This window comes from Dermacentor andersoni, chromosome 8 (genome assembly GCF_023375885.2).
Source record: "Dermacentor andersoni chromosome 8, qqDerAnde1_hic_scaffold, whole genome shotgun sequence".
Lineage (NCBI taxonomy): Eukaryota > Metazoa > Arthropoda > Arachnida > Ixodida > Ixodidae > Dermacentor > Dermacentor andersoni.
This window is the reverse complement of record NC_092821.1, coordinates 53,974,017-54,046,105: the sequence shown is the minus strand read 5'-3', so window position 1 is coordinate 54,046,105 and position 72,089 is coordinate 53,974,017. Positions and strand designations below refer to the sequence as shown.

The 72,089-nt window shown below is 46.1% G+C and overlaps 1 protein-coding gene and 1 pseudogene across 1 annotated transcript; both read left to right on the top strand.

Moving 5' to 3' along the window:
• The first annotated feature begins 16,033 nt into the window (after window positions 1-16,033).
• Window positions 16,034-16,753, top strand: LOC140212955 (uncharacterized; annotated as a pseudogene).
• Window positions 16,754-18,216: 1,463 nt separating this feature from the next.
• On the top strand, window positions 18,217-50,413 carry LOC126526360 (angiotensin-converting enzyme-like). Its single transcript, XM_072284071.1, has 12 exons — window positions 18,217-18,252; window positions 19,187-19,289; window positions 19,415-19,558; window positions 20,015-20,206; window positions 31,381-31,478; window positions 34,133-34,302; window positions 38,816-38,940; window positions 41,306-41,404; window positions 41,591-41,735; window positions 49,079-49,177; window positions 49,247-49,369; window positions 50,112-50,413. Exons 1-12 carry the CDS (start codon window positions 18,217-18,219, stop codon window positions 50,362-50,364), a joined length of 1,587 nt encoding a protein of 528 aa, XP_072140172.1. The 3' UTR covers window positions 50,365-50,413.
• Window positions 50,414-72,089: the final 21,676 nt, after the last annotated feature.

The window sequence follows — 72,089 nt, the reverse complement described above, 5'->3', positions numbered from 1 at the left end:
TTCGAACTTCCCCAGAGTGTCTGATGGGCGTTGAAATCTCCAATAATGACCCAGGGATCAGGAGTTGAGGAAAGGATGTCTCGTAGTCTTTTATGACCAACTCGACTTGACGGAGATAGGTAGGCGCCCCAAAAGTAAAGGCAAAATTCCTTTTTCCTTACTGTTAGGCAGATATATTGATTATCGTCGTTAGGTGGCACAGGCTCATGAATGTAAGTGAGGTCACGGCGAATAAACACAAAAACCTTACTGTTTTCACCAACAGTTGACGACAGGAACGATTCATATCCAGAAAGCCTGATCTGGTTCGATAAGTTCGGCTCGAAAATGACGATAATGGGAAACATATTGGCAAACAGGAAGCGACGGAAATCCGGAATGCTCGCTTTGAGTCGGCGGGGGCTCCACTGAAAAATAGCTGTTTGTCGGTCCTCAACCGTGAAAGACAGTGGCTGGTGAGCCATGATCTACTAAAGGGTTGCTAGCACCGGACTCAGAGCGTCGAGTACTTGAAGCCCACTTCTGGCAGACGGTGTATGTATGTTGTTTAGCAACACGTGAATGGCATTCATTAAATGCGTCGGTTTTCCGCGACTCATCGGTTTTCCGCGACTCCTCGGATACAGCATCTTGCTGTACTGGGGGCGGCTTCTTCTGTGGGTCTTCTACCGGTCGCGTACGCGGAAGTGGTGGTCATTCCTTTCTAGAGAGAGATCTGGTAGTTTTCTTCCTTCATACATTGGTGTTTGGGGTGCTGGAAGCTTCTGCTGATTGTGTTGCTTGACGCGTTGACTTGTCTTGTAGAGTTGATATTCCCCGTTGTGAAGTCCTTCGACGTTGACGTCATCTATGCCGCACTTTCACCGCGGCCTCTTTGTGGGTAGAGTTGTCTCTAACCATTTGTTTAAGGATGGCGATCTCTTTCTTGATCTGGGGATGGTCTTTGGAAGAAGCGCAGGACACTTCAACGTGACTGCGCTGCAGTTGTCTTCCGAGTGTGGTTCGGCGCATCGAGGGCACACGGCGCAAATTCTGCAAATACCATTCACGTTGCCAATCTTCTGACAATTGAAGCATTGCATTGGTCTTGGAATAAATGGTCGAGCCTGGTGGTGAAAGTGGCCAAGTTGCACGTAGGATGGAAGCCAGTCAGCTATGAACGCTATCCTCACACAACGTGCGTTACGGAGGCGACCAACATGAACAATAACGTTATGTTTACTTGCTGGTTTTATGAGAACTCGGAGGATTGCGTTAGATATTTCGTTGTCAATTGGGGCACCATACGCTCGCATGATGGAGCAGACCTTGACGTTACCCAGCTGCGTTACATGTTGCATGTTCAGCACACTCGGCTTCATCACATCGATCGCCAGGATGTTTCGCCTTGTGTGAATCCTGACATCCTTGATCTCGTTCGGCACGGTGGTTTCTAGATATACGAAGAGTGCTTGCCTGTTGGGGACGCGTAGGTCGTCATTAGCGTTCTGTGGCACAAACAGGATGGAGTGAGTTTTTGTTGAGGCGCAGTTTACACGGTGTTCGAGCTGGACCCCGAAGATGCGTTGAGAATTCTTCGTTTGGCCTTGCGGTACTGGACAGGTTGAAAGCTGTCTTCCGAGTACTCGTCACCTGATGCGAAGTACAGCTCTGTGTTCTCGCTATCACTCGATGTATTACCTCGCTTCCTCGAACTGATGTCTGCGAGTGAATGGGCACCGTGAGGGTCCTCGAGGTGCTGTACATCCATCACCGCGATGTATGGGGCGGTAGACTCGCAAGTGTAGTGAGAAGTCCAGAAAAGCACAGAGTCGGGCGAGATGCGTTCCACAAGAGAAGCACAAGGCCCACAAAGCTTCAACAAAACACACTCCCTCACCAGAACAGCAATTGGCCTTCCTGGTGCAATATTCTGCTCTCCCTCCCAAATGACCCTTTCGATTATCCATTGGCCCTCTGTCATCAGCAGCAGGGGAGTACCTGACCATGGCAGCAGTCGGACCTATAACGCAGTAGAGGGTGCTAAGAATCTTTGTACCTGGACAGGCAGCCAATGAAAAGTGACCCTGACAATTTTTAACACCCGAACTCTGTCGAGTGAGGCTAGCTTAGCAGGACTCTGAAGAACTATGAGGCATTGTTTGGGATATCATTGGCCTTAATGAGATTAGAAGAACGGGATAGGTTTACACAGTGCTGACTAGCGGCCATGTTCTCTGCTATAGAGGTCTCCCAGGTAAGAAGCAATACGGAGTAGGATTCCCAATCGATAAGCACATAGTGGGCAACAATGGCGAATTCTACAGTGTTAATAAGAGGGTAGCAGTAGTTGCAATCAAACTTAATAAGAGTATAGATTAATGTAGTACTTTAGTACTACCTCCAACATCCAGCCTTGATGATGAAAAGTAGAATTGTTTTATGGAGATGTCGAATAAGCGATGACAAAAAAGAGAGCTGTTTACTGTAGTCATGAGAGACTTCAATCAAAAAGTGGGAAAAAAGCAGGCTGGTGAACAAGCTGTCGGCAACTACGGCATCAATTCTAGCAACACTAGAGGAGTGATGTTGGCAGAATTCGCAGCAAAGGAATAAGCACTGAATAATGAATACCTTCTTCAGGTAGCGTAGCAACAGACACTGAGCATGGAAAAGCCATAAAGGAGAAACAAGAAATGAAATAGGTTTCATACTTTCTGTCGAGCCGAGCATAGTCAAGGATGCTGAAGTGTTAGGTAGAGTTAAGTGCAGTGATTATAGATTCATGAGGTCTAGAATTCACCTCAATTTAAGAGAGAAGGAGTAAAATTGGTCAAGAAGAAAGAGGCCAACCTAGATGCAGTAAGGGTAAAAGCAGACCAGTTCAGGCTGCTACTTGCAATAAAATATGCAGCCTGAGAACAGAAAGATGAAGATGGCATAGATGTAATTAATGAAACCGTAAATAGGCTGCCTTCAGAGGCAGGAATGGAAGTGGCAGATGAGGCACCAAGGCAACCAGTAGGTAAGCTCTCCCAAGTAACAAAGGACCAAATAAAGAAACAAAAAAGAATGAAATTGTCCAACTCAAGCAATCAGACTGACATCGCGGAACTGTGAAAAATCATCAACAAGGAGTGTATAAAGGATATCCGAAATTAGAACGTCAGAAATACTGATTAAGCGGCAAAAATGGACGCAGCATGAAATCAGTAACAAGGAAAATTGGCATAGGACAAACGAAGTTGTATGCACTTAAAGATAAGCAGGGCAATATAATCAGCAAGGTATAGTCAAATCAGCGGAAGAATTCCATACTGACCTATATAGTATCCAGAGGAGCCACAATATCTCCATTTGAAGCAGTAATGAACAACTCGCAGAGACTCCTTTTATAACTAGCGATGAGGCTAGAAGGGGCTTGCATGACATGAAACGGTGAAAATCGAAAGGAGAAGAAGGAATAACAGTCGATTTAATCAAAGATGGAGGAGACATAATGCTTCAAAAACAAGTGGCTCCCTATATGAGTTGATTATTGACTTCAATAGTCGCAGAGGACTGCAAGAATACAACCATTGTACTAATCTACAATAAGAGACGTTCAAGAGCTGAAAAATTATAGGCCCATGAACTTACTCCCAGTAGTATTTAAGATATTGACCAAGATAATTTCCAATACAATAAGGGCATCACTGGACATAAGTCAACCAAGGGAACAGGCTGGCCTCAGGAAGGGATACTCTACGATGGATTACGTCCATGTCAATTATCAGGTAATCAAGAGATCCGCAGAACACAATCAGCCTCTCCATATGGGTTTCAGATGTTACGAAAATACATTTCATTAAGTAGAGACACCAGCAATCGTGAACGCATTACGTAATAAAGGAGTACAGGCCACCTACATAAATATCTTGGAAAATACCCACAGAGATTCCACAGCTACCTTAATTTAACAAAAGAAAAGTAGGAAGATACCTATAAAGCAAGGAGTCCGACATGGAGAGACAATCTCTCCAATGACCTTCACCGCGTGCTTGGAAGAAGTATTCAAGCTATTAAACTGGGAAGGCTTAAGAGTAAGGATCAACGGCAAATATCTAAGCAACCTTCGGTTTGCAGATAAGATTGTTCTGTTCAGCAACAGTGGAGAGGAGTTACAACAAATGACTGAGAACCTTAACAAAGAAAGTGCAAGAAAGGGGTTGAAGATTAATATGCAGAAGTCAAAGATAATGATAAATAGCGGACAAGGAAACAAGAGTTCAGGATCGCCAGTCAGCCTCTAGAGTCTGAAGGAGTACGTTTACCTAGGTCACTTTATCACAGGAAACCCCCGCACCCCCCGATATGTGAAAGAGCTTAGGCCTTGTGTCGCCGCACCAGGGGCAGATGCCGCGATATGTATGTGGGAAGATTTTACTGTATCTGTGTAGGTTTGGAACTGTGTTGGTCTGAATAAGTCGGAGAGCTACGGCATCTTCAGTGCTGAGCTTTCTGTGAGGCGGAAGATAAATCCTGCGGTCGAGTCGCTGGATCTCGAGTCGGTCGCAGTAGTTGAACGACAGGGGCATGAAGGTAAAGGTTGGGGATTGATGAGACGATTGGTCTTGCCCCGCTCGGTTGATTAGCGCTCGAGCTAGAGCGTTCGCCCTTTCGTTCCCCTCCAGACCCGCGTGGCCCGGCGTCAGCGTGATTTGATGGTATTCTTGTAGCCTCTGGCCTAGAATCTGAGCCGCCAGCAGCGGTGTTCGTCCGTTGGTAAAGATACTAGCGAAATTTCGCACAAAACGGAAAAAATATGAGCGCAGGCTGATGAGTTACGCGAGCCTTAAGTGTCGTTGGCTTGGAAATTCGGCAACAGCGTAGAGCTTAACGGAATCAGGAAGTACGACTAGATTGGAAACAACATTGCCCAATACATTTAATTGTGTTGAACCGAAAAAAAGACTTCTCTAAATTAAGCTCCAGCTCAGCTTGCGCAAGCTCGGTGAAAGCATCTTTCAATCGTTTAAGATGTATCTGAAAGTCGGGCGCAAACACCACAGCGTCGTTGAAATACCAGAGGCACGTTTGGCGCTTTAGGCCACGCAAAATAGTGTTCATGATCTTCTGTGGCCGGCGCATTGCAAACTCCGAACGACATGACATTAAATTTATGCAAGCCGTCGGGTGCAACAAATGTGGTCTTACAGCGATCAGCTTCGGCCATCGGAACTTCCTAGCATCCAGAACGAAGATATATGGAAAAGAAATGTGGCCCCTTGTAAGCAGTCAAGTGCGTCGCCTATTTGCGATAAGGGGTACACCTCTTTTCACGTGACCTTATTTAAACGACGATAATCGACGCAAAACCGGATGTAACCATTCTTCTTTTTAACAAGAATGGTTTGGGATATCGACGGTCTGCTTGATTGCGCAATAACGTCTGGAGTGAGCATGTCGGTCATCTGCTCATGAAAGCCCACCTTTCTGTGTCCGAAACCCGGCAAGGCCGCTGCGGCAGAGGCACGTGACAGCCCGTGTCGATAGTGTGCGACACAGCTGTCGCTTGGCCCAAGGAAGTAGCGTGGCAATCAGATGAAGAGCTGAATTGAATAAGAAGACGAGGAAGCTCGTCTACGTTAGATTAAGGTTACGCTCGATTGATGCCGTAAAAGGGTGTGGTGAAGAACTCGAAGACACAGTGTCTAAAGCGGCGATGTAAGCGGCGGGTGCATGCGGCAGGTTTCGCATACAAGGGTACTGTGCCACTAACCTGGCGGTAGACAGTTATGTCCGCATTGGTGCATGAAACACGGCGTGAGTCGCTGCTGCGGGCATCATGGCAACCTGCGCATAGCTGAGTGTGTTGTTAAAGGCAAGGGGAATGCACTCACAGACATCATCCTAGATTGCGAGCTGCAGCGTGGACGTCAACGAAGAGGAGGACGTCTCTTGTCTCAGAGGCACCAATGAATGTTGGCGGGCCACTTCGCGAACAAACAGCTTCATCTGCACCATCAACGAACAGCCATCAACGGCAACCGTCGAGACAGATAGAGATACTATCAGTGAATTGCGGGTGCCGAGCCGCTGCTGCTGCATCTCATCATAGCTGTGAGAGAGCGTCACTACTTGAGAAATGGTGTGGCGGCCCTTTTCCAGCAGCATCTGAAAGGAATCGTCGTCAACCCCCTTTAAGATATGCCTGATCTACGCTTTCCATAGACATCGCATCAACACGCTAGCACGGATCCATCACTTCCTCGATGTAGCTAGCCAGTATATCGCAGCTCTACTGCGCTGGTTCTCGCAGACGTTGTGGGCGCGAAGCTTGTGAACTGCAGGCCGCCCAAACACCTCTGTGAATTTAGTCTTGAACTGTATCCAAGTTGATTTGCCACGTTTGTGGTTGTGGTACCACAAGTTCGCAAAATCACTCAGAAAGGATATGGTGTTCAGTTTCGTCGCATCGTCAGGAGGAAGAAGAAGAAGCACCGCAGAACATGTAGTAAGATCGGCTCCCGCTTTCAACATCGGTTTTGACCCGTTAATCAGAATTTGCCCTTGGATGGATTACATCAATCGACGCTTCACATCCAGAGGATCACGGCGACACAAGGCACATTATCTCCCGCTCGCAGTAACAGCTGTCTGGCGCGCTGTTATCTGAACCCGCCAACGACACCACAACCCCGCCTGCTGCCGGCGGCCATCGCTGCTCGTCCAAGTTTCGTTCTTTTATGGCCTCGCCGGAGCAGCCCGTGCTCTCTAACGATGTACCACTGCCTGATGATATGGACCCACAGGCTCCGGACAACCAGGCTGCCTCGCTTGCGCCGCTGACTTTAACGAAGAACTCGACCGCCGCTGTTATACCTTCAAGGGTGCTGCTGCTGCCGGACACCAACTCCTTCGCCCCACTCATGGACCTAGAGGAACAGCACGGCACTGAAGGCCAGTCTGCGAATACCTTTTACCAAGCTCGCTTCATTTCTACCGCACCGAATTGAGAAAAACGTGCGCGATGCTCGCTCATGCCGACGCCCGAACGACAGTACACGAGTATACCCAGGGATTACTTACCCCTGTGCAAGGGGTAATCCTACTCCCGTTAGTCGCCATGACGAAGAGGACAACTGGGTACCAGCTCGTTCTGGACGAACAAAACGGTACCGTACGACGGAAGCGGCGACGCCGAGCTCAGGTGCCCCGCGTAAACATCAACACACCATCATCGTTCGGCCTAAGCAGCCGTGCCGCATTATGGATGAGCAGTTCATACGTTTAGACAAAGTCATAACGCGCCACATTTCGGCTCATCTCAGTCTCTCTAAGGAACACCAAATACCGGAGTTCTTGGTTCGCTACTTAAGTCAGAGCAATCAGCTCTGTACTCAGAGCAATCAGCTTGCCGACGCGGCCGCACCCGAGGTGCGCAACGCACTTCTCGCAATAGTGTCCCTGCCAATCCGTAGACAGGATGTGCCCTTTCAAGCATACGAAGCCATTGATCCCAATCAAATCTGAGGCATTATTAAAATGCTGGGGACCTGACTTCTGAGGAACTAATGAACTCCTTGCACTGCCGCAAGTGCAAAATCCTGCAAGCACGCCCACTTGGTGACAAAGGTACTGCCATGGCCACATTTGAAGGTAACAGCCTACCTTAAAAGGTCGGCCTGCGGTCATTTACTATCCGTGTCTTTCCGTACCGTGCACGACTGGCCGTTTGTGACATATGTCGCACGATCGGGCACCACAAGGAGCAATGCCCCAACACTATGGCAGCGAGATGCTCTACTTGCGGTCTGCGGCAACACGAAGCGGAAACACAGTGCCCGAACGCAGAACCGAAGTGCCGTAACTGTGGTGGTTCTCACTTGGCCAAAGCCACTAACTGCCCAAAAAGATGACAAGTCAACAAGAAAATTTAACAAAAGCGCAAGCCGGCTGCCCAAAGGCCACGTAGGAAATGGCAGACAGAGGGGCGTCAGCACCGCTGTCCCGAAAGCGGAACTGAACAAAATTCTTCTGGACCCATGCTAAAGGCAACGCACCACAATTTCTACACCGGGCCGCCGGTACCCCCAGCTGCACAGTCAGAAGCCAGCCGAAAAGTCACCTTCGCGGATGTAGTTAGACAAGCGAACGCGCACCTAACAATCAGTTCCAGCAATAGTACAGCGCTTCCCTCAACCTCAACACTCTCGTCCTCCGCGCTGCAGCCTGCTTCAGATGGAGTGCCGCAGCATACGCGCAGTGACCCAGCTCAGTTAACGGTGCTTACACCTCCCAGCGACAATCCATATCTTCCCGCCCCAACGGCACTTCACGATCTCGAGCGGCGTCCTGAAAATCGCATGGCGCAAATAGAGAAGTCCATCCATCAAAGCGTCCAACAGCTTATTAACAGGGCCGTTTAAACATGCGTCCACATCATCATGGAGTGTATCATGCTTTCCGGCACTCTCCCTTTTGGCACAACTCCTCCGACGCCCCCAGGAGCACCAGCAATGCGTACGCCTTGGGTACCACCAAGCTTCATTGCTGCTGAAACAACACAGCCTCACCATGTCTAGCTCATCTAAATCATCACCATGGGCAACTGTACTGCAGTGGAAATGTCGTTCTCTTCGTAACAAGAGGGCTGACATCATCACCCGGTTCTCCAGCAAGCGAGACAACACCAGTCCCTTGGTCATTGCCCTTCAAGACGTCAACGGCCCTCTGCTGAGCCTAATCGGCTATGACGGCTACGCCCCACCTGTAGAAGTCGCTGAACTAACGAAGACAGCATTGTACGTGCTACGGGGAACTACACACGTGCAATTAGACACGCAACTGTGGTGCAGCGCTACTCTTAGCTTTGTCGGTTGCCGGTTAGAAGTCTCATCACAGCGTACAATGTTCATCTTTTGCGTTTACGTGGTTCCCGAGAACACAAGGAATAAGGCCACTAGGGCACTCGTTCAACTCAGCTTCATCTCCCACTTTAAGAAGATTTATCCGCAAGACATCATATTGTTGTGCGGAAACTTTAACGCTCAGCACATCGCCTAGGGATACAAGAAATGCAGCCCACGCGGTCGGCGCATCATGCAAGATTTATTTATTTTTTTATTTATTTATTTATTTATTTATTTACAGTACACTCAGAGTAAGCATACATTATAGAGGGGAGAGGCAACATCAAGGAGGTAAAATTGATGTACAGAAAATGCACAGTATAAGTAACAATGATAAATTATGCTCGCTCACTGATTTACACATTATAGACAAAAATAGTGGTAGTTCACCATAAAAATCTCTTGATACACTTTTCAAAAAAATAAATTGGCAATGATAGGTCAATACATACATAGTTAAGTTGCAAATATAGTATTTATACAATGAAAAGATATGATATATTGAATACAAGTTTCATGATTTAAATGGAGTTAACTAAAGCGTTTCTAAATTGAACAGGATTACTTATACTAACAATGGATGCTGGCAGGCCGTTCCATTCGTTGCATGTTTTGGGTAAAAAGGATTGCGAATGTGTTAGTGTGTTAGAGCGAGGCACATGTACCTTATGCGTATGATCTCTACGTGAGTATATCAATGGTGCTGGATTAATCCATGCTGACCGAAGCCCAGCGTTCTGGTAGTAAATCTTATGAAATAAGCATAGGCGCGATTGTTTCCTGCGGGTTAACAGCGAAGGTAGGTTAAGTGCAGACTTCATTTGTGTTACGCTTGCCGTACGATGGTAATTAGCTAGTATAAACCAAGCAGAGCGATTCTGGACACCTTCAAGGCAGTTAATTAAGATGGCATGATGTGGGTCCCATACTAATGAGGCATATTCCAACTGTGGACGGACATACGTCGTGTATAACAAATGTTTGAGTGATAATAGTGCGAGCGAGAAGTTTCTGCGAAGATATCCAAGTGTGCGATTAGCTTTGCTTGGTATAAAGTCGATATGGTACTTCCAGGATAAGTTATAGGTTATATGGACGCCGAGATATTTGTAGTTGCTTACGCTCTCTAAAGGAATATTATCAAGTAAGTAGGCCGGACAAGCTTCATTAGTACAGGATATTCGCATCGATTTACATTTCTTGACGTTAAGCTGCATGCACCATTTTATAGTCCAGTTATGCAGTGTGTTTAAATCGTCCTTAAGAGATGAAATATTAGCGTCATTAGTAATTTTACGATATATTACGCAGTCATCTGCAAAAAGACAAATTTTAGACGAAATGTTATCAGGTAAATCGTTAACGTAGATCAAAAACAACAGCAGTCCAAGCACAGACCCTTGTGGAACGCCACATTTGATGGGTGTTAGAGTTGAATTATCTTCATTGGCGTTTACAAATTGCATGCGGTGTGTTAGAAATGCTTGTATCCAATTAATTACATTACTATCAATCTTTAGTGCTCTGAGTTTACATAGCAGCAATGTGTGGTGTACTTTGTCAAAAGCTTTAGCAAAATCAAGAAATATGCAGTCCGTAAGAAAGCCTGCGTCCAAGTTGGAATGCAAGTCATCAGTAAAGCAAAGAAGCTGGTTATCGCAGGAGAATGTTTTACGAAAACCATGTTGGCTAGATGTAAAGAAGTTGTTAGATTCAAGATGGTTGATTACCTGAGAATAAATTACGTGCTCCATTATCTTACAGGGCACTGAAGTCAAACTAATGGGTCTATAATTAGAAGGGTTATGCGTATCACCAGATTTATGAATCGGAATGATCTTAGCCGTTTTCCAATCTAAAGGCAATGCGCCGTTGTGAAGTGACTGAGAAAAAAGTCATTGTAATATGATTGAACAATACTCACTAGTACTGTGTAAAAATTTAATGTTAATTCCATCAACACCACATGACGATTTTAATTCTAATTTATTTATAATGGATTTAATACCGTTACTATTAAATGGTATGGGATCCATGTGGGGGTTTTTTTTAAGTTGTATTTCGGGAGGAGTAGCATGCGAAGACGGCGAAAAGGCTTGTACGAACGTGTCATTTAGCACGTCAGCACATGCGTGGTCGGCGATTGCTTTCCCAGTTAGTGAAGTTAAAGTAACCTTTCTAGTGCTATCTCCTTTCATAGAGCTCCAGAATACCTTACTGTTAGTTTTCAGTAGCTTGGGAAGGATAACGTTGTAGTAGGAAAACTTGGCAGACCGTAAATTTGAAAAGTGCGTGGCGGCAGCAGATTTGTATGAGAACCAGTGTTCAGTATTCAGTGACCGTTTAGCGATACGAAATAGGCGTTTCTTTTTGTTACTTAGTCTGCTAAGGTGTCTGTTATACCACGGTGCGTTACTATTTGAATATATACGTCGGACTGGAATATAACGATTTATTAGATCAGATACTTTTTCTTTAAAAAGGCGCCAATTCGTCTCAACAGAACGATCAAGATGGCAGAGTAGAAACGTGTCAAGAAAGGAAGCAAGTTCGTTGTTTATTGCCGAGAAATTAGCCTTTTTATAATCTTTTATTTCCTTAAATCGTTTACGTTTCAGTGGTAGTGATATCGTGATTGTAAAATGTAATGTATCGTGGTCGCTAAGGCCAGGTAAGTGCGTTATCGGGGATATAATATCAGCTGATGATGTCAGCACGAGATCAAGTAATGATGACTTTGTGTCTGTTACACGTGTTGGAATAACGACCGTTTGTACTAAGGTAAAGTCAGAACAAATAGCGATAAACTGATTAGCCTCACTGGATGATAGGTTAGAGAAGGGACATGTGCTCGACCAATTTATGTTAGGAAAGTTAAAGTCACCCATAAGAATTATCTTTGCTCCAGGGAATCTTACTGTTAATTGATTTAGACAGTCATGCAGGTGATCACAAAACGAACTATGCCAGGGTAGCCGGTAGCAGACGCCTAAGATAATTTTTTTGAAATGAATGGTTAAACAACACCAGATAGATTCAATTTCAGTGATTATCGGTACATTAAAACACTCAACATCTTTACTAACAGCAAGCAATACACCTCCCCCTATTCTGTCTGTACGGGCATTCCGATACACAGCGTATCTTTTACGCAATGAAACAATTCTTCGTTTGTTTTTGTGTTAGTCAACCAAGTTTCAGTTATCGCTATTATGTCAGCATCAGTGTCATCAACCAGAGAACATAATTCGTCCCTTTTATTAAATATACTGCGAATATTAGTGAATACAACAGAGATAACATGTTTCGATGAAGTGCAAGCATCTCCCCTCGCGTTTCGCTATCGCGAGTTCTGTAAGACAGGACCTGAGCGCAGAATTCGAGGGTCGGAATTTCTGTTTCGTGACGTTATTTCGTAAACAACATCGTTATCTAGGTCGTAGCCGTAACAGCTTTCTCCCACGAATAGTCTTTTGTAACGAAGGCTGTAGGGTGTATTCAGTCCCTTACCATATTCCGTTAATTTCTTTCTCATATTTGTCGTTGCCTGACAGAAGTCTTCGCTCACCGTCAGGCTGTTTCCTTTTAGAAGAGAACGCTTACATAAAACTTGTTCTTTGGTTTTATAAGAGGAAAACTTAACTATTATCGTCCGCGATTTTTGTTGAGTGTAGCGACCTATCCTATGTGCGCGCACAATGTCTTCGCAAGTTAAACTGATTTTTAAAGTGGTATTTATCAAATCTAGCGTTTTTTCCTCTGATTGTATTGAATTTTCTGTAGGAGTATCCAGTACACCGAAAAAAAAACAGATTGTCGCGACGTCAGCGATCTTCCGTGTTATCAAGTCGCGCACGAAGCGTGTTCGTATCGGTTACTACACCTTCAGTCTTGTCGCTCAATAAGCTGACATCCTGTTTCCATTCATCAAGGATGGCCGTCTGGCGTTCCACGTGCTGCAGTCTCTGATCGATGTCAGATATTGCATCTGAAACGATTTTTTGCTGTTGTTTCAGCTCACGAATTGTCTCCGACATAGAATTATGCACAGATTCCATTCTAATAGTTCTTTCATTAAGGTCCCTCACGGCTTTAAGTACTTCAGCAAGGACATCATCCTTGGATGGGCCAGGATTGCTTTCCACGTCACCACACAGTGAAAGAAACAAGACACAGAACGGGTCACTCAAGGCTTCTGGGCACGGAAGCACGACAATGAAGCGATTACTAGATTTAAAGCAAAGAAGTGGCAGTTTGGAAATGTAACTGACCTGCAGGGTGAAAAAAGACAAGTGTGAGCCTGTCATCCTGTCGATGCCTCCGTGCCCTCTGACGGCCCAGAGCGTATTGCTTGGCTTTAAGCGTCCCGCTGCTGGCACTGTCGAAGCTGTCGCGGTTGCGCAGTGGTGAGTCGAAGATACCGATGGGATGTCGTTCCAGATGCAGATTTGGTGATGGCATTGATCCGGGCAATGTGTGGCGGGAACAGGTTCACCGAATTTGCCGGCCACTGAAGCATGGACGAAAGGCTCGCCACGGGATGAACCAGGTATGAGGGCAGCGAGTAGCTGCAGGGTGAAAAAAGACAAGTGTGAGCCTGTCAGCCTGTCGGTGCCTCCGTGCCCTCTCTATACCTTGGAGATACCTTAGAGTTCGGGCTGACACTCCTCAACATGCCTCAAGCACACACGAGGCTGGGACAGACAGTTCACCAAGTAGACACGTCACCAGATCTTACCTGGAGTACTCGTGCGCAGCTTTTTCGATGGGAGGTGCTGGACGATTGCATGAGGAGCGACCACTTTCCGACCCTCATACGCTTTCGCACAGGCAATGCCAATCCGAAGATGAAGCCACACGCCACTACACGGCTAAGCCACAAAACACACTGGGACAAATACCGTGAGTAACTGCAGCAGCAGTCTCCAGCCAAGAACATTGACCATCTGGTATCACAGCTATGCGTAGCGAAGCGAAGTGCCACCAAACACTTAAGGGTGCCCTCTGACCACCCAGAGCCTGATAGACATCTGCTCACCTTATGGAATAGAAGGCACCGGATTCTCACCCAGTACAGGCGGTCTGGTCGCGCTGCTCACCAAAAAGCACGGTTGCTCAAAATACAGCGCTTGGTCGAAGAATATACGACGATGCTCGCATCAGACCGCTGGATGGGAATTTGCGAATTCATCAATGGACAGACTCATACGTCCAAGGTTTGGGCCATCCTGCACTCTCTTCTCGGCCAGAGCAAGACCAACAACGGCGCGGCTCGTGTGGCCCTCCGCGAAGGCATCAGTGCTCAGGAACTTGTCGAACAGGCCGCTGAAGTGTTTTTCCCGCCGACGTCACGCCCCACAGACACCACATACCAGAAGGATGCCCATTCTGAAGATATTGAACCACTTAACAGCCCCTTCACCATGATCGAGCTGGAGCACGCCTTGCAGCGTGCTAACGTACGTAGTCCTCCAGGGGTCGATGAGGTGGGCGTAGCTTATCTACGCAATCTGCTTCTTGAGTAGAAGCACGCTCTTCTCAAAGAATCTAATCGAGTCTGGGATACCGGGATACTGCCCTCCACTTCGAAGATTTAGGTGGTCAAGCCCATTCCGAAGCCTGGTAAACCACCACATACCTTATCCAACCTCCATCCGATCCCTTTGACCTCGTGTGTCTGTAAAGTAATGCAGAGCATGGCCAACACACGCTTGATGTGGTACCTTGAAGATCGCGAACTTTTGGCTCCTACACTGTATGGATTTCGCCGTGGGCTATCAACACAGGATGTGCTAGGCCGCCTCAAACAGGACGCCCTCGACTCTAATTCGGTGCACCCACGAGCCGTTGTCGCAGTGGATATACGCAATGTATTTGAGGCCGCCCATATAACACCATCATGATAAAAGCACGTGCCCTTGGCATTAGAGGGAAGATGTACAACTCCATAGCGGGTTTCCTTGAAGAGCGAAGCTACCAAGTCGAAGTTGGTCACGACGCCAGTGCCATACGAACCAACTACGTAGGCGTCCCCCAGGGCTCGGTTAAGCAGGGCTCCGACCCTGCTTAACATAGCAATGCACCAGCTACCAAAGCGCCTTGCCTACGTACCGGGCCTGAAACACGTGGTGTATGCCGATGACGTCACCGTGTGGACGCATCAAGGGTCTATTGGGGAGCAGGAGGACGACTTACGAAGAGTTCTCGACATTATTCATGCCTATGCCACGGAAACGGGTTTACACACTGCCCCAGACAAAACAGAGTTTGTCGTCATTTATGGTGGCAGGTCTACCTTTGGAAAACAGGAAGAAAAGCAGTCTTTTAAACAGTACATCGGTGACCTACCCATCACACGGAACTCTACTATCCGAATACTCGGTATGCACCTAGGCGAGAACTGCACATCGAACACTTTGTTCCAACGCGTTACGAAGACCAGCAAACAAATCCTGCACGCTTTACGCAGAATCTCTACCCACACCCGTGGAGTAAACGAACGTGAAATGCGGCAGTTCGCTCAAGCTTTTCTTGTCTCCCGTATCATGTACGCGCTGCCATATCATCTAGTCAACCGCTCACAGATGCACGCACTCGACCGGTTACTTAACGAAGCCAAACGCATTGTAACTGGACTACCAAGGTACACAAGCCTCGAAAAGATTAAAAGTTGCAGCAAACTCAACAAGCTGTCCGAGCTCGTAGACATGCACACCTATAAAAGACGAAACTTCCCGCCACAAATGCCGGGCGACACACACTCATGCTCCTCGTGTATGATGTCCACAAAATGCCCATTTTGCCCAACAACACGCAGCCGTGGGGAATCACGGCTCTCACCGATGGCAGGCCACTTCCTCTCAATATGGACCCTACTCAGTGAATGCGGCGCCTTGCATGTGCCAGGAGGCATGCTAAACCTACGAGTTCACTCCCCTTGATTGAACGCATCGTATACACGGACGCTGCACTGCCTGCAGACGACGCTAGTAACACCTATTATGCCACTGCGTGGTACGAAAAGACAAATGAAAATCAGAACCGCCGCCATTATATATCAGCAAAAGCAATGTCCAGCCCTCCCGCTGAGCTAATGGCCATCCTAGATTATTTGGAGTGGACTCGTGCAACTTCGTCTCAAACTGACCCTGTTCACCATCATGTGTACCCATCGGGCATATGCTAATGTTATTTACGCAGATACCGTACTGCAGACGATCCGGCACCAGGCACGCCTGCTCCGCGAATGCGGTCACGATGTTACCATCCACTGGGTCCTTGCGCACTGCGGTAGCCTCGGAAACGAGAACGCTCATTGGCTGGCGCGCGCTCATCTCTCTACCGCGCTAGCCAGAGCCTCCGATACTCCTTATCCTCTCCTAGCTACCACACCTGAGGTAGCAGACCCGATGGCAGACAAGCATGCGACCAAACAACGACGTGCTGCCCACCTCACAGCAGTGGGCAATCCACTCTCTATACCGTCGCTTCCACCGAAGGTATTCACGCGGCGAGAGTCAGTCTTGCTTCGGAGAATTCACACAGGCACCCTCCTTACTCCTCACTTGCTGAACCATTTCCACAGGGGCGGCACACCACCACCCGTAAGTGGGTTCCGTTCCATGTGCACATGTCGTGCTGATCTCAACCACCTTTGTTGGGAGTGCCCCCTCTACATCCCACCGAGGCTTCGTGCCCTGGCCACCATACAGCGGAGACCCTGGCCTTCTCTCCGGGCTTGGGCTTGCCCGGACACCACGTCTCCGGACCATGCCATCGAGCTCTAGCGAGCACTGCTGTTGTTCCTCGGGGACCCGGCGGCACCACCCGTCGTCGATCGGCTCCGCGAGAGTCACAAGCGTCATGCGGCTCCCACTTAGCTGCCTCCAGGACGTTCGTTAATAAAACCGAGGCAGCCTTACCCTTCCCCTTTTGCAATAATACCCCTCCCGTTTCCACCGCAGCGTCTTCAGCGCACTTTAATCTGGAATAGATGTGGTTTCATTCATTCACATCGTCCTACTTGTCGTTGCTCACCCTCTTCTATTTCAGCGGTCTCCTATCTCACTGAAAATGGCAGGGTCACGCACACGCAATATATCCGAGCAGGCCACGGCGGTCACTGGGGCCGTTGGACGCGTTGATGGTTCTTCTGCCATGACTGGAATGAAGGGCAAAGTCCTGCTTCCAAGTTTGAGGTTTCAAGACAGCACCTCCACCAAATGTGATGGTGTTTATTGGACTCATAAAGCGTCAGCCAAGAACAGAGCAGTAGGAATGATGCATCAGCTAGATCGGCGAACTGGCTCCGCGACATGCGATGGTGATAGCACTTTCTAGAGTGCCGATCTCCTTGTGGCTACAAAACGCACGATCGCGATGTGACTTCCAGTGCCATTCTTCTTTCTTACAGAGCATTTAAAGAAAGCATGTCGATTAATTTGTATAAAATGTTCAGTCTACACCTTGTGCGCTTGCCTAAGTTTATCAAATTATTTCACTGATATTTATTTATTTGTTGTATGGCCCCCAACACTTCTACTGGTGGCCATTCCGTGGCCCACCGGCGAAACCGTTCAGAGACTCGTGGCCTAGATGAATAGCGTACATAATCTCACGGAAAAATGAAAACTGTGAAGCAAACTTAGGTGCTATCCTGTGCCGTTCTCTCTGTGATTTCGGCGGTTCCAGTTAGCAATATACCTCTACACTATCATGTACTGCCACCGAGACCATCTTGGCATTTTGTATTACATATTTTTTAAAACTTGTAACATTATTGCATTATTACACTTACGCGTTTCGCCCTTTTCTTCTCTCCCTCCTAACTAGGCGGCTGAGTCCATTGCCTTGAGGAAACTGCACAAGAAAATATCGGAGCACGTGGCAAACTTCAGGTGGACCGAATTCAGAGACCCCGTGACGAGAAGAATTTTCGACGAACTGTCATCTCTTGGTGCTTCCGTTCTGTCACATGAAAAGGAACACGAGGTGACTAGGACGCATTATTTAATACGACATTTCTTCGCAGTAAGAGAAAACAAAATTGTGTATAGACTTACCTGTTACAATAATCGCGTCTACAGAACTAATCTCTTTGTGTTCAGTCACACATTTGCTCCCTTCAAAAACGGGAATTACTGAATCTAATCGACTAGCCAGCCAGATTGATTCTTTTGTTTTTGTATATTAATTTAGAGTTTTGTGTTCACTACGTATCTACTTCAAGTTCTCCTGCACTAAAATTATTTTACTGTAGGCCACAACTTTCGAATAGTGAATTACTGTCGGCCCGTATTCCAAAAACAGCTTTTAAAAAAGTTTTGTTCTTAAAGGAATCCTGATGCTGGACAGAACTGGCGAAAGCAGCGGGCTAATGGTGAGGAGTACTTACGAACACAATGCTTTGTGAATACGGCCCTTGTCCTTGTCCGCTTATCTTACTCACCTGATTTATTACCAATCTCAGAATGCGGTTAGGCATTTTGAAGCTATCGTGCGGGAACAACAGCAAGACATATTCAATAGTACCATGGGTATGTTGTAGCAGTCACTTGCAAAAGTGGAAAATATTTTCAGTACCGTAAATATTGTTAAAAATTATGTGATAATAATAATACAAATAATTATTGCATACCTTCATATCATAGTCACATATGCAGCCCGCAAAATCAATACTTTTTTGTACCAGTCTGGACAGTCGGCCGATAGTACCAGTACGCGCAGAAAACGGTTTAACAATGCATAAATTATAGTAGCTAAAATGAATAAAACTTCATTGACTAGTTATTATAGTATTGGCAACAGTGGTGTTGAATAACCATGGACTATTTGTACACGGTAGAAAAAATGAAGACAGATGTTGCAAGGAAATCGACTTCGTTATCAGTACAGCAACAAAAGGCTACAAAAGTGAACAGAAGTAAAGAAAGAATACAGCGTAGCTTATAACTGTCTTCCGAAAGAGCTCATTTTTTTCACTAACTTGAAAATTCTGCGTATTAGACCCTCCGAAATATATTGTAACACACAGCTGAATGAAGATACTTTAATTAGTTGAAGTTGGGTGAACTTGTGCCCGGCAAAGAGCTAAGCCAGAGTCTCACTCAGGCGTACACAGTCTTTTCGCAAGAGTTCCACACTTCCTCCTGCACCGCGCTGATGACACATTGCTCTGATCGCACATGTCTTGTGAGCCCACGTTGCCCACTTCACTGCTGCAAACAACCGGACTGGCGCAGGAGGTGGATGGCAGGCATGATTTGAAGGCATCTTGTGTCAATATTTTCTCATCTGTTTTCTTTTAATTTCAGTTGACGAAGCTGATTTCTGAGATGCAGGGGCATCATGCTTCAGCGAAAGTTTGTCCATGGTTAAAAAACACCTCTCAACAATGTCACTTATCTCTCGACCCAGGTGAGCTCACCAGGCTTTGTTTAAAAAGTGCAACCAATTATAAATGCTCATTACTTCGCCTGGCTTTACAATGCCGTGCTACGCTGGGAAAATAAAGTGTACTTTCTACTTTATTTACATTTCAGAAATCATAAATATGATGAGAACGTCGAGAAATTACTGCGAACTCTTGCACGTCTGGGACCAGTGGCGTAAAGTTGCAGGAAAGCCCATGAAAGAAAAGTTCTTGCGTTACGTTCAACTCCAAAATGAAGCTGCGATACTCGGCGGTGAGTCACTTTTCTTGTCAGTGGTTTCAAGCAGCACAACACGGCAACTCAAACGCATGGGCACGTGTTACACCAGTAATTGTTTCATAAAGGAGACTGTATGTGGTCAAGCACAAGGTGGCATTTCTTGATTTTATTAGGTGGCACAGCTGCCGCGAAACATGCGTTGTTCAAATTAACTGTTTGCATTTCCATTCTGAGTTGTAAAGAGAAAGGGCTGCGTTTCGTAATTCTAAATCATTGGTACACAATTGACTTACCAGGTTGAAAGGAACGCCAGAAGTGCTGAAGTGCACATGGATGCTCTTTAGGCGTCTGCTAAGAAGTGCCACGAGGTTACGATTTTCTTTCTTAATCATCAGTGCGGTGGGGAGGAGGAAAGTGGTTAATCTAAGCACGTTAAAAGTTTATATCACCAATATTGCGCACTTGTGTGCCTAATGTTTTCCTCTACAGGACAACACGACGCAAGTGTCTCATGGCTAGGTGCCTATGACGACGATAATTTTGAGAGGAAACTGGAACAATTATGGGCACAGATAAAGCCACTCTACATGCACCTGCACGCGTACGTGCGTTCGAAATTGCGTAATGTGTACGGCAGTGACAGAATATCAAAATTTGGACCCATTCCTGCCCACCTTCTTGGTAAGTGTACTTTCTTTTTCTGCACAGTAAGTTAGGCGACGTGGTCAAATCTAATGAACCGGGGAAAAAAAAACTCTGGATAGGAATGGCTGGAGTATCGTAACCATTGAGATAATAGTGCCCAGAAGGTAATGTTCTAAAATTTTGCTACTTCATCACTAACAATAAGCCACTTCTTTCCGCCAGCTTTTTTAAATGTGGTCTGAATTTGAAATAACTCTTTTTTTGCTAACACGACGGGCGCGGTATAAAAATAGTTTCGAGTCTTCAGACTCAATGCCACCAAATCAAGAGTTAGGTTTGTTAAATGTGGAAGCTTAGCGAAACAATGTAAAATTTCTGACAATATTGACAGAACAATTGGTGCATAGCCCAGCTTGAATTAATATGAAACGTTTCGAATATAACACAAAGAAGGATTAGTTTTTGCTTAAGGCGACACTTGATAAAACAATATTTCCCCAGTACATGGACCATGCACTTTCTCTACTGGCGTAAATTGGTGTGTGTGGAGAAATTGAGGTGAAAAGTTCTTTGGTTACAGCCTTATTCTTGGTTCATTCCCCAACAACAAATAAACAAAAAACACTAACGAACCCTACGAACTAATTGAACAAGTGACAGTGAAGTTGATCATAATAAATATATAAATACCAAAGAGTTCACTCGATACGTAACTTTTGTCCTCCTCGCTAGGAAAAATTCACCGCTTGCTGGGGACCCAAAGCACCTCGGGCCACACTCGAGCGATTTGGACTTGAACTCACGTGATGCGCCTGGTAGCGCTGACACCACTCGCGCTCCCGCGCGTGGTCCATGTGAAGAAAGTTCTGCCTTTTCAGCAAACCTGCTGGCACGCACGGCCCGGCGCTTTCTGTGGAGCCAACCGGCTTAGGACATAGATCTTCACAGTGCAGTGCACGGGAAACGTTCCAAGACGTGTACCGGCTGCCAAGCGCAAGGTGACGAAGAGCGTCGAAGAACGTGCACTCCAGGTTGGGGAAGAATTCATGAGGTCGTCGGCGGCCAGGAGCGGATGAGGTACAAGTAAGAGGCAGTATGGGCTCAAAAGGACCGTACTGGCCGCTGAATAAACGGTGCAATCGCCGTCGATGGTGGCAGGATGTTGTGTCATACGTCCGCTGATATGGCCGAGGGCCTCTCACTGGAAGCAGAGTCTACACGGAACGGCACCTGTTAGATGGCCTCAAGACCAGCTCTCCGGTAAGCGTGAACGAAAGTGTTGCACTAGGGACTTTTCGCTGCCACTCTTGGGGCAGTATGACGGGCCGTTATCGAGAGGTAGGCGGATTGGCAGATGGATGTTTGAAGCAGCAGGCGCATAGGTAGCTGGTGCAGACAAAGTCTGCGCTGCCACCGCTGTCGCTGTCAGTCGTTGTTGTACAGAGAGATGCCGGTAGTGCCTCAACCGGCTCGAGCACGTCAGAAGACCCTTGTGGTGACAGGTCTTTGGCTGGTCGCTGTACGAGAGGCACTGAGTTGTGCAAAAGATGGGGAACCGGGACCGCATGGTAAACCGGTGGAAGCAGGTAGTAACAGACTGCATAGTGCACCAGCACAGCGGAAGGGGAATTGTCGTAGGGCTGCGGGCTGGTGGATGGTGTGGCGAAGGAGGATGACGTGCTTTGCTCGTTGTGCCATGGCGTCGTTATGCTCCAGGATTTCGTGAAGCGGGGAGAGCCTCCCTCTTTTTGCCAGTCGAAACGGTGGAAGTGGCGCAAAGAGCCGCTAAAGATTCGTTCCTGCGGACCACTTTGCGAACGGTGTGTTTCAATGGGTAGAAATTATTAGGCCGATGTAACGGTGGCTGTCATGGCTGCCATGGTTCTAACATTTATTAATGCGATTAGCATTCTTCATGCTTCACTTCACGCCCTTTCAAGGTTCTGTCTATCTACACGCTATGTCCATCAAGTAATGCGAATGAGTCGATTAAAAATTATATCGATCAGAACAGCACAATACCTTAATATGTTTCATATTAAGCTCCTCCTACGTCGATCCATAGCTTTCAGCGAGATTTCCAGGCATCAAAGGTGTCACGGTAGGCCTTCGGAACGTCCTTCTGAGCCTTGGTGCAACACTTCTTGACTTTGCCAGCTGTCGCGAAACTGTTCTTTCATGGGAGTTTTCAAGAGCGGATACAAAAAAAAAAACTTTTTATTTTCTCCCCTTACATGTAGTTCGTGAACACCATTTTGCCTGCGCAGAGCAGCCAGCAGGACGTGCCTGAGCTTGGCCTATTCTGCTTTTGTTTTATTTCTATCTTTCTCACTCACCATGATAGGGAAAGCGCAAGAAGTCTAATAACTCAATTTGGTATGCTATGCTGGCTCTAAGATGAAGAGCAGTAACGCCGTCGGTCCCATCGCCATTGTCCTGCTGTCACAATGACAAGCGTGTGCGCGGCTAGACCGTGGACGGTTATAGGTTCTTCAGAGACGCGCGCTTTGTTTGGCTACAAAAAGGACGAAACGAAGCGGACGTGAAGTAACCAGGGTGGCGGAGCAAGGCCGGCGTTCCGCCTTCCGCGGTGACGTGAGCGCTGTGCGCATGTGCACTATAAGCACACTAGCCTTCCTGCTAGGCTGATGCGTGTATTCTCTGTGGTCTGAGTCATCATCATCAGCAGCCTGGTTACGCCCACTGCAAGGCAAAGGCCTCTCCCATACTTCAACAACCCCGGTCATGTACTAATTGTGGCCATGTCGTCCCTGCAAACTTCTTAATCTCATCCGTCCACCTAACATTCTGCCGCCCCCTGCTACGCTTCCCTTCCCTTGGAATCCAGTCCGCTACCCTTAATGACCATCGGTTATCTTCCCTCCTCGTTACATGTCCAGCCCATGCCCATTTCTTTTTCTTGATTTCAACTAAGATGTCATTAAATCCTATTTTTTCCCTCACCCAATCAGCTCTTTTGTTATCCCTTAACGTTACACCCATCATTCTTCTTTCCATAGCTCGTTGCGTCGCCCTCAATTTAAGTAGAACCCTTTTCGTAAGCCTCCAGGTTTCTGCCCCGTAGGTGAGTACTGGTAAGACACAGCTATTCTCTTGAGGGATAATGGCAACCTGCTGTTCATGATCTGAGAATGCCTGGCAAACGCACCCCAGCCCATTCTTATTCTTCTGATTATTTCCGTCTCATGACCCGGATCCGCCGTCACTACCTGCCCTAAGTAGAGATATTCCCTTACCACTTCCAGTGCCTCGCTACCTATTGTAAGTTGCTGTTCTCTTCCGAGACTGTTAAACAATACTTTAGTTTTCTGCAGATTAATTTTGAGACCTACTCTTCTGCTTTGCCTCTCCAGGTCAGTGAGCATGTATTGCAATTGGTCCCTTGAGTTACTAAGCAAGGCAATATCGTCAGCGAATCGCAATTTACTAAGGTATTCTCCATTAACCTTTATCCCCAATTCTTCCCAATTCAAGTCTCTGAATACCTCCGGTAAAGACGCTGCGAATAGCATTGGAGAGATCGTATCTCCCTGCCTAACGCCTTTTCTTATTGGGATTTTGTTGCTTTCTTTATGGAGGACTACGGTGTCTGTGCGGCCGCTATAGATGTCGTTCAGTATTTTTACATGCGGCTCGTCTACACCCTGATTCCGTAATGCCTCCATGACTGCTGAGGTTTCGACAGAATCAAACGCTTTCTCGTAATCAATGAAAGCTATATAGAAGGGTTGGCTATATTCCGCACATTTCTCTATCACCTTATTGATAGTGTGAATATGGTCTATTGTTGAATAGCCTTTACGGAATCCTGCCTGGTCCTTTGCTTGACAGAAGTCTAAGATGGTCCTGATTCTTTTTGCGATTACCTTAGTAAATAGTGTGTAGGCAAGTAACAGTAAGCTAATCGGTCTATAATTTTTCAAGTCTTTGGCGTCCCCTTTCTTAGCGATTAGGATTATGTTAGCGTTCTTCCATGATTCCGGTACGCTCGAGGTCATGAGGCATTGCGTATACAGGGTGGCCAGTTTCTCTAGAACAATCTGCCCATCATCCTTCAACAAGTATGCTGTTACCTGATCCTCCCCAGCTGCCTTCCCGCTTTGCATTGCTCCCAAGGCTTTCTTTACTTCTTGCGGCGTCACCTGTGGGACTTCAAATTCCTTCAGACTATTCTCTCTCGCATTATCGTCGTGGGTGCTATTGGTACTGTATAAATCTCTAAAGAACTCCTCAGCCACTTGAACTATCTCATCCATATTAGTAACGAGATTGCCGGCTTTGTCTCTTAACGCATACATCTGATTCTTGCCAATTCCTAGTTTCTTCACTGCTTTTAGGCTTCCTCCGTTCCTGAGAGCATGTTCAATTCTGTCCATATTATACTTCCTTATGTCAGCTGTCTTACGCTTGCTGATTAACTTCGAAAGTACTGCCAGTTCTTTTCTAGCTGTAGGGTTAGAGGCTTTCGTACATTGGCGTTTCTTGATCAGATCTTTCTTCTCCTGCGATAGCTTACTGGTATCCTGTCTAACGGACTTACCACCGAATTCTATTGCACACTCCTTAATGATGCCCACAAGGTTGTCGTTCATCGCCTCAACACTAAGGTCCTCTTCCTGAGTTAAAGCCGAATACGTGTTCGGTAGTTTGATCTGGAATTCCTCTATTTTCCCTCTCACCGCTAACTTATTGATCGGCTTTTTATGTACCAGTTTCTTCCGTTCCCTCCTCAGGTCTAGGCTAATTCAAGTGTTGTAAAGGGCCCAGCACCTCCACCAAATGTCGAGGGGCGTTATAGTTTAATTGATGAGCCCCTCAGGTAGCAGAGCACCACAGCGAGAGAAGACAAAGCTTAGGCAACTAAGGCACACGGCTTCCAACCACTCGTTGTCGCTGTCTTTCTGGAATCAGCGCCTGCTGCTCGTTCTTCTCCAGTATATTTTAATAATTTATTATGTTACTATCGCAAGTCTAGTTCGCTCATGCAAAATCCGGCAACGTTTCTGAAATAGTTGGCGCGTGCGTTAAATGCGACTTTCGTGCATTCAATCCCGCTTGACAGCTAAATCAGATTCGGACGCTGCGCTAGGCGGCACTGCCTTCGGGACCAGCCCTCATTCGCCGGTTTTGTTATCTTGGCAGATTACGCTGGAAGAAGAAATTACGACATTGTCCCACCTTTATGGATGGCACAGGTCGAACCCATTTTAACGTTGTTGTTTTTTTTGCTGAATTGCTAAGGCTATCACCTTTTTAGTAAAGGCTGCATTACGTACACATAGGTACGTATGAACATACAATACTTAGTTACAAGTGATGTCAAGATAGATGTTTACCCCGCTTACACCCATCCAGTAGAGATGTAGAACCCAACAATCGCCATGCTGTAAACACGTGTCAAACGGCTGGAGTAAAAGTCATGCCGTCGCCGTCGTAAAATCGTTGCCTTGCTGCTGTTGTAGTACACAATTGCTCACTATACACAAACACATTGGTTAAACTGCTAGCGCTTTCGAGAACCCGACATAATGCTAGATAACCAGCTGTCTCTAAAGCACTTTGCATTATATCGATCGCCACAGCGCGAAAGATCGCCATGCTCTCTTCACTGGGCACTGACTAACGCCTACGGTGTTCCGCGGGTGTCATCTCGCGCACCATCAAAGTGCAACACCTGCAATAGCACGGCCGGCATTCTCTATCACTCCAGCGTTATGAGAGAGAGGCATGGTGCCTGCCTGGACGTTGTTTCGCCTGCCGAGCAAGAGTTGCGTTGCGTCCTCAATCGCGGCATCATGCCAAACCTACGTATATTGAGAACATAGTTCCAGAGATTAAACGGCAGCAATAAACATTACTATAGCTGTCATTGCTTCCCCCTTTGAGAGGAATTACCATATTGTTTTACTTTCCTGGCTCGTGGCAATACAAATGCAGCGCAAGCACGCAAAAGACACAATTTTATTGGCAGCAGTTGATTGCAATGTCCGCTCAGCCGAGATCCCTGTTTTTATTCCAAGAAAATGTATGTTTCAATTCTCTACAAGCAGTAGAAGCTTTCTGTTAAAGTGATTTTGGATTTCATTTTCGTAGAATGATCTGAGATTTTTCATTTGCGCCATTTAATGCAATGTCCGCTCAGTAATGAGCGTTGAGTCAAGATCTCTCTTTCCGTACCAGGAAAACTTCCATCCTCGCACGCAAGTAAAGCTGTTTGAAGAAGCCCCTGCTAATTTTTTAGGTGTTATTATTTTTATCGTTGCGGAATGACGTGCATCGATGGTTTCCAATTGTGCTCAATTTTACTGCGTTTTATAGTATTTGATATGTGTTCTAACCTCATTTTTCTCGCAAAACATGACACATTCCGTTACGGTCATATTGTTGACAATTCTCAGTATGACCCTAACTCGTGTAGCAAAAAAATCGTGGTGAATTGGCACAACATCACCGCAAACACCTGTCTGGCAACATGAACGAACGCTACTACTTATAACCTAGTGGCCGCAATGGGTACATCCAGCGGGCGTGTCCAGTCATCCCTGTGACACATTTCAATCTGCCCTACCAGTGAGATCAGCCGACGTTAACGTCGGTATCGGCCGTACAATTACCAGTCTCGGCCCATTTAAACGGCAAAGCTTGCAGCCCGCCCGCCCGCACGTCCACATATTAGCGAAAAAGTCGCTGCACTAGGAGAAGAACGCTTTTCATTAAACATTTGCACAATTTTTTTACTGCTATAAGACCACATCTTGTGAAATTCCCTGTCGCAAGGGCCGTTAAGGTAAAAGTTCATGACGCTCCCTTGGCACGGCACTTGGGCGTCTCACGCACATATGGCCCTGTACGCTGTCGCTTCTTTTGGCCAGGTCTCGCCCGCTCCGTCCGGCGTCACATTGGCACTTCTGGGACCTGTCAGCACCAGATGCGATCCGCGCTTCGAGCTGGATGTCTCCAGCCAGTCCACGTCCCGCCCGAACCCTTTTTGCGAGTTGGTCCTGACCTTCTTGCGGCGTTTCCTCTCTCGCGCTCCGGCAATAAATGGGTGGCCGTCACTACCGATTACGCTACGCGATATTAAAGAGCCCGCTACGCCATTACAACAGCCCTACCAACAAGTCAGCGACTGACGTCGCCGACTTCTTTTTCTACGAGATCAATTCATTGCACGGTGCTCCGCGCTAATTACTAACTGACCATGGCCATAGCTTTCTCTCGGCAGTCGTCGAAAACATCCTCCGCTCCTGCTGGACAAAGCGCAGATTCATCACGTCCTACCACCTGCAGACCAACGGCCTCACGGAGCGCCTCAACCGAACGATCAGCGGCATGCTTTCGCAGTACGCTGCGGCCGACCACCACGATTGCAATCTTAATTTACGATATGTGGCGGTCGCGCATAATTCATCGTGTCATTACACCACCGGCTATTCACTGTTCTATCTATCGTACGGCCGAGAACCCGCGTCGCCCTTGGACGCCTCGCTGCCCTCGCCGGCACGTTCTATTACTGTATACGACCGCGACGCGATCGTGCCGTCTACGCGTTGCAGCTCGCCCGCACCCGTCTAGAGGCATAGAGCATCAGAGACGGCTCTATGATTGTGTGTATGTAGTGATTATAAGGGTGACGGGAAGAGAGAAGTGCAGTGCCGTAACTGTCTCTCAAAGGAGGACACCTCAACAGCACTGCACAGGGTAGGGGAAGTGGGAAGGAAAAGATTAAGAGAGAATGAAAGAGAGCGGAAAAAAAAAGAAAAAAAAAGGCAAGAGGGTTGAAAAAGAAGAAGCAAAGCGGGGCTTATAGCCGCGCTCTCAGTTGAGTTTCGACAAAAAAGTCGAGAAGGGCAGCAAACGCTCTCTTGGCGATGGAGGCGTGGGCTGCGGGAAATAGTAGTTCTGTCTCCGTGTTGCAGGGTAGACCCACACGACGATAGGATGTACAGAGCGCGGTGCGCTCAGCGTCGAACGATGGGCATCGCAGCAGGAGATGTGCGAGAGTCTCATCCTCGCCGCATACCGCACATGCGGGGCTGCCAGTTCCGCGCAGTCTGTGCGCTCGGGCGGCGGTGTTGTAGCAGCCGACGCGGAGACGGAGAAGAAAGGAGCGGTCCCAGCGGGAGAGGCCGGCGCGGGGGAGGAGGCGAGGGGGTGTCCCCGCCGCAACACGTGGGTCAGGGTGATGCGCGCGGAGGGTGCGCGTGATAGTCGTCCTGGCCACGTCGAAGCGGGAGACAGAGGTGGCGAGGGGTTGCCACTATCGCAACGTGCACTTTTCGTCGGGTTTTCTAGTGCTTCCCTGGTCACCAGTGCGCCGTGTGGGATTTTGCGAAAAGCTGCTGTCGCGTTACGCTGGTCCATACTATGTTGTGCGACAGCTGATCGATGTCACATTTGAAATCGTCCCCGCCGAAACCTCAGCGACGTCGTCAGCTGCAAGAGACATCGTTCACGAAGCGAGGCTTAAGCCCTATACAGCCCGTCTTTCACCACGCATGTGTAGCTTAAGCACCGGCACGGTGCTTCTACTGCCGGGGGTGATAATACGGAAGTCACCATAGTGTAGCTACATTGCAGAGAAGGAAGACGACGTGTTCCCGATTGATATAGTGTCGCCATTTTAGCGACCGTTGGTCTACGTGAAACTTTATTGTAGATAAGCTTGCGCATCAGCTGCACGTAACAATATTAATGGGACAGCGCTAAGGGCCCAGTGTCGCAGATAATCTGGTGTCGGCATCCGGCACCGGCGTCCCCGTGAGCGGAAATTCCCGTATATATTGAGGTGCATGTACATGCCACGCTTTGCTATGTGACATGTGGTATATTTTGGTTACATTGTCACACCGCTCTATCGCTAAAGTAGCCCATACCTTGTCTTACATTCTTCGCAAAGTTATTCCTCCGAATTTCGAGAATGACAGCCCACAAACAAAGGTCAAGAAACAAAACACCGACAGCGCATGCCTTTTATGTTAAGTCATCTCGGACTGAACTCCTGAAAGTGCGAGACAAAAACAGAAACCTCAAAAGCATGTAATTTCGTTGGCGCGCCGGTTCACTACCCGCGGAATCGGCGCGCCCGGCAATAGGCCGGGTTTCTACCAGAAAGCTTGCCTTCGTGCATAGCGTTGGCCGCCTGGCTTTCCCACTAAACATTACGGTTACATAAGTTGCAGTTGCCGGGATGCGTGAGAAGCAGTCAGGGATCTTTGAATGCCATCGCATTCCAAACTTAAAGGCGAACTTAAGCGTCCACCAAATTTTTCGAACTCTGCAGGAATAATATTCCTAAAGAGAGGATAAATGTCGGCTGTGTCGATACCACCACCACCAAGTTGAGAAACTTGTTGACATTGAGCACATCACTGGCCCATATATGTATCCACATATTTTTCTTTTCCTTTTCCTTTTGGCCGAAGCTGAATATGTTGTCATTGCCAAAGACAAGTCGCAGAAAAACGGCACCATAATCTACATGACAACGCGAGTTATTTTTACAGATTCACGCGATTGCGTTAAGGACCGCATGTCGCAAAAACTTCGGCGTCGGCGTCCATCGTCAGACATCACTTCGACAAAAAATTTCGTACCAAATTCAGAACCATGCATTACCAGCCCCTCTTCTAACAACAAAGTTGCTCACAACTTGTCTTTCATTCTTTACAAAGGTACTGCTCGGTATTTTGACGACGGCAGCACACAAACAATTGTAAATAAAGAAAAACACCGACAGTGTATATCTTTTATGTTAACATTTCTCATACTGAAATATTAAAAGTGAGACACAATAATAGGAGATAGACCCACGCAAGAGGCCGCGTTTCTACCAGAAAGCTTGACATCGTGCATAGCGTTCGCCGCCAGCGTTTCCCTGTAAAATTCACGGTTACAAATGCTGCAGTTTGCGGGAAGCATGAAAAGCAGTCAGGGGTCTTTGAATGCTATCGCGTTACCCTCTTAATAGCAAAGTTTAAGCATTCTCCACATTTTACAGTGAAGCTGTTAGAACCTCGCTGGGTTTTTCTTGACGTTCGCAGCTTCGCCGAGCTGGGGTAGAGAGAGCTGAGACAAAGTGAAAGCAGAGTATAAACAAACGCGCTACGCCAGCCAAACGTCGCGATCGGCACAGATAGCCGGGCCCCGACGCGCCATGAAGGCGGACGCGATCATGGGGCGAGTGGCGCACCACGTGTCGGGGCAGCGCCGTACATTGCGAGGAGGGAGTCTTCTGTGTTTGCCGCAAGATGGCTCTGCGTGTGCGCAGAGCGCAGAAGAAATGTAGCGGAAACGTACTTCGCTACTCGTGAAACTGCGACTTCTGTCAGTTACATGGTCATAATTACCGATATGCACCGCAGTATAACATTCTACGGCACGTTTCTAAGGCAACAACGCATTCACTAGAGGCGATTTTGTCCCGTTTTGAAGGAACGAACTCGTGGCTGAGTGGTAGCGTCTCCGCCTCACACTCCGGAGACCCTGGTTCGATTCCCACCAGCCGATCTTGCAAGATGTTTTTTATTTATAAGTGCCTTCTGGTATTTATCGCTCACGGCCAACGCCGCTGACGCCGCACCGACGCCGACGACACCGGCTTTTCTGCGACACGAGCTCCTTAACGCTGTCGCGTCAAAATAGCATCGAGCAACCCAGCGACATGGCGAGGGTGGGTGGAGCCTAGCGGGAGAGAACGAGCGGTGGTGGCACCATCATTGCTCTCCGATAAAAACCCGCGCGCTCGCTTCGGCAGATTTCACCGACGCCGTGTACTAGGTACACGGCGTCGGTGCATTGTCTGGCACACGACCCCGATGCATATGGTGTCCGCACGAATGGCTTCTGTTGAGGCGGGCGCCTCAAATGAGCGCGCCGTTTGAACCGAAACCCCCCATAGAGGAAGGCGGCATGGATTTTTTTGAAGCCTTAACTTCCCCCAGCTCCGTTGGTCTCTAGCGTCTGCGATAGCAGAGCCACGGATAATGTATTTAGTAATTACTACAACCATTATTCCAAGACAACTGATTGGAGAGAACAGCATATTCGGCTACATGAATGGTGCGTCCTTTCCTGATGTGACACGTTGACCGAAGATTTTATAGAATAATGGTAATAATAATTCGAATGCACCATCAACGAATGCGTCTGTCTTCCCTTATGCCGCGAGATTTGCGCTCTTTACGCAGGTCACATCCACGCCCAGCGCTGGTCTGGAATAATGGAAATAACTACGCCATATCCAAATAAACCTGCCATCAATGTCACAGATACCATGTTGCAAATGGTGAGAAAGATAATTTGAAATCAATTAGCCCGTAAATCGAAACTTGAACGGTAGTGTTATTTCCCACGTAAACTGGGCAGCCACTTTCGGGAGTGAGGCATAGAATGCGGTAGCAAATCGTGATATCATATTGCACAGATTTTTCGAAGGATGGCGCCTCAATACCGCTGGCCGAAAATGCATAGCAGATTTCGTTTCATGAAAGTCATTTAGCATTGCATCTGACACTGCAACCAGTAATGCAAAGAGTAATTGATGTATACGAGTCGAATTCAATATATGAGCTGGGTGTTTCTTTAAATGTGCAAAATTTTTAAACATCCCTGTGGCAGATAGCAGAATTATAGTTTTTGCGCTGATTTACTCGAACACGAGGGAATCACTTGAACTTTAAATCTAAGTGCTTAACCGGGCAATAGACAAACATTTACTGAATGTTATTTGAGTTAATTAGTTTATAGGCCACCTAGAAATCAAGGAATTCTAACCGGTGAGTTCTAGAGGCATCTGTATTCGGAATGAATTGTCAGCATGACAAAGCTTCTGGATGTTCCTTCTCAAAGTGTGCGTTGAAATATATTAGCGTTCCAATTAATTTTATGCGTCATTGAAGAAAAAGCTATTTTGCTAAAAATTGAAGTGAAACAACATTTCATTTTTACTGGAAGTTTTACGACGCATATGTTAAAACTGGTGTCATCCTCAAAATTCATTCACACTGGATGAACCTTCCAAAGTCGTGGGCATCTTTTCTACAAGTTTGTTATCTGTAATATTGTCAATATTTAGAAGTTAACGAGTGAAATTGTGTCAATTAGAAGAATAAGTGTTTTGATTTCTCGTACTATCAATGCTCGCCTGTTGTTCGCGTAAACCAGCCCAAACAAATAAAACTGTGTTATCTGCGACATTTATTCCTCAAAAACCACCTAGGCAATAAGCAATAAAAGAATCATTGGTTCTATTTGATAAATATATTGCTGTTAAAATGTTTTGTCAGATGAACTGAGAAGCTTTATTGAAGAATTAGAGAAAATGTGATCGTATCCGGCCACCATAAACATCTCTATGAAAACAACGAAAGCCGCAGACCACCAGTTCATAGGATAATGTAGTGCTTTTTGAAGAACTTAAGAGGCATGATTCGCTATCGCACATTGTTTTAAATGACTATAGGCGTGGGGAGTCTTGTGAGGCAATACATTGCTTGGCCTAAATTGGTACAACTTCGTAGGCTGCCTAAGACGAGGAATGTTTATTTATAAACTTCAAAAAATGTGCAGAAATGGTATACTGTAGGTGTTCGATAAAAAACCGGGTTACCTTGTGTGACAGCCATTGTTTTCCCACACTAGAATTAATCGGAACAGTTTTCACTTGCGTGCATATTTCTCTCTGTGTAAGTATTCCATTCGAACGGAACAATTTCGCATCGTCTAATAGCAAGCTCCTAGTGGCATTGGAATCGAATAGAAATGCGTTTTCGTTTGCACGTAATAGTTCTTCGGAAACCCGCAAGGTAATTAAGAGTAATTAACAGTAATTAATAAATTAATTGTTAAAGTAATTAAGTGATTATTAAAGTAATTAATAAAGAGTGGATGTCTGATTTTCCCTTCATTATATACTTCACTCCATCTTGCGGGTTTCCGCAGAGCAATCACGTGAAACTCTTGTCTTTGCTTCGAGTTGGCAAATTAGACTTCGCCCTGCTAGCTGCCTGGTTAGCTCAGATGGTAGAGCGGCTACACCGAAAAGGCTGTGGTCCCGGGTTCGTGTCCAGGACCAGGACACATTTTTCTTCAACTGCGAGGCTTTTCTTTCGAGGAACCTGTATGGGTTTACTTCGTGGCAATTGCTACGAAAGGGTGGATGTCTGAATTTCCCTTTTGTTATTTCAGTATTCATTTTCTTTGAAAATCTCAAATATTCCTCCAAGCTTACTTCTCTCACTGCAAAAAAAAAAAAATGTGCACGTCTAATGCACATTTCGAAATCTATGTAAGGCGAAGCTTTTGTGACGCAATTAATTAAATGCTATAAATTTAACCATTGAATTTCTGCGTCCATTGCGTAAGGAAAGCTGACATGTGCTCAGAGGCGCACGCATGTGCACCTATGCAACGAATGAGAACTCTGATATTCGCTTGCATTACTTCTAACTTATTTTAAATGTACCCCTCCCCCCCCCCCCTAATGAGCCAATCCGTCGTTGTTGGTGTGTGCCATTGTATGGAAATCATCATTATCGTCTATTCACGGGGATCATATCTGAACGAGCTAGTTGCCATTCGCACGTTGGGCGCATACATACAATTGTTGCCTAATGTTTAGAGAATGGGACTTTGTGTGCTGGGATGCCCAAGGCTGGATCCCGTCATCAGGCACGTAATGCAATTTTCCTTTAAGCACGAGCAACTCGGTAAGAAACAGCAGTCAGAGTCTGGCAAAACCGAGCACGGTTCGGAAATGAAGATTCGCTGTAAAAACAGCGAGAAGTAATAGAAAGCAGCAATTTGTAGAGACGTTCTGAATCTACTTTGTGTAACGAATGCACAGCTGTTCTTACTGGAGGTTAAGATTGCCACAATTTACTCAATGCAACTATGTAACCCTGTTTCGAAATAATGTGAAATGAGTTGCTTCATCTACAGAACATGACTGTGCACGGCATATTTTTGTATGCGGAGGAGTTTTTCACCTCAATGGGTCTTCCTGCAATGCCAAATACATTTTGGAGGCGATCGTTACTGGAAAAGCCGCTGGACAGGAAAGTTGTTTGCCACCCATCTGCTTGGGACTTATACATCAACAATGACGTCAGGTGTGTTTCTGGAAATACTGTTTTCCATTTGACTCTACTTTCGAACGCATCTGTCATTTGTATGCCTGTTTGACCTAACGAACTGTATCTTAGAAAAACTTATCAAAGAAAAATAGGGCAGTTCATATCACCTGTTCGCAATTTTGGAAAAATACAGAACAATTTATTTGTGTACACTACACACACAAACACACACATATATGTGTGTGTGCGCGCGTCTGCGCGTCTGCACGTGTGTGCGGGCGGGCGTGCGTGTTTTATGTTAACGTACACTGAACTCTAAATATCACCAATTCAATTTAGCGCAAATCTACTTCTTTAGCAGGAATACCTGAAGAGAGTATACATTACTGACACAGGAAATCACTAAGCATGATTGAATAATTATCAAACTTTCCCAAGTTAACATGACAGCTGATTACCCTACCCCACCTCTTGCAATACACAAATTGAAGCCAGGGATTCCATAAGGGACATGCTCTTGAAATGAATTTTGAAACCAGCACCAGTTTTGAGGTAAGCGCAGTCAAAGTTGAAGTAGAAACTCATTGCTGTATCTCTTACTTATTTAACACAGCGCTTTTTTAGGCACTGAGGCTCAAAAGCTACTGGAACACGAATGCATTTCGTCGCAAACTTTGGGAACGCATATCTCAAAACTTGTTTCACCCTCAGAATTAGTTCAAAGTAGTTATTACTTTAAACGTCTCATGCTAGAATTCGTAATTTACTACAGGTGAAGTAGAGTAATTAGCTTGAAAGTTAAGTAGCAAAAATTTTAATGTAGTCATTGCGTCACCTCAAGTTTTTTAAAATAATGTCTGCCTCTGAGAATCATCTACTTCAAGCGGTAGAGTTGTGCTACACCTGACGGGTGATATTGAAATATTCTGTTTACGATACAACGAAACACCGCGTACGTATATATACGTGAGGGCATGTGTGTGTGTGAATGTAACTACACGGATATCCCGTAGAGTTAATAAAAAAACACGACTATTTAAATATGTATCCCGCACTGTCAACATTCCATCCAAATGCATGATTTGAGCCAGCCATACGGGAAACCGATCACCGACTCCAGACACGCAAAAAGCTCACGTTACCGATATCAGAAGATTAAAAAATCCCTGATTAACAAAATGCTCGTCCGACAAATTCCAGTCGGACTAACATGAGGCCCCGATCATATACCACATTGAATGTTCGATTTCCACTGATCCGACGGTGAGCCGTAATCGGTTACATCAATCATTTTCACCACCTGGGGATCTCTAACGAACGCACGAAGTCAATTACGCAAGCCCTTTTTTTTTTTGTTGTTGTTGTTGCACGCGGCAGGTTTTCAAAAAGAGGGACAACGCGTATGTTTCAGTGTGTCGGAAGGGAACGAAAACAACAAACGAAAAAAGAACAATATTGTTGACCAGAACGATAACGTAACCGAAACGTTATTCATTTATTTTTTTCGGAGTGAGACCGAAATATTTTTGATCCGTTTTCAAATCAAGGGGAAAGTCGGCAATCCCAAACAACCGACGTCACACAATTTCAAAATTAGTGCGTTCCTCAGGGGTCCGCAACGGCGCGTATCCCAGGCCGGCAAGTTCCTAGCGATAACCGCTCGAGCGCTCCTCTACTATAGGGCTGCCGCTCGGTGCGCTTGCAGATAAGCATCGTATATAGCAAATCCCCGGGTTCGCACACTAAAGAGCTTATCATTTCGTTTTCTATGGGTACAATGTTTTTCTACTGAGTTTAACCGTTCATGTTTTATTCATTTGTTTGTTCGTTCATTTAGACCTTATAGGAATACTGCGTGTAGAAGAAAAACGTGTGAAGATGGTAAATGGGCGACATTACAAAACGAAGCAATTCGCTTTTACATACATGGCATCAAAAATACCCGACTCATTACAAGCCGTACTATAAATTATTAAGAAAACATATGGTTTCTTAGCATTTCCCCATTCGGGCTTTATTTCCTGCACTTTAAGAGCACAAATGCGCGGGCGACGGCGCGTTTCCAAAACAACTCGGCCTCAGCCGACGCGATACTAGGCTATATACACAGAGGGCGGCCACAACACTGGCTCTCAGCCAGGCCATGCTAGACGCTCGCAGAATGTCTTCGTCTCGCACTCAAGAGAACGTTTTTTTAATTATGGGGTTTTACGTGCCAAAACCACTTTCTGATTATGAGGCACGCCGTAGTGGAGGACTCCGGAAATTTACACCACCTGGGGTTCATTAACGTGCACCTAAATCTAAGAACACGGGTGTTTTCGCATTTCGCCCCCATCGAAATGCGGCCGCCGTGGCCGGGATTCGATCCCGCGACCTCGTGCTCAGCAGTCGAACACCATAGCCACTGAGCAACCCCGACAGGTACTCAAGAGAACTGCATGGGTGCAAAACCTATTTTCAGAAGAGAGAATTTTCGAGGTCTAGGCTTTTGAGCTCATCGGCGTCATCTTTTGCGCGTTCTGCCGACGCAAACAACACACTCCAGTGTTATCACTCTTTCCAATCGCTCGCAGCGTCCTCTACAAGTGTGAGCACCGAAATCAGGTCTATGTTACGGGGCCATATAAAGCGTCACAAACTTGTCTCACTAAAATTCAGTACACGCCGAACTAACTGTCGCCACGGCCGACTTGATTTTTGCTGTGTCACAACCCCAGGTGCGGCGAGCGTGTCTCAAAAATATAACCAACAGTTACGAATTAGAATAATCTTGGACGTCAGAGAATGCGTCACCAACTTGTCCCAGTAAGATTCAGTACACGCGAAACTAACTGCGGCACACAGCTGAGCTGATTTTCGCTGACTGCGTCACAACGTCGGGCGCGGCGAGCATGCCCAAAAACTAGCGAAATGAGTTATAATGATACTGGGGATCCCAGAAAGAGTCACAAGCATCTCCTAGTACGAGTCATTAACGGAAATTAACTACACCAAGACGGCCGACCTGTTTTGCGCTAACTGCGTACCAAGTCTCGGTTCCGTGCCGTAAAAGCCAAAATTGCTTGAAATGCGTCGAAGATTGTCAAACAATATTTCTCACCATGCCGTAGTCCAATAGTGCAGTGGTGCCATGTAGAAGTGCAGAATGAACGCAAGAATACACCGGGATCCCATCAAACACGCTACATCTAAGAGAGATGGGTCGCCGAACAGGCGAACTTCATATGCGCAACTGGCCTCGCTGGCTTTGGCGGCCTGCCTGGCGCATGACTCATCCATCTGTTGCATCTGGCAGGCCGTTAGCTCATTGGTAGGTAACGCAAGAAAAATAAGTCGCAAAGTACAAGTTCATTTATGCGCAAAACTTTTTTTAATTTAAGCGGGAAAGAATCAAAAAATGAAATGTTGTCTGTAAGTTCATTTCACAATCTTTTTATCCAATGCTCGCGTCCCCGAACGGATGTGATTAACACTAGGCGTGACGTGTTTCCTGTTGCCAGTTTTCGCCGAGTGTCCCCTCTTGTTGAATTTTTTTCTCTGTGGTATCGCTTCGCGCTGCTTGAAAGAAACGATTCAAGATGCCTAGCGAGAGAAGGGCATGGCCGACGAGCCACACTGGTGGGCGGATGCCAGTTGAGCTTGGTCTCCCGGAATGAATTTGGCTGGCATTTATTATTCTGCTAAAACAAGGAGCATCAGTTTTAGGCATGTGTTGTTTCCCCTGTTATTATCTTCTTGGCTGACTGTCTTTATGTCTAGCATTAATATCAGTTGCTTCACTCTTTCGGGTCAAAGATAATGAGTCGAGAGCTTTCTAATTGCTTTTCCAATCATTACAGATAGTCAATAATTGTGTACCTCTGTACTAAAGATAGCAGCGAGAAAACTGCCTAATTATTGACTCATCCATATTTTTTAACGCAAGTGAAATGCGTCTTCTGAACGCTCAGTTAAAAAATACGCTGTGTTTGCTAACACAACTAGTACAACATTTAAGCAAGCGTTCTGTCTGCTTGAAGAAAACTCTACAATGTAGCTGCAGTTATTAGAATGCGAAATTGGCCCGATCTTATTAATGGAATTAAGGAGCTTAAACACGTAAAACGCCCTGCAAGACATTTCTTCACAGAAACGTGGCTTATGCTACGTTGACATATTCAGGGGTGTTATGGAACATTACAGATAAAACATTTGTGTTAGCCATTGCGTTTTCTTAATTTTTTTATTTGGAACATTGCAGTGCTATTCTTCAAGCAACGTGCTTATGACAATACAATGATGAAATCGATATCCGGATAGAACGCGCTGTATCGTACTTAACGTTTCGTCTAAGTTTAAAAGTGAAATGCTCGGTCGAACAAATTTTCATTTAGAACATCGAATTTCTTTTTCGAGATCCCGTGAGTCATAACGTGGCAATGCACTTTATCTCCTGAGTTTTCGCAACTTACTGCGCCCTTCATATAAGCACACGTGTTTTTGCTGTTAATATCCAGTTATTTGGTATATAAGTTAAAGCAGCATTTAATCTGAATTACCTCCTTAGGATCAAGCAGTGTACCCAAGTAAACATGGATGACTTCCTGACGGCGCATCACGAAATGGGTCACGTGGAGTATTATCTGAAGTACGCGAATCAGCACATCGTCTTCAGAAAAGGAGCCAACTTTGGTAATGCCACGTTAACCTGTAGCGGAGCAACCTTCACGACTACGCCGACGCGATTGTATTGCGCAGGCAGGTTTCTGTGCCTAAACCTATTGTTGTGCAGACCTACAAAATGAAGATAAATAGAAAAAATCGGGAGTTTATGAGCAACTTTACCTCAGCAGCAAGCACGTTGAAAAAGAGAAATGGTCTTGCTTGGCGTCCACGGTACCGACTTTGATGGGGTTTCCGGCATTCAAAAGACAAAATAAAAAGAGAGCCCAGTGACTAGAGCAAGCATAGATTTATTTTAGGACATCAATGCATCTAGCTATTGAAAAATTGAAGCTTGAAAAATAACCTAAACATCGAGTTTACAGCTGTTCATCTCAGTAGTAAAACAGAATATGACAACTATTAAGCTTCTCCTGTTGAGGTATCGTAAGCGTACAAAATTTACCTCTTATAGAATCACATCAAATACATACGTTAAATTGTTATAGGAAACTTGCGAAATCTTCGTAAACATTATACGTTACGCAGCGGTAATCTGGTGTTGCGCAGTTCCAGCCCTGAATGTTCCAACATTTGCAGTTACGTATTCGTAAACCTTGTGCTTCATTGTTTTTATTTTTGTCTTACTTACCAATTGTTGGAAAGCTTTGTACAATATTTAAGGTCGTGCATAAATATTCCGCTTTCTACACTCGTAGGAAGAAGTTTCTTCTTTTAGGTTCTGCAAATATTGTTGATATCAGTTCAGCGTTTCTTTATTAGGAGTATTTTAGCATCTTCGGCGTATTTGTAAAGCGACAGCGGTCTCGGTCCTGGAGTAAGCGCTTCCTTAAATCTACCACGTGAGGTGCCCTAGCGACTTCACCTAAGCGCAGTCAAGCTAAGAGCACGTATTACAAGACAAAATAAGCGGTGAGGCTATCTATAGGCAAAACTGCCAAAAGAGAAACGGAATAAGTCCTTCGCAAGGTACCTCGCCGAATTTTTTACGTTAATGCACCGTCACGTGAGTGATAAGCCACATGTTTTCGAAGCACGGCTTAAGTATATAAGATTGCACTTGACCGTGGGGGTATTTCTTAGACACTAAAATCCACAGATCGTGAGCTGGTGTTATCGCAAGTCTTCTATGTAAGCATGCGAAAGGCATGTAATTTTTGCTGTGTTTTCAGTTCCACGACCAATATTTTTAAAGATGACGGTGGTTTTGTCAAACGGTGATTCTTTCTGGTATGAGAACATTCAAAAGTATATCATGGCAGTGTCACGTGGAGTTACAGCTTGGAACAATAGTATGAGCTTTATAAGGTTCTATGTGGTGCCTGGTGCTGAACGAAAGCAAATACCTACATGGTGGGAAAGAGGGGTCACGTTCACTTTTCGGGGCCCCGATATCACGACAGCCTCCTTAAAGACGTAGAGTAAGTAGACGTGTTTGAATAATTGGAAGTTCGAATAGAACCAAGTGTGAATATTTGAAAAAAAGCACTCCTGAATATCAAACCAAATAGGCATGACCTTTTATTTTTTAATGAAGCTAAATATAAATATTGGGTCGAGTGTGTGCGCGAACAAAGAACGTCTTTACGCTATTTGTTACCTGCATATTACGCATTAAGTACAATATGTGACGCCAAGTACGGCGCTTTTATGTGCTAACGTGCCCTCCTTACGCGTCGCTGCATGACAATGACAGTAAGGAAACAAGGACACACCCCGTCGCAACAGCAGCTCGTAGGGTGCAGTGTTCTTGTAAGTACATACGAGAGCCACACATTGCTGAATTGGGATGCAAACATGTGGAAACTGCACAAATATTAAATGGCTTTACCTCAACTTGAACAAGACACAACAAAGTATTCACATGGAAACAGCAACGAATTCATAAAACAAGTTCTTCACCCTAAATCTCTTCGTGGAAGCAGATGCCAGCCAATCACGATGTTGGAAATATTACCGAACGTGGCCGGTCGGGGGCAACGAGTCTTTACGAACGAAAACCTTTGTTAACTCGACGCCAAATGTGCTGGCTGCCTAAAATTAAACATTACAAATGTGACGCTACAATTATTTGACTAGAAGGCATCTGCGCAGTGCGTTCATTCAGGAACTGGTAGCTCTGCGCAACAGGCCCGAATCTACTGCCGCACGATCAATTCTTGACATTTTCCCCTTGCATAAGTGTTAGTTCCCCGAGACCCCTACAAGTGTTCTTACTTGTTATATTTATACAAAAACAACTATTCAATACGTTTTACAGTGAATCTTTTAATGGAAGTCTGCTTGACTCGTATTCAACATTTAGGATATTCACACACTTTTAATAAGAAACGTTGCCCCAAATGCTATTTCCAATCCAATTTCTTTCAATTAGGTTTCCATGAGGCTATTGGAGACACAATTTCTTTATCTGTGGCAACACCAAAGCACTTGAAGGCAGTTGGCCTTCTCAAAGGGATGCGGGAAGATTACGGTAAGCCAACACTATCATTTTATTATATACATGGAGTGATTGCTAATAAATTAGGAACTCTGTATATCGCAGCATAACGCTGTATGGTGCATGGCTTTCATTACGAGCGAAACTTTGAATGCCAATATCAACGCTATAGGTAAAGTTTGAGCTGTCGCATATTATTTTCGTTGTGCTTCTTCGCAGAAACTGACATCAACTACTTATTCAGCGTTGCTGTAGACAAGGTTACTCTTATGCCATCAGCATATGCCTACGATATGTGGAGGTGGAACGTATTTAAGGGCGTTTACGCGCCTCACCAGTACAACGCTGCCTGGTGGACGCTACTGTAAGTGTACAAGCCTTCAGGCCCTTCGTTCATTACTCGATAATATTTTGTCACATTTGTTACCCCTGTTCTTGCAGATCACTAGAAGTGAATTCAAACTGATAAGATTCAGTTCGAGTTAAGTCGGTTAAGCCACATATCGCAATACGCGCAAGAAGTGCGTGCAAGGCGTGCGTGAAGAACGCTTACGTGTACCGTGCGTCGGGTCCAAGACCATAAAGCCCAGGTGGTCAAAACCGATCAGGAGTCTCCCACTAAGGCGCGCCTATTAATCATGTGGTGGTTTTGGCACGCAAAACAAGAATTTTTACATCGAAGCTGTACAGACCTGAGATCCGGGGTTTCTATTAGGATTGCGCTGCTCGAGACAGAGGGAAAGGATAGAACCACCCTGGACATTGGAGGACATCACATGGAACTTAATTGTACCACGATTGCAGTCAAAGAGCTCCATTTCATCTGCAGATGACAAGTAATTAGTCCTGGAACACCTGAACACGACTTACCCGAATCACCTACAAGTATACACAGATGGCTCTGTCAAGGCAGACGAAGACCGCTGTGCAGCTGCATTATATAATCCCTCTCTAAGATATACGTGGTCTGGCCGTCTGGACTGTATAGCCTCGTGTACAGTTGTGGAAGGTGTAGCAATAGCTTCTGCTCTGCGCAAACTAAAGACTTTGCCTCCGCAGAATGTGGTTGTCCTTACGGACTCAAAGGCCGCATTACAACAAATATACCGCGGTCTGCGATCCCTCAAGTTCCCACGCAAATCACTAGCCATCGTGAAAGAATTCAATAACAAAGGTTTCACAGTAGAGTTTCAGTGGATTCCCTCTCACATTGATATCTCAGGAAACGAAAAAGCTGATGCGCTTGCATACGCAGCGCTCTATCATCCTCCCAAAATCAAGGCTCCAAAGAGTAATCAAGTGCAAAAATCTGACATTCAAAATCACTTTGCGTCGCTTTGGGTTCCACCGCATATGCCCTGCGTAACCAAGAGATTGCACCCAGAGGAAGCCTCACTCCTATATCGAATAAGGACAGGATCTGCTAATACACCGGCCTGGTTATTTAAGACGAGGCGAATCAATTCTCTGAACTGTACGGCATGCAATGAGACAGGAGACGTTGAGCACTTCTTGTGGTCCTGCCAGCAACTCCAAGATGAAAGGGGCGCTCTCCTGAAGAATCTGCAAAAAAAAGGACCTTCCGCATGCACGCCTGCAACACTTTATATTTCCCGAGAGATCACTTATAGCCCGCAAAGAAACTTCACGTCTCCTCATAGAATTCTTAAGAGAGACTGGTTTGATGAACATATGGTGAAACCCTTCAGCGGTATTGTGCGGGACGCTCGGGCGGAGCAATAGCCGGCCTTGATCGTCAGGCTAATCCCGCCTGTTGCTACAATTCACCACCACCACCACCACCACGTGCGTCTGTGTGCAAAAGCTATCATCATGGGGGACGATCCTGGTGAAAGTCCAGAAAGGGTCCAAGCTCAATGCGACATACCCCTGTGGGCTCGGGGCCCAGTAACGTGCCCTTGAACTACCGTTGCAACTCGGCCTCCTCCTTATAGAATTTGTCGAGGGATCAAATACATGAATAATAACTACATTGAAATTCCCCAAGATGCTGCAAACGAATTGTTGAACGCTACGCACTGTCAAGACAAGTAAAATATGTATTTTTTCGTAGAAGAATATACTCGTATGTCCCAATTATTGTGCCCGAAACAACTGATATCATTGCTTCCATGTCTTTTGTCTTCTTAAAGGGAGGCTGAGAGGTTTTCCAGAAAAAATGAGTGAACATCTGTACATAATGGTTTTCAACCCTCCGAATTCGAATATCGTATCGAAATTGAGCGAAAGAAAGCGCAAATATATTTTATTTCGACGAAAAGTGCAGCAGCGGACACGCCCAGCTCGCGCGTCTCGTTTCCGCCTGTGATTGGTCGGGCGCCTCGTGACGTCAACTCTAGTAACCGAACGCTGCCGCTACGCATGATGCGCCGTGCCAGGTAGTTCGGTGCTGTTTTTCTGAGACGGTAATGGAAAATTTAGAGAGACTGCGTTTTTCTGAGGAGTTCGGCGTTACTCCCTACATGTACGAGCCGATTGCGAAGAGCCGGCCTCTCGAAGAAGCAAACGATGCTGGTGCGAGCAGTGCTTTCGACGCGAACGAAAGCAAAGTCTTGGGATCTCCTCGTGTTGGAAATGTTCTTTGGTGAGTATGTTTTTTGCAAAGCGATCTAGTGATCTCGCCGATCTTTCGCCCATCTGTGAGCTCGTTTCCGGTCAAACAACTGTAGTGTTGTGTTCCTGCATGCCTCCTCATGGAACGTAAGCGGGGATGCAATCGTCGGCATTTGTGCGCTGTCCAAAGCTGTCGGCAATCTACAAAGACGGTTTAAACGCGTGAAAAGCTTCCCGGTTCATGCAGTACGTGTAGTGACCTTCATCTGTTAACTACCACGTTGACTACCACTCACGTTGATTACCACTCACGTTGACTACCACGCACGTTGACTACCACTCTACATACACGCAGACGCACCAACAAAGGAATGCAGGGTCGATCGAAGCAGATTACGATGGCACGCACGCAGAAACAAGCGCGGTCAGGCACGGTCGCGGACGCTGCGAAGGAACGAAACACTAGAGTTGACGTCATAACACCGCGGTTTCCGGTCTCCGCTCGCATCGTCAGCGTCAGCAGCAGCGCGCGGCATTCGACGGGGGGCGGAGCTACAGCGCAATTTCAACCGACGATTACGTCGCTCCTAATTGAAAAAAAAAAACAAATTTTACCTACATGGTTTATAAGGTTCCCGCATCCGTATATGAGCGTCTTATTGAATTCGACAGACTCTTCAGCTTCCCTTTAATAAGTAAAGAAAATATCACACGAATTTTAGAACTATATCACTTCGAAACCAGCAAATCAGTGCGTGCCGCTGATATAAAAAATGTAAAGGCCGTGAAATAAAGAAGTTGAGAACAAATATTTTAATGAAACTTGCTTTCAAGAACCATGTTTACATTTTTGTACATATGCAACGGTCAGGGAAAAATCTCAATGACGCTGTCCTACGTTCCAATGTATTGCGCACGAGGAACTGTCACTGGACGTGTATTGTGAGTCATTGCACCGCAATTATAGTCGCAACAGAGAGCACATATAAAAAGCAGGAGCTCTGCAATATATACGAGGGAGAGTCAAATGAAAGTGAGCCAATGCGAATATATCACAAACGAGGCACTTTATTTAAAAGTAGTCTCCATGAGCACTGAGACATTTGCCCACTGACTAACGAGTCACGTGATTCCTGTGCTATAAAGCTGCTTGGGTTGCTGCTTCAAGAAGTCTGTAACTGACTCCTTCACGTCATCGTCTGGCATGAATCTGGTTCCCTTGAGCTGTTTTTTCGATTGCCCCAAACTGCGGAAGTCGCAAGGTGACAGGTCTGGGCTTTATGCCGCTGTTGCAGCGTTTCCCACTTGAACTTTGCCAATTTTGGTTTAACCACATCAACTACGTGGGAACGGGCATTGCCGTGGAGCAAGCTTACCCCAGTCGTCAATTTACCCCGTCGTTTGTTCTTGACTGCGACATGCAGCCGATCCGACGTTTCATGATACCGGAAACGATTGATAGTCTCTCCAGGTTTAGCAAATTCGATCAGTAATGGCCCCTGACGATCGAAAAAGAATGTCAACAACACTTTTCCAGTGGAAATGACGGCCTCTGCTTTCTTTGGGGGCCGTGAGTTCGAATGTTTCCACAGTAAGCATTGTCGTCGTGTTTGAGGCTCGTAACAGTAGCACCATGATGCGTCCCCGGTGACAATTGCAGACAAGAAGTCGTCACCCCCATTGTGATAACGGATTATGAGTCAAGCCAGCGCTGAACCTCTCCGTCTCCTGGCGGTGGTTCAATATCGTGGGTATCCATTGCGAGCGCAGGAGCCGACAGACGAGATGTTCATGAGTTATGGTGTGAGCCAAACCATCACTCTTGTTCACCACGCTCTGCCAGTTCATCGATGTTTATCCTCCGTTCTTGCCTAATTAGCTGATTAACCTTTGCAATTACGTTGGGGGTGATTGCACGATGACATTGGCCCCATCTTGGATCGTAAATGCAATTTTCACGTCCTTCTGTGAACAGTTTGCTCCAACGCTTCATAGTGGCCATTGTAATGCAATGTTCAACGTACACGGCAGCCATAAGCGACTAATTTTGTTTTGAGAAACACGTTCAGCTGACAGAAACCTTAGGACACCACGCTGTTCAACTTTTTGAGCGTCCATTATGTCACGCAACCATGTTCCACCCAGTGTATGAGAGCATTAACGAACATTTATCCTCACACCTGCGTGTCACTTTTCTAAATGAGAGATGCCTGTGTGCTATGCCCAGGCCTCGCAGATAATGAACCGAACCATTATTGCGCGGGGTGGGTTTCTCACTTTCATTTGACTCGCCCTCGTGCATTAGAAATGAGGAGATACTATGGAATATGCCAATGCGAAAACACAGCTTGATAAAGGGCAAAAAATTGTCACTGTAAACAAAGTTCACAGCACGTATACAAAAAACCTCGCTACAAGATGTTTCAATATACGTATAAGTCTCCAATAAACCTACATATCTAAGAAAAAGTCACTGAATATAATGCGTCAAACAAGGCAGATGAATATGTACGGCAATCACAGAATCCTCAGGCAAGCCCCCCTCCCCCCCCCCCTTCCGTTCAAATGTTGATATTCTCCTCTGTATCATGATGGCACAAATGAACCACCACGACGCTTCGTCTCAACGGAGCTCGCTGCGTGCTTTGTCAGCTTCTCTGATAGTGTGTTGATTTGGCTTGTCTCGTTGTATGGTCCGATGTACGACTTTAGAAAAGTCAATGCACCTTTGTTATCAAATGTTTAAGAGAACATTAAATCCACAAGGTTTCGGAATTGAAAATCTAAACCACGCCTTTGGAAATGTCAATGCACCTTTCACTTCAAAAGTTTATGAGAACATTTTACCCATAACGTTTCGGAATTTAAATCCATGCCATCGGTAGATTACCCGGCCTCCGCGACATGCCGTGACGAGCCCCCTCGCCATCAAAACGCCCTTGAAACTTTGGGCTCGGATTGGGCTCCTTGAGTTATGTCACTATGGGCATGGGCGTTGCCGCGAAAAACCGCCCGAGTTTGCAATGCTCGCGCTGAAATGTCTTTTCGAGCGTGAAAAACACATTCTACACAAAATCCAGAATGACTTCCGGCGCCGGTGGTTGTGCTCGGTGGTGCATGACAGCACGAAAAGAATTTGGGGGCTGAACCCCAACCCCCACCCCCGCCGGCTACGCCCCTGCCTGTTGGTAGCATCATCTTTTTCACAAGCTTAAGCACATCCTTTCCTCTTGTGGCATTGTACAAACATCTGTATAGCGGCACAGGTAACACCTCATCACACAGATCTCAATATAGCATTTTTCGACTCCCATCATTTAAAGTGTTTAGAGGAAAAGGCACACCGAAAAGACGGGCGGACATACAAACCTCATTTAAATAACCCCGAATGCGACCATGCACATGATCCGTTGAGACCGCAAGATTTGGTAGGGAATTACCGAACCACGTCTGGCACAATGTTCTGTGGAGCGGATCTTTTACGTCTGTCAAGAACATAAACCGATTAACTATTTGGCGCAGATACAAGTGGCCTAACGATAACCCGCCATCGCGGACTCGCATAAACAAATTGGTTCTGCTTGTTCGCTCCTACGAGGAGCCCCAGAAAAACACTGCAATTATTCGGTAAATGTTCACATTTGACATCGCGTTTCTCCACGCACGTGAGGACGCGTTTATAGAACATTTCGCGGGAAGAACTGATCTATAAACACGTCCTAACGCACCAGGAGGCACGCAATGTAACATGCGCGTCACGTAGCATGCGCGTACTGTCGATACGCACGAACTTTTCATTGCAGTTACATTAAATTCCACCAGATGTCCCGACAAGGAGCAGTTGCATATAACAGTTCCATACAACTCCTTGCAAGGGACGAACCTCAAGAAGCGAATCGCGGAGCTACGCGCACGGCTGCAACCGGGCAACATCGGGCTCAGCAGACCGCTGTGTAAACAGCAGGACAAGCCGCAGCTCGCCATCGACTACGGCCGGACAGTTCAGATCGTTCTCGTTAAAACGACGCAAAGAGACTTCGCCGGAAAGAGCCCGTAGTGCGTAGTGCCGAAAATGGAGCTTCTACGGAGCCGCTACCCCAGCTTACTTTGTGGCTGTTCTGCGTGTGCCACGCAGGCATTTTTTTTTTTTTTACTAGCACCTCAGCATGAATGTCAGTGTGTGTACAGATTACAATCCCACAACGCTCATGGCAGCCGCCAAAGGTACAACGCTGGCCTGGTTCCACCATTAAGTTTACTGAGCGCTGCGCGGACAGGTAGTCCACTTCACTTTGTCATTTTCGAAACCAAACGCGCTCCGCGGTCCCGCAGATCATCTATCCTTCCATGCGGAAACAACACATGCAACGTCGGTTGCGGGTCAGCACCCCTGCGGCGGCGGCGCCGACGGCCTGAACACGCCTCGAGCGTCCGTGTAGTTGCCACCCCTATAAACTTCAGAAAGAACAGAAAACTTGCAGAGCTCACGCAGAGTGGGACGTGGAGTAATCGAAGGCACTTCTGCACCACAACATTTGTGCAATTTATTGTGTTGCACGAAAAACACCCGTATGAATTGGCTGTGATGAAATAATGGTTGAGCGCCGATGCCTATGACTATCCTGGCGTAACAACACGATAGACGCTTGCAGCAAAAAATAAATTTATTTGCTGAAAAGGACGATGAACTGTACCAAGCTTGTTGCGTTAGCCTTGCACCAACCTGGTTGTGATGCATATGCCATGCCGGAATGTCATGCATATATCTTAAATTAATTTATGTTTATATAAAACCTTCACTGCAATGTATAAAACTGTCCCGCTAGGTGTCAGATCGGTATGTCATGACGGATACACGCTATACCGACTTCCGCATTACGGATATCGCTTGATAAGTTATCACCAAGATTGCTACGTAAGCGAGTCTACCACTTCCTCCGTACAATCATGGTAAACCGACTCACGTGGTCTCTTGTAGGCAAACATGTCGGTTAATATGACACGATTTTTTTTCTTTGCCCTCATTTTCTAATAAAAGTTCCACGCAGCTTAACCTCAAATTTTATTGAATTGCTTTACGATCACTTAACAGGCATAAAAAACTGCATTCTAAAGGACTCCCTTTTGTTCTAGGCTCCATTACCAAGGCATTTGTCCCGCAATACGTCGCTCACCAGATGACTTTGATCCGCCATCTAAGTACCACATCTCGGCTGACGTGCCGTATATCAGGTAGTCATACTCACTACTTCTATCACTCAAAGAGAAGGATGCTCAGCTCATAGTGCACGTTTCATGCAGGTATTTTGTAAGCACCGTCTTGCAATTTCAATTCTACAAAGCACTTTGCGACGAAGCGAATCATGTTGGTCCGCTCCACCAGTGCGATTTTTACCACTCAAAGGAAGCGGGGAAGCTATTCGGGTAAGTTTTCGGAGGACCTAACTTTCCATCCAACGAGAAGAATTTTGGTTCGAGTTTCTTCTTTACATCAGCATTCTTCAAAATATCTTAGCCCATCTGGAAAGCAACTCTCACGATTTCTATTAATATAACATTTTTGTTTCGCTTAAAATAATGAGTACCACAATTAGTTTAACTAGATACCTTGTTTCGCTTTTTTTATGAGATTAAGTGTTTTGATATAAAAAGCAAGCTAAATTTGTTATTCTTTCTGATCATGTAATAAAACATTTAAAGAAACAAAGCATCGCGGTTAGCAACCAGAAATAGAATGTCAGTATTTCCGCAAGGAATATTTAGAACTAAGGAACAGCGAGTAGTAACTGACTTATGCTGCAATGTCCATTGCAGTTCCATTGCAGCAATTGCAAAATACAGTTTTCTGTGGAACATAATAAAGCAAGCGATGCTTCGAACCATTTTTAAAAGCGCTGAAGACTAGAATCCACGCCTAGACTTTTGGATAGGTTTCGCAACAACGTGCCTGCTTGCAGCGCTCATTTTCAACTTACGAAGCAGCCCACTTTTTCAACACTATGGTGTTGAATCCACGAAAACGGGCGTACGCGTAGCCATTTATGTACAGCACAGAAATTAGGGAGCCGGGCAATTTGACAATCCTTCTTCTATTGTGATTTCGCATGGTATTGTTTCTTACTGGGCTACCTGCAGGAAATCTTTAACACTTCATTTCTTTGCGCAGGCACGTGATGCAGTTGGGGTCTTCAAAGCCCTGGCCGGAAGTGCTAGCTATCTTAACAAGAGGGAAGACGAGAGACCTCGATGCTGGACCACTGCTGGAGTACTTCAGGCCACTGTACAGATGGCTCCAAGCGCGCAACAGAGGTCAATTCATTGGTTGGATAAGCTGGGATCCCCTTTCGTGCCCAGGTGTGACCACCTGTCGAGTAAGAAATTGGTACGACTACAACAATCCCTGGGCAGCTGGAAAGTAGTTCAATATTGTCTGCGCACATTGCTAATAAAATGCATTGCGGAATAATATTCCGGCAACACGCAAAACTTTAGTGATTCGTTTTTAGTGCGAAGTTTTCTTTCCCAATGGAAGGTACGGTTTGAAGTGAAAGTGAAGTTCCTGTGTTAGGATGGTGAAATGAGAGCCAAAATAAATTGTAAAGCAGCGTGGCGACTTGTTTCGCATAAAAACACAATGAGTGCCAGGCGTCGTGTTCATGGCGCCCTGTTATATTCTTTAGGGCGTGCGTCATTAGAGAGAGTGTACGGAAAATTCTCACTCAATAACTTCACACATATTCTATGAATATTGCATGTATTCGCTGCCGCATATGTTAAAACCAGATGCCCGAGCACAGACAGTAAAAGCAAGCCAAACGCGCTTGCTTGCTGCTTTGTATTACAATGCCTAGCGCATAAGGTCCTTAGAGAATTGGGACAGCAAAAAAACCAAGAAGAAGGCTGCTTCGTATATATATATCCTTTCATGAATATTCGAAAGTGGTATTTTTTTTTTACAGAACACATGCATTTCAGCCGGTAAAGTTCACTGTGCGAATTGCGTACGTGCTCAAAATATCCGAACCATTTCGCCAGCATACCTTCAACGTACGAACTGTATAAATTAGGACGTCACTCACACCTACATTTCAGTTAATTGCACAGCTGGGAAACGATTCCTTTATAAGGAAGGTTGTTCTTAGATTTTGTTTCTAAGAAGTAACGACGCTGGATGTACTTTTCTTGTCTCCTCTTCGACTTCGGTCGTGCTGTGTCCACTTGTTGCTAGGCGTAGAGGAGGCGGGAAAAAACAATGTGTTGCGTTACACAACAAGCACTTCGCAAGGCAGCTCTCCGTTAAGCCATTCTTTTTCGATTTGGCTTTCACAAAAAGTCGGTCGAACACGTGGCCCGGCACGCGGTGGACTTGACCCAGTGCTCATGATTCCTTGGGAGTTTTAAATTATGCGCACTTCTACGGATACATTCCGAGCCAGTCTGTCCCCTTTCTTTTTTTGGTGTGTATGCTCGTGCAACATTAGGTCATTTATAGTAACGGATTCATTGATTGTCTTCGTATCAACGTGCGAGCGCCGCGGCGTCATGTTGCTGTTGCAGTTGCTGTCTTTTCGCAACAACGTGCGCTGAGCTGTGTAGTTGAAGACGCTAAAACTCGGCTTGACAAAATAATGTGTTGGGCCGACATTGCTGGCTTTATTTTGCCTGACGTTCCCTCCAACTTCGTTCCTTCATCTATGTTTATTTGCATTATCAGCTTGACGAAGACATCACACTTATTCGTCTGTGGTTGATCCCAGCAAAAATATTTTTTCGCTCGCATCACCACTGTCCCTTTCGTGACTCTGCAAACCGACTTGCCCAGATAAGTACTCCTTGGCCTCCCCAATGCCATACTTTATTCCACCTTCACGCATTTATGTCACCTGTGTAAATCACTAGTGCGCAAGTGTCTTTTCTCTTCACGTCTAATTTCATTAATTTCTCTTGATCGTGAATCAAACTCCTGCTTCTGTCACCACGGCTGTTTATGGGCAGGTTTTTATTAGAACTCTTCACTATGTCCTACCGTGCCGGTCCATGTTTGATTACTGCTCAAGGTTCGGTAACTTCAGTACTGGAATTGATGAGCATAATAACAGTTTTCACAAATCCGACAGAGGCAGCAGCACTGAGATTGAGTGCCAGTATTTTGTATTATCACCTAGTTTCTTTAATCAGGTTCCATCGTCTGGCCTCCGTGCTGTTGCAAGACGCAACAGAACTCTGCGCGACAAAAGCACGTGTTCTGCCACGACGTCATTGAGTCAGCTTGCCTATGGCTCGTTCGCTATCTCTTCATGGTTCACCGCACTTCTGCACAGCTGGCGCTGCAATCAAGGTACAACACTAACGTTCGCAAATGGCATTCTGGGCTTGAAACGGGATGCATTGTCTGGATTGTAATTTAAAGGGCCCTGAAATGATTTTGGCGATATTGTACAAACGTACTCACGTACCAGGTAGCGTCAACCAGGTAGCGTCATCGATAATTTTTGCAACTTCATGGTGAGCAAATGTTGTTGTTAATAGTTGGAATGTTCGTTACTTTGTTCCTACAAAAGAAGTAACAGAGCGTACACGATGACAATTTATCACAGCACTCAAACACTTCCGTCGCACAGCAGGTGCATTCTGCTTTTGTTACAACGTCATTTGTGTTGACGGGATCTGCCCATACAGCTCCGGTTTCGAGCGTCCTTTTCGCGAGGACCATTTGTGGTCCTCGCGATTTGCAGACCGTAGTGGTCTGCAAATCGAGCGACCGGCATTATGTCAAGCTGCGACGTTGTGTCCAACTGCAAGGCAACACGGGAGTGGTGCGGCTGCCGTGCATCGGGCTGAAGGTATCCGATCGGCGCCAGCATCTACGCGTTTGCGGCCGTCTCTTCACGGTGGAGGAATGCTATCATAAAAGAGGGTTTTAGCGTATCTTGTATTCGGGTAAACGCAAGCACAAGCGGGCTGAGCCAGGGCGTCTTGCTGGATCAGCGGAGGTGCTAACTTGAACCGCCTGCACGGTGCAGCCATTTGGTGGCACAGAGCGCAACCAGACAAACAGACATAATATACGAGTGACCAAGTGTTACCTTATTTGCTGCTACTCTAAATTTTCAGCACGAGCGTAATTGTTAGCACATTGCCTTTATGAATGTATAGATGTTTTACACACGATAACAGCAATATTTGTTCTGCGTTTGGCTGCGCAACCTCTGCGCCACCAAGTGTATTGCCCGTGTAGGCAACGCGGGCCACTGACATTTACGGTAAAGGCTCTTTATCATAGCGGCCATATTATGGAGAAACTTTAGTTTACGCCTCAACCCACCTGTCAAAGCGCCCAGCTAGCCTGCAGTTACCGGAATAGCGGACAAACTGTGCCCTACGAGAAAATACTCGCAGCGCGCGCGTCTTGGATAGCTTTCGTGGGGTATCGACGGCCAGGCGGCTAGCGGAGAGGTTGGAGAGGCTTCGCGCGCTGGCTTTAAGATAACCGGATGTAGACTGCACGACGTCACGTCATGACGCAGGGGCAGTGAAGGTGTAGCTTAGCCTCAATTAGTCGACGAAAGGTTGATGAGAAAAAAGCGTGGCTAGGGAAGAAACTACCTTATAATCGTCTCTTAATGTGAGACGCTTCACTTAAATTGTGTCACTGTTTCACTTCAACTATACAAGTCTAAAAAAATTGTCCAAATTGCGTCAGGGACATTTTAACCGATTTTAAATGATAGAACTGGCGGTGTGATTTTCGTCAGTCTGCGAATAGTGAAATAATCCAAATATCACCTCTTCAAAAGTTTGCCAAGGTATATTTATTGGTTCTCAAGTTACAATGGTGTACTACATCTAGTACACTGGGCGCATGGGGTTTCAATGGTCAAGGCACTTGTCATTGTACTCATATCTCTTTATATGAATTTCTTTAAGCTTCTTTTTCGAGGCACAAAGTGGTCGTACCCTTCCCTCATCTCCATGATGCTCAGGTGTGACAAAAGCGGTATCACAGCTGTTTTCCGATTCTTTCGGTGTAGCGACAGTGACCATCCCCCGTGAGTGAGTATCCAAACACACATATAGCATGTTACGAACAGCCTGCGGCGGCTGGCGAACTACAGGAGAAGCGACCTGCCCGGCCCGCTGCGATGACTTGCTTTGAGAAAACAACAATGCGTCGAGTCAACAGCCCATCGGCGCCACCATGTCTGCTGTGATGACTCGCTTTGTAAGGACTACAATGCGCCGCGTCCCCAACCGAACGGCGCCGGGATGTCTAGACGCAGTCGGCGGAGTCGGTATCGCCTTCATGTTTTGGTTGGAGCGCGGGACTTCCAGGAAGAAGTTTTGTGGCGCCGTCTCACGGGTCTTAGAAGTCGTCAGTCAATGGACAGACGCGGTGGCCACTGTCGGTGGAGTCAACACTGGGATCAAGAGGGACCTGCTCGGGGCAGGACCCTTGTCTGCGAGAACCCTCTCACCTCGGTGTGGTCACTGAAACCCGTGCGGAAGTGAGTGTGTAAACCCTCGCCCTCAAAGGCGGGTCGGCGACGATGGCTTTGGACGATCCCATTGGTCGATGGTGGAAAGGCCGCTTTTCCTCACCTAGGGTTCTAGGGAGAACAGAGTGTATTTGTTTAAGCAGCCGTCGTCGACTGTTCAGTGTGCATTCTCTTTTAGTCATGCTAGACTGATGAACAATAACTTTCTCAAGTAGGTACTGTAAATAAATCCCATATTCTTCGTTCTCGATGAAAACTAGTCTCTCCCTTCAACAACGCCTCAGCGTGGATGAGTTGGACGACGGCAAGGGCCAGCTACCATAAATTTCATGCCCGACCCCAACCCTTACAAGGGACACCCAGCAAGCACGGCAACGGCAATGCTGACATCGCAATGTGGTTAAAATGCTATTGCAATGTAATCATTTTGGCGGGATGTTGTTGCAAGCTTTGCTAACCTACACTACCAGCAGACGACATTCACGGCTAGAGCACCAGTGGTGTCGTCTTCACCTTCCTCTTCACCCGTATCTTGTCCTTTGTGGCGGCACCACCACGATGTCATTGTTCTATGTTTTCTGCACTATCAACTGCGTGTAGAGCATCGCACAAGCGACAAAACGTCTTTCTTCCAAAAACAAACTTCGTATCCATGCTGGAACACAACTAAAGACAAAAAAGGAAAGCACCAAATTGTCATTGCCAACATCCTGTGTACGTTATCAAGTAAACCTAACCTTCAATATGTGTTCCAGTCTTAAAAATGAAGTCGCACATTCGTCAGTTTGTTTCTATCACACTAAACATATGTACTAAACACCGCAAAATACACAACACAAATATACAAAGCAGGCGAATGAAACTAAATGAAAAGTGAGTACACATCCACATTCGTCGGGAGTCCGCAGTTTTGCTGAAATTGGCGTGAAATTTTAGATATGAGCGAAACCGTAAATTCTACCCTGTGCTATGGTGTGTGTGCGCGTCCTATGAGTAGAAGAAATGGAAATAGCCAAAACGAAATATTCAGGTGCTCAAGATGTAGCGTTGTCAAACCAAGTGTAGTAGTTCTAGTACAATGGGCCCTAATGGTTTACAGAAAGATCGGGGAGCCGGTTAGCTTGGAGATGCAACGGTAAAACCACAACTAAGGCAGCGTCCTGTAGCATGGGTTGGGCTTCTTGGAAGTAAGAGGAGCGGAGATCAAAAATAGTTTTTTAAGAAAGCGTGAGAAACATGGATCAAAATAAATAGGTCGCTAAAGTGCACAAGTATATATAACTTAAAGGGCCCCTGAATTGGCTCGGACAAATTTTGTAGATGTGTAAGGTACAGCTAAAGTCAATCATTCGCACCAGAATTTTTGTGAAGTGTCTCATATTAAGAGAGCCACGGACGATTAACAGTTACCTTCCTCCATAGTCATGCATTTTCTTCTCAACTCGTTCGCCGAGTGATCGGGGCTAAGCTCCGCCTTCACTGGCTGTGGGTCATGATGGCACCGCGTGTCGTCGACTTCGTTTCTATAGAAGCGATCGCGCGAAGCCTCTCCAAACTCTCCGCCAGCTGCTAGGCAGTCGACCCCAATCGAGAGCTATCGAAACAGCGTGCGTTGAGAGTATTCTGTCGCAGCGCCGAACGTGTCTGGTATTCCGGTAACCACAGGCGAGCTGGACGTTTTGACGGATGGCTGGAGGCATAAAATCAGGCTGATGAAGGAACTTTAGCGTAGACGTACGTGAGTGGTCTGATCGGTCTGCATGGTCCAGCGACACGTTGGAGCAAAGCTTAACAAACCAATGAAAGCGCTAAGATTGCTGTAACCAAGTGTAAAACATTTTACACATCTACAAAAACAACGTGTTGATGATTACACTCCTGCGAAAAATTTACGCCAGAAGCAAAGAATACATTTCGTTACTGCTACTGTGTGTGGTTGAGCTCTGTGCTACCAGGTGGCTGTACCGTGCAGACCATACGCATTTGTGCTTCTGCTCATCCCGTTGAACGGCACCGTCAAACGGCCAGGCCCGGTCCCCTTGCTCTTGCGTTTCCCGAATACCGGATTCGAGAAATGCTATTGCGGTAGTAATCCTCAGGTGTAAAGTAACAGCCGCAAACGCACAAATACTGGCGCCGATCGGATAGTGGCAGTCCGATGCGCTGCAGCAAGTCCGCTCATCTGCTGCCTTGCAGAGGGACACGATGTCGCAGCTTGACATATTGCCAGTCGCTACGTTTGCCGCCCACAACGCGATAAAGTCGAATCATGGTGCTCGCGAAAAGACTGAGACCAGAAGCCCTTGGATTTAAAGTGGACGGAAGCACCAAGCGGTTAGCAGTCGAGATAAGCAAGAGACGTTTAGAACATTTGTTGGAGGAAAAGCAGGGAAGATATTGATGCGAAAGTATCCGGTACAGGCACAGGCAGCCGTACCAGTTAGAGAAGTTTTCAGGAAGGGAAGCATTTAGGAGACGTAGACAAAAATGCTACAAGGAGAAACATGTGTAGCATACCTGATTAACTCAAGCAGCCTAGGTGACTACTTTCTGGCCGCTCCGTTTCAAAGGGGACGGCTATAGATCATCATCATCAGCTGTGCTTTTTCAAAGACATGTCAGTGCCAGGACCACGAACTTTCGTTCAATTACAACGATTGGGAACTCTCGCGCTGCGATCATTGAGCTACCATGGCTACGATGGGTAGCATATCATCATCATCATCATCATCATCAGCCTGGTTACACCCACTGCAGGGCAAAGGCCTCTCCCATATTTCTCCAACAACCCCGGTCATGTACTAATTGTGGCCATGCCGTCCCTGCAAACTTCTTAATCTCATCCGCCCACCTAACTTTCTGCCGTCCCCTGCTACGCTTCCCTTCCCTTGGAATCCAGTCCGTAACCCTTAATGACCATCGGTTATCTTCCCTCCTCATTACATGTCCTGCCCATGCCCATTTCTTTTTCTTGATTTCAACTAAGATGCCATTAACTCGCGTTTGTTCCCTCACCCAATCTGCTCTTTTCTTATCCCTTAACGTTACACCTATCATTCTTCTTTCCATAGCTCGTTGCGTCGTCGTCAATTTGAGTAGAACCCTTTTCGTAAGCCTCCAGGTGTCTGCCCCGTAGGTGAGTACTGGTAAGACGCAGCTATTATACACTTTTCTCTTGAGGGATAATGGCAACCTGCTGTTCATAATCTGAGAATGCCTGCCAAACGCACCCCAGCCCATTCTTATTCTCCTGATTATTTCCGTCTCATGATCCGGATCCGCAGTCACTACCTGCCCTAAGTAGATGTATTCCCTTACGACTTCCTGTGCCTCGCTGCCTATTGTAAATTGCTGTTCTCTTCCGAGTCTGTTAAACATTACTTCGGTTTCCTGCAGATTAATTTTTAGACCCACTCTTCTGCTTTGCCTCTCCAGGTCAGTGAGCATGCATTGCAGTTGGTCCCATGAGTTACTAAGCAAAGCAATATCATCAGCGAATCGCAAGTTACTAAGGTATTCTCCATTAACTTTTATCCCCATTTCTTCCCAATCCAGATCTCTGAATAGCTCCTGTAAACAGGCTGTGCATAGCATTGGAGAGATCGTATCTCCCTGCCTGACGCCTTTCTTTATTGGGATTTTGTTGCTTTCTTTATGGAGGACTACGGTGGCTGTGGAGCCGCTATAGATATCTTTCAGTATTTTTACATACGGCTCGTCTACACCCTGATTCCATAATGCCTCCATGACTGCTGAGGTTTCGACAGAATCAAATGCTTTCTCGTAATCAACGAAAGCTGTATATAAGGGTTGGTTATATTCCGCACATTTCTCTATCACCTGATTGATAGTGTGAATATGATCTATTGTTGAGTAGCCTTTACGGAATCCTGCCTGGTCCTTTGCTTGACAGGAGTCTAAGGTGTTCCTGATTCTATTTGCGATTACCTTAGTAAATAGTTTGTAGGCAACGGACAGTAAGCTGATCGGTCTATAATTTTTCAAGTCTTTGGCGTCCCCTTTCTTATGGATTAGGATTATGTTAGTGTTTTTCCAAGATTCCGGTACGCTCGACGTTATGAGGCATTGCGTATACAGGGTGGCCAGTTTCTCTATAACAATCTGCCCACCATCCTTCAACAAATCTACTGTTACCTGATCCTCCCCAACTGCCTTCCCCCTTTGCATATCTCCCAAGGCTTTCTTTACTTCTTCCGGTGTTACCTGTGGGATTTCGAATTCCTCTAGGCTATTTTCTCTTCCATTATCGTCGTGGGTGCCACTGGTACTGTATAAATCTCTATAGAACTCCTCAGCCACTTGTACTATCTCATCCATATTAGTAATGATATTGCCGGCTTTGTCTCTTAAGGCATACATCTGATTCTTGCCAATTCCTAGTTTCTTCTTCACTGTTTTTAGGCTTCCTCCGTTCCTGAGAGCATGTTCAATTCTATCCATATTATACTTCCTTATGTCAGCTGTCTTACGCTTGCTGATTAACTTCGAAAGTTCTGCCAGTTCTATTCTAGCTGTGGGGTTAGAGCCTTTCATACATTGGCGTTTCTTGATCAGATCTTTCGTCTCCTGCGATAGTTTACTGGTATCCTGCCTAACGGAGTTACCACCGACTTCCATTGCACACTCCTTAATGATGCCCACAAGATTGTCGTTCATTGCTTCAACACTAAGGTCCTCTTCCTGAGTTAAAGCCGAATACCTGTTCTGTAGCTTGATGTGGAATTCCTCTATTTTCCCTCTTACCGCTAACTCATTGACCGGCTTCTTATGTACCAGTTTCTTCCGTTCCCTTCTCAGGTCTAGGCTAATTCGGGTTCTTACCATCCTGTGGTCACTGCAGCGCACCTTGCCGAGCACGTCCACATCTTGTATGATGCCAGGGTTAGCGCAGAGTATGAAGTCTATTTCATTTCCAGTCTCGCGGTTCGGGCTCCTCCACGTCCACTTTCGTCTATCCCGCTTGCGGAAGAAGGTATTCATTATCCTCATATTATTCTGTTCCGCAAACTCTACTAATAACTCCCCCCTGATATTTCTAGTGCCTATGCCATATTCCCCCACTGCCTTGTCTCCAGCCTGCTTCTTGCCTACCTTGGCATTAAAGTCGCCCATTAGTATAGTGTATTTAGTTTTCACTCTACCCATCGCCGATTCCACGTCTTCATAGAAGCTTTCGACTTCCTGGTCATCATCACTGGATGTAGGGGCGTAGACCTGTACAATCTTCATTTTGTATCTCTTATTAAGTTTCACAACCAGACCTGCCACCCTTTCGTTAATGCTATAGAATTCCTGTATGTTACCAGCTATATTTTTATTAATCAGGAATCCGACGCCTAGTTCTCTTCTCTCCGGTAAGGGTCTCTCCGGACAGGCCGCCATTGGAATATTAACCAGGCAACGTTTAACGCTAGAACGTTATCTAGTGAGGCAACTGTAGCAGTGCTATTGGAGGAATTAGAGGGCAGTAAATGGGATATAATAGGGCTCAGTGAAGTTAGGAGGCCAAAAGAAGCATATACGGGTAGCATATGGGTTTGTCCAAAGTTCGTGTTAGCTTATCCGGACGCCCTTCTGCCGCCAATTTTTGCGCTTTGTCTTTCCAAGTTTTCAAGTAATCAAAATTTAAGTAGCAAACAAAACAAGAAGAAACGGCACATTTGCGCACAAAGCCTAATGTACAGCTGCTTTCATTGAGCTGTACCTGCGAACCAATCGACTTTGGACTTGCTTCATTCCCTTATATTACGCACCAAGCAATCAGGAAAATTATCTCCCGCCTATCGTCCACGACGGAAAACCCCTATCAAAAAACCCGCGTCCCCCTCTCCCATTCCTCTCACGCGCTTTACGCGTGTCCGCTCGCCCTAACTTCTAGATTAGTGTTCCTGTATATGCTCCCGCAGGGAGCAGAGTTGCGCATAGGTCCGCCGCCGTGATCCAGCTCTGCAGCGAAGCCACTCCTCGCGCGCGCAGGAGCCAAATGCCGCGCGGTGTTCCGCCTTTTTCTCTAGTGGTCGCGAGCTAAAAGCGCCAATTGTTCGCAGGCGCTTAGCAAAGGGCAATTATTAATACAGGCTACGCTCGAACGAATCATTGGTGCAGCCGGAGGGGGTGGGCTTCCAACCAACCGAAACTTTGTATGTACCTATGTAAACACGCATATACAAACACACACACGAACGTACAAATAGGGGGTAGGACCGCCTTCGATTCCCCAAAATAAAGTATTCCCGTGGCTCGAACAGCTCCAAAGTTCGCTCGCAAACGCACAGTACGTTGCCACAAAAAGCGGTGCAATGATTTGCAGCATGCATATGAAGTTGTCTTATCATGGTCAGAAAGCAAGAATTGTTTTAAAGAGTGTTTAGAGCTTCACACACGTAAGGTGGACACTTAGCGCATTTTCGCTGCCGAAACCAGCCGATTAATGACCGTCGCCAAGAGAGCAATCGTGCCTGCAGTTATGTCCGTGACCGTTAACAGAGCGCCATTTATCACTAACCATCGTTCACAACAGCTGCACGTTTTCGATACATGCGGTGCAGACACAAATTTAAGCGCATTTCAAATGTTGACATGCGCACACTTTAAGCAAAGCTTATATTTATTTACTATTACTATTTAGTAGTACTTACTATTTAGTAGTGCTTACTATTTAGTAGCAGCAAATCTGCAAGTACAAAGAGATTCAAGATGCAAGAGCTTCTAGCTGCTCCTCTGAACGCACGATCGACGGTCCACTGATTGCAATGGCGATGGTACTGACGGAAACGACGAGTTCGCATGAGTCGGCGATGCGCCCGTAATGTTGGCTTCGCAGCGACGCGGATCATTTGACGTCATTTTTCGCGCTAGGCCAATAGCGGTGCGAGCGGCGCCGGAAAAGGTATGCGCAACTCTGCTCCCTGCGGGAGCATATACAGGAACACTATTCTAGATGGACGCATAGCGCCATCTGTGTTTCGCCTAATGAAACTAGCGCAAACGCGCGTTCTAGGAAAACAGCAAAGTGCAGGCCACCATGGCCTGCTTCAGTAGTGATCGCGACCTAAACGACAATTGGGAAGCAAGCGGTCCGCTGATTATTGAACCGTAGAGACAGTAACGTTCGTTGGGGTATGTCTGCACTAAACAGACGAAGGCATACGAGAAAAATAACCTTGATATGTGCTTTATTTCATGTACGCGTAGTGCTACCCGCCACAAGAAAGGTTCATCAAACCGCGCGGTTTTTCGTTCTGATCTTATTTTACGGCTTGCAATCGTAATTTGGGTAGCACGTGGTTCCCTGAATAAAATGTAAACACAAAGTTAATGAACTAAATTATGGTATTTTACGTGCCCAAACCCCTTTCTGCTTATAGGCACGCCGTAGTGGGGGACTTGCGATGATGTTATTTACAGGCTGAGTACCATTCTTAGTCGTCTTCGGTAACCTTAAATCTATTTGTATAAGCTCTTGCCACCGCTGTTCACTGGAAAAAAAACATAAAATTAGCCCGTGCTAAGCGGAATCAACCCCATGTTACAGGGGGTTGGACTAGATTAGTGTTCCTGTATATGCTCCCGCAGGGAGCAGAGTTGCGCATAACTTTTCCGGCGCCGCTCGCACCGCTATTGGCCGAGCGCGAAAAATGACGTCAAATGATCCGCGCCGCTGCGAAGCCAACTTTACGGGCGCATCGCCGACTCATGCGAACTCGTCGTTTCCGTCAGTGCCATCGCCATTGCAATCAGCGGACCGTCGATTGTGCGTTCAGAGGAGCAGCTGCGGGTTTCAGGTACGGTATTCGACGATGTGAAGTCAAGGACCTTGGTGAAGTGATACGAAACACATCGTACTGGCACTTGTATTCCAGTATGACGGGGTGCAGCGCACCACACTGCACAAAGCGCACTGAAGGCGGTAAAGCGCTCTACGCGGTGCCAGTGGAACAAAACTTGTCGTTCAATTAAACACGCTGGAAATCTACGTTGTGATTTGGTGAATGCTGTTTCCTGTGGGTGGGAGTAGAGTCAATGCACTGTTGAATGACGTAAAATTTTCTTGCCTCTGATGCGATAGGTCACAAAGCTTTGTAACCTGGCTTTCTGGCCAAAGCCTGCTTCAGTGATTTCATTGACTTGATACAGTGTCTTCAACTACTGGCTCTTCTCTGAGTGGTAAGAGATCAAGAAAAATGTGTTGTCATATTACAGTCTGCACTGTGTGAATAATTACTCTGCAAGTTTGCAATCTTGATGTGATTAGTGCAATAAAAATAACCTGTTGTTACTCTTAATAGCTTGTTGCCTTTCCAGTTTCTTTGAATTCTTCCCCCAAGGTTCCAAAAACCAGCACACTTGGCCTGCTGCCAGCAGCCGTTCATGCATTCCCTTGTATAAAATAAATTTGATCTAGAAGCTCTTGCATCTTGAATCTTTTTCTACTTGCAGATTTGCTGCTACTAAATAGCTCATTAGTCTGCGGTATGAATGAATCGTAAAAGTAAGCTTTGCTAAAATGTGCGCATGTGAACATTTGAAATGCGCTTAAATCTGTGTTTGCACCGCATGTATCGAAAACGTGCAGCTGTTGTGAACGATGGTTAGGGATAAATAAAGCTCTGTTAACGGTCACTGACATAACTGCAGGCACGATAGCTCTCTTGGCGACGGTCATTAATCGGCTGGTTTCGGCAGCCAAAATGCGCTAAGTGTCCACCTTACGTGTGTGAAGGTTTCTTTAACCACTCTTTAAAACATTTCTTGCCTTCTGACCATGATAAGACAACTTCATGTGCATGCTGAAAATCATTGCACCGCTTTTTGTGGCAACGTACTGCGCGTTTGCGAGCGAACTTTGGAGCTTTTCGAGTCACGGGAGTATTTTATTTTGGGGAATCGAAGGCGGTCCTACCCCCTATTTGTACGTTCGTGTGTGTATTTGTACATGCGTGTTTACATAGGTACATACAAAGTTTCGGTTGGTTGCAAGCCCACCCCCTCCGGCTGCACGAATGACTCGTTTGAGCGTAGCCTATATTAAGAGGTGCCCTATGCTAAGCGTATGCGAACAATTGGCGCTTGTAGCTCGCGACCACTAGAGAAAAAGGCGCATCACCGCGCGGCATTTGGCTCCTGCGCGCGCGAGGAGTGGCTTCGCTGCAGAGCTGGAGCACGACGGCGGACCTATGCGCAACTCTGCTCCCTGCGGGAGCATATACACGAAGACTAGACTAGATGGACGCATAGCGCCATCTGTGTTTCGCCTAATGAAACTAGTGCAAACGCGCGTTCTAGGAAAATAGCGAAGTGCAGGCCACCATGGCCTGCTTCGGTAGTGATCGCGACCTAAAAGACAATTGGGAAGCAAGCGGTCCGCTGATGATTGAATCGTAGCGACAGTAACGTTCGTTGGGGTATGTCTGCACTAAACAGACGAAGGCATAGGAGAAAAATAACCATGACATGTGCTTTATTTCATGTACGCGTAGTGCTACCCGCCACAAGAAAGGTTCATCAAACCGCGCGGTTTTTCGTTCTGATCTTATTTTACGGCTTGCAATCGTAATTTGGGTTGCATGTGGTTCCCTGAATAAAATGTAAACACAAAGTTATTGAACTAAATTATGGTATTTTACGTGCCCAAACCCCTTTCTGGTTATAGGCACGCCGTAGTGGGGGACTTGCGATGATATTATTTACAGGCTCAGTACCATTCTTAGTCGTCTTCGGTAACCTTAAGTCTATTTGTATAAGCTCTTGCCACCGCTGTTCACTGGAAAAAAAAAACATAAAATTAAGCCCGTGCTAAGCGGAATCAACCCTATGTTACGCGGCTTCCTCAAGCACAGTACTCTTGACTCCTTAGCACTGCGCAACGATTGATAGCATGCAGATCGAGATTTATTCTCAGCGTTAGCACGAACTGCGTGTGGCACATCTCGAAAGCCACGCAAAAAAGAGAGGGACTCCCCGCGGACTTCGCATTTAGGCCGCTAGATGTCACAGCCTGTCAAGAAGGAAGCGCGAGAGGCGAGCTTGGCTGCAGTACATGGCCCATATAAGACGTGTTTTGGAGGTGGCAATACGGTGTGTCACTGCATTGCATGAACACTAGTAGCATGAATGTAGACAGTCATTGAAAGGTGAATTCTGACAGAGATACCTTACCATAAAGGCTAACTGGCATTACAGAGGGGAGCAGTTTTCTATACAAATTAACAGACAGCAGTCACTACGTACAGCTCGGTAACACAATAAACTTGCAAATTAAACGATGTTATCTAAAGGTTCACAAATCTTGTGGTTATTCGTAATAGTAAGATGAATCGCTTCCAGCCACAAGAATGACCATTTCAAAAGAAGTATCATTTGAGAATCACTGTATTTCGTGGGTTATTCCTCATACTATTTTTTGGGTCATTCTTGATGCTAACCTGCATTACACAAAGCATATTTCACACCCAGAACAAGAAACAGCTTAAAAGAATATATAACTACTTATAGCACGCAATTACTTCTGATTGTTAGCCCTATTTACCCTTTATTTCGCTTTCATGTAGAGTTATATATATCATCTTAGGGTAATATTTGTCCTCACCTGCCACCAAATAAACATACACAAAACCAAGCCATTAAGATTTTAACCTTTAGGTATTTCCGAATCAGAGTTATGCCGTTGCTTCGGCAACATGGAGAATTTCAAGTTAGCATCCTTCTATATTGAATCTCATCATCTCCTTTAGACCTGCACCACGTTTGGAAACAACGGTAGGCACTGTAGATATATCCTCGGTGCTATAGCGCCCTCGCGTAGACTCCACCCACATTCGCCGCCCACGCTTGTAAGCCTAGGATGGCGTATTCCTTTGGGGGAGGGGGGCTAAAGCCATGATTTAATTATGAGACATGCGGCAATGGGGGACTCCATATTAATTTTCATGACCTAGGCTTCTTTAAGATTCACCCTATGCACGTTCTTATATTTGCGCCCCAACAAAATACAGCAAAGCGAGGCGGTAGGCGCAGCTCACTGACCGCCGCAAAGACAGTCGACGGCGTTTGCGTTCTCGCTGCAGCTCGCTATAGTGCACTTATTTTCTGGCAAGATGATTAACGTAGAATTAAAATAATTTGTTTTCTCGGTGTCCTCCGTGCGAACGTAGTACTTGCAAGCCACCCGAGCTGCGTCGCTGAGACGGTCGACGTTTGCTTTTCGTCTTAGAGACGAAATGCCGTGGGATTGTTGGTTACGATCCCGCCAGGGGTTTAACGCTGGCACTGCTTTGTGAAACATTCAATCTAGCAAATTTATTAGAGCACAGCTCTCAGGCGCCCGTTGCTGCGTTGAGCGTCAGCGTCCCTCGGCATGCCTTGGCGTAGCTTAGCGAGCCAGCATAGCGAAGGATCAAAGAGCCAACGCGGAGCGCAGCGGAGAATGAAAGACGGCTATAGCGAGGAGAGCGGGGGAGGGGGGTGCGGCAGGAAGCGGAGGAGGAGGGTAGGGCTGTAGCGTGAGAACAAAAGCGTAGTGCCGCGCGAGACATGTTCTGCGGCGAAGGTCGCTACGAGATTGGGGCAGCGTAGCCCGCGTCGTCTGTTCACCGGTGATGCCATCGGGAGGTCTTTCTGCGACGGCTGCTATGAATCGCGCCCACGCTCCACCCACGTGCTGCCTCTCGCGATCTCCCGATTAGCGAGGCAGTTGCGCCACACTTCACTCCGTTTGCAACGCGCCGCACGAGAGAGATTGTCTGCACCAGCCAATATATTGCGAAATGAAAACACGTGTAGAGCTGCGATCAAATATCGCATAACGCAGTATCGTAATCGTCGGTGATTTTTTTTTTTCATCTGAAAAAAGAAGCTGTAGCGTATTTTAATGTCGCCGTGAGCGGGAATAGAAGCGATCGCTTCGGCAGGATGATGGCATGTGCGGTGGCGCCGGCTGTATAGAAACGCGCAATCTGAGCTGTTGGCGGCGGCGGCCGTCCGATATCTTCATCTCCTTGCCAACTCGGTATATATGTATTTCGCGGGCGCTAATTATTAACGCGCTAAGGGCTGTTTATGATATCCATACTGCAAGTAACATAGCTGTGACCGTGCTGCCTGAGTATGAGAACGTGTCGTAAGCAGCTGGCTCAATTTCTTAAGGCAAAAACAAAATTGAATTCGAATGTGACGTGCTTTGTGAGGCATCTGATCCCTGGGCCTGCATTCAAGACTAATCCTAATCTAGCTTTCCAACAGTGTGGCAAGCAGTTGTAAAGACACGCTACAAACAATCTTGAGATCTAACATTGGCTAATGCATGCCACGCTATATAACCGAGAAGCAGTGACAGTATGAAAACGGCACGACGACAATTGCATGATGTTGGTAGAGTGATAACTTTGTATGACGACGACGGCAATATGACAGTGTGAATCACTGCGACAAAATGGCTACAATACGGAATACCACAACGTCTTGACAATGACTGCATGACTTAAAATGCATGAAAACAGTGCAATGAAAATGGCACGATGACAATGTGACGACAATGGTATGACAACCACGGGATGACGACGTTGAAGGGACGACGATTTTATGACGACGACGACAAGTTGTTGCCGTTGCTGGAATGATACGGTTAGTATGAAGACGGCGACATGGCAACATAAATGGTCACGAAAATAAAATAAGCACAATATGATGACGATGACATGCCGGAAATTGTTACGACAAACCTGGAAAGAAGATGATTGCATCGTGACGATAGCGCTCCCTACGACAAAATGACGACAATGGGATGACCACAACGGCGTTATGACGACAGCAAGACGACGATGTAATGATGACATGAAATTACGAAGGCCTAGCATGATGAGAATTGATGACGTTGGCATGCCGACTTTGTATCACAACGCGACGACAGCGTTACGACAGCGTGATGTTACACTCAAATGATGCCGATTGTATGACGACGGCATGAAGTCGATGGTATGACAAATCGCATTTGGCAGCTAACGACCGCGACAGCATCACGACAACACGATGTCAAAGATAATTGCATAAGTGATATGATGACGACGGCATGACGACAAAAGAATGACGAATGACGACAGTGTGATGACGTTATTACAGTCACTACAAAAATTGACGACGGTGGAACTACCACGGCGGCATGATGACGATGGCATAACGACTGCGTGTTCCTGTTCCAGCTCACGTTTACGTTTACGTCCATCACCTGCAGCAGCGGGTTGCCTTGATTTCCATTATATCCGGTGTCTGAGCTATGACCAGCACTAGCCAATCGTTCGAAGCTGTAGCCAGGGCTGTAGCTGAAGCCAGTGCGGTGCTGGCATATATGTATGACATACATAGTCTTACGCACTCGGCAAGAGCTGCCTTGATTCGCACAATATGCGTTGCTTGTGTGCGCAGTGTATGGTGCAGGCCAATTGCAAAGACTGCAGCCAGGAAGCAGCGAGGATCACAACTGCACGACGACGACGTCCTGATATCACTGTTTTCAGTATTCATCATCGTCATCAGCCTGGTTATGCCCACTGCAGGGCAAAGGCCTCTCCCATACTTCTCTAACTACCCCGGTCATGTACTAATTGTGGCCATGTTGTCCCTGCAAACTTCTTAATCTCATCCGCCCACCTAACTTTCTGCCGCCCTCTGCTACGCTTTCCTTCCCTTGGAATCCATTCCGTAACTCTTAATGACCATCGGTTATCTTCCCTCCTCATTACGTGTCCTGCCCATGCCCATTCTTTTTCTTGATTTCAACTAAGATATCATTAACGCGCGTTTGTTCCCTCACCCAATCTGCTCTTTTCTTATCCCTTAACGTTATACCAATCATTCTGCTTTCCCTAGCTCGTTGCATCGTCCTCAATTTTAGTAGAACCCTTTTCGTAAGCCTCCAGGTTTCTGCCCCGTACGTGAGTACTGGTAAGACACAGCTGTTATAAACTTTTCTCTTGAGGGATAATGGCAACCTGTTGTTCATGATCTGAGAATGCCTGCCAAACGCACCCCAGCCCATTCTTATTCTTCTGATTATTTCAGTCTCATGATCCGGATCCGCAGTCACTACCTGTCCTAAGTAGATGTATTCCCTTACCACTACCAGTGCCTCACTACCTATTGTAAACTGCTGTTCCCTTCCGAGACGGTTAAAGATTACTTTAGTTTTCTGCAGATTAATTTTTAGACCCACCCTTCGGCTTTGCCTTTCCAGGTCAGTGAGCATGCATTGCAGTTGGTCCCCTGAGTTACTAAGCAAGGCAATATCATCAGCGAATCGCAAGTTACTAAGGTATTCTCCATTAACTCTTATCCCCAATTCTTCCCAATCCAGGTCTCTGAATACCTCTTGTAAACACGCTGTGAATAGCATCGTAGAGATCGCATCTCCCTGCCTGACGCCTTTCTTTATTGGGATTATGTTGCTTTCTTTATGGAGGACTACGGTGGCTGTGGGGCCGCTATAGATATCTTTCAGTATTTTTACATACGGCTCGTCTACACCCTGATTACGCAATGCCTTCATGACTGCTGAGGTTTCGACTGAATCAAACGCTTTCCCGTAATCAATGAAAGCTACATATACAGGTTGGTTATATTCCGCACATTTTTCTATCACCTGATTGATAGTGTGAATATGGTCTATTGTTCAGTAGCCTTTACGGAATCCTGCCTGGTCCTTTGGTTGACGGAAGTCTAAGGTGTCCCTGATTCTATTTGCAATTACCTTAGTAAATACTTTGTAGGCTACGGACAGTAAACTGATCGGTCGATAATTTTTCAAGTCTTTGGCATCCCCTTTCTTATGGATTAGGATTATGTTAGCGTTTTTCCAAGATTCCGGTACGCTCGAAGTCATGAGGCATTGCGTATACAGGGTGGCCAGTTTCTCTAGAATAATCTGCCCACCATCCTTCAACAAATCTGCTGTTACCTGATCCTCCCCAGCTGCCTTCCCCCTTTGCATAGCTCCCAAGGCTTTCTTTACTTATTCCGGTGTTACCTGTGGGACTTCGAATTCCTCTTGGCTATTCTTTCTTCCATTATCGTCGTGGGTGCCACTGGTACTGTATAAATATCTATAGAACTCCTCAGCCACTTGAACTATCTCATCCATATTAGTAATGATATTGCCGGCTTTGTCTCTTAACGCATACATCTGATTCTTGCCAATTCCTAGTTTCTTCTTCACTGCTTTTAGGCTTCCTCCGTTCCTGAGAGCATGTTCAATTCTATCTATAATATACTTCCTTATGTCAGCTGTCTTACGCTTGTTGAATAACTTCGAAAGTTCTGCCAGTTCTATTCTAGCTGTAGGGTTAGAGGCTTTCATACATTGGCGTTTCTTGATCAGATCTTTCGTCTCCTGCGATAGCTTACTGGTATCCTGTCTAACGGAGTTACCACCGACTTCCATTGCACACTCCTTAATGATGCCCACAAGATTGTAGTTCATTGCTTCAACACTAAGGTCCTCTTTCTGAGTTAAAGCCGAATACCTGTTCTGTAGCTTGATCTGGAATTCCTCTATTTTCCTTCTTACCGCTAACTCATTGGTCGACTTCTTATGTAGCAGTTGCTTCCGTTCCCTCCTCAGGTCTAGGCTAATTCGAGTTCTTACCATCCTATGGTTTTCAGTATTCATCATCATCATCAGCCTAGTTACGCCCACTGCAGGGCAAAGGCCTCTCCCATACTTCTCCAACTACCCCGGTCATGTACTAATTGTGGCCATGTTGTCCCTGCAAACGTCTTAATGTCATCTGCCCACCTAACTTTCTGCCGCCCCCTGCTACGCTTCCCTTCTCTTGGAATCCAGTCCGTAGCTCTTAGTGACCATCGGTTATCTTCCCTCCTCATTACATGTCCGGCCCATGCCCATTTCTTTTTCTTGATTTCAACTAAGATGTCGTTTACCCGCGTTTGTTGCGTCACCCAATCTGCTCTTTTCTTATCCCTTAACGTTACACCCATCATTCTTCTTTCCATAGCTCGTTGCGTCGTTCTCAATTTCAGCAGAACACTTTTCGTAAGCCTCCAGGTTTCTGCCCCATATGTGAGTACTGGTAACACACAGCTGTTGTACACTTTCTTTTTGAGGGATAGTGGCAACCTACTGTTCATGATTTGAGAATGCCTGCCAAACGCACCCCAACCCATTCTTATTCTTCTGGTTATTTCAGTCTCATGATCCGGATCCGTGGTCACTACCTGCCCTAAGTAGATGTATTCCCTTACCACTTCCAGTGTTTCGCTACCTATCGTAAACTGCTGTTCTCTTCCGAGACTGTTGAACAGTACTTTAGTTTTCTGCAGATTAATTTTCAGACCCACCCTTCTGCTTTGCCTCTCCAGGTCAGTGAGCATGCATTGCAATTGGTCTCCTGAGTTACTAAGCAAGGCAATATCATCAGCGAATCGAAAGTTGCTAAGGTATTCTCCATCAACTTTTATCCCCAATTCTTCCCACTCCAGGCCTCTGAATACCTCCTGTAAACATGCTGTGAATAGCATTGGAGATATCGTATCTCCCTGTCTGACGCCTTTCTTTATAGTGATTTTGTTGCTTTCTTTATGGAGGACTACGGTGGCTGTGGGGCCGCTATAGATATCTTTCAGTATTTTTACATACGGCTCGTCTACACCCTGATTACGCAATGCCTCCATGACTGCTGAGGTTTCGACTGAATCAAACGCTTTCCCGTAATCAATGAAAGCTACATATACAGGTTGGTTATATTCCGCACATTTTTCTATCACCTGATTGATAGTGTTAATATGGTCTATTGTTCAGTAGCCTTTACGGAATCCTGCCTGGTCCTTTGGTTGACGGAAGTCTAAGGTGTCCCTGATTCTATTTGCAATTACCTTAGTAAATACTTTGTAGGCAACGGACAGTAAACTGATCGGTCGATAATTTTTCAAGTCTTTGGCATCCCCTTTCTTATGGATTAGGATTATGTTAGCGTTCTTCCAAGATTCCGGTACGCTCGAGGTTATGAGGCATTGCGTATACAGGGTGGCCAGTTTCTCTAGAACAATCTGACCACCATCCTTCAACAAATCTGCTGTTACCTGATCCTCCCCAGCTGCCTTCCCCCTTTGCATAGCTCCCAAGGCTTTCTTTACTTATTCCGGTGTTACCTGTGGGACTTCGAATTCCTCTTGGCTATTCTTTCTTCCATTATCGTCGTGGGTGCCACTGGTACTGTATAAATATCTATAGAACTCCTCAGCCACTTTAACTATCTCATCCATATTAGTAATGACATTGCCGGCTTTGTCTCTTAACGCATACATCTGATTCTTGCCAATTCCTAGTTTCTTCTTCACTGCTTTTAGGCTTCCTCCGTTCCTGAGAGCATGTTCAATTCTATCTATATTATACTTCCTTATGTCAGCTGTCTTACGCTTGTTGAATAACTTCGAAAGTTCTGCCAGTTCTATTCTAGCTGTAGGGTTAGAGGCTTTCATACATTGGCGTTTCTTGATCAGATCTTTCGTCTCCTGCGATAGCTTACTGGTATCCTGTCTAACGGAGTTACCACCGACTTCCATTGCACACTCCTTAATGATGCCCACAAGATTGTAGTTCATTGCTTCAACACTAAGGT

What these genes read in the sequence shown, in the direction of transcription:
- LOC126526360 (XM_072284071.1), top strand. Translation starts at nt 18,217, where the DNA reads ATGCTGGACAGAACTGGCGAAAGCAGCGGGCTAATG. An exon ending in GCGAAAGCAGCGGGCTAATG is followed by an intron (nt 18,253 to 19,186) that starts GTGAGGAGTACT and finishes TTTTAATTTCAG; the next exon opens with TTGACGAAGCTGATTTCTGA. An exon ending in TCACTTATCTCTCGACCCAG is followed by an intron (nt 19,290 to 19,414) that starts GTGAGCTCACCA and finishes TTTACATTTCAG; the next exon opens with AAATCATAAATATGATGAGA.